Source organism: Heterodontus francisci, unplaced genomic scaffold (assembly GCF_036365525.1).
Source record: "Heterodontus francisci isolate sHetFra1 unplaced genomic scaffold, sHetFra1.hap1 HAP1_SCAFFOLD_92, whole genome shotgun sequence".
NCBI lineage: Eukaryota > Metazoa > Chordata > Chondrichthyes > Heterodontiformes > Heterodontidae > Heterodontus > Heterodontus francisci.
In genome coordinates this window covers 4796282-4868370 of record NW_027141473.1, presented here as the reverse complement: position 1 = coordinate 4868370, position 72089 = coordinate 4796282, and the positions used below count along the sequence as shown (strand labels likewise).

At 45.8% G+C, this 72089-nt stretch overlaps 1 pseudogene; it reads left to right on the top strand.

The window, feature by feature from the left end:
* The first annotated feature begins 36500 nt into the window (after positions 1–36500).
* Positions 36501–58893, top strand: LOC137363804 (probable G-protein coupled receptor 139; annotated as a pseudogene).
* Positions 58894–72089: the final 13196 nt, after the last annotated feature.

Sequence of the window (72089 nt, the reverse complement as noted above, 5' to 3'; positions counted from 1 at the left end):
TATTCTTCCAAGTGCATATCTCAGAGATTGTTTTAAATGTAATCAGCGTTTCTGCCTCTACTTTCGTTTCAGGCAGTGAGTTCCAGACACCCGCCAGCTGCTGGGTGAAAAAAACTATTGATGTGATTTGTTCAGTTAAGTTTGATGTCAATGTTTCCCCAGGATGTTGATGCTGGGGGATTCAGCGATGGAATCATGCTTTGAATGCCAACGGGAGGTGGTTGGATTCTCTCTTGTTGCAGATGGTCATTGCCTGGTACTTCTGTGATGTGAATGTTACTTGCCACTGGTCGGCCCAAATCTGAATCTTGTCCGGATCTTGATGCAGGTAGCGCTGGATTGCTTCATTGTCTGAGGCAAAATGCTGTGGATGCTGGAAACCCGGAAACCATCGAACTGAATCTCTGTTTCTCTCTCCACAGATGCTGCCTGACCTGCTCAGTATTTCCAGCATTTTCTGCTGGGATTTCATGATTTGAGGAGGTGCGAATGGAACTGAACACTGTGAAATCATCAGTGAACATCCCCAGTTCTGACCTTACGATGGAGGTCAGGTAATTGAGGAAGCAGCTGACGATGGTTGGGTCCAGGACACTACCCTGATGAACCCCTGCAGTGATGTCCTGGGACTGAGATGATCGACTGTCAACAACCAAAACCATCTCCCTTTGTGTTCGGTATGACCACAACCAACGATTGCCTGTGACTTCAATTTTACTCGGGCTCCTCGATGTCACACTCGGTCAAACACTGCCTTGAAGCTAAGGTCAGTCTCTCTTACCAATAGCAGACAGGAGTAACTCAATCCCTTTGACCTGTTTTGTAATGACCATGCTCTGCTTCTTCACAGCCTGATACAGGACTGTGCACGGCAGATTAATACAGCCCATCAAACACTCCGTGAGCAGGTTCAGCACAGCTGAGGAAAAGAATACAGTTCCTTCAACATTTTCTCTCTGTCTGCCTCTCTCTGTAACTCCCTCCTGCTATCTCTGACAACAGGAGAGAGACAGAGGGAGAGAGAGTAACATATGCAGACAGAGAGAGGGCTGTCGAGAGGGACAAGGTTGGAGAAAGAGAGATTGTTGGAGTGGATGAAAAGGATAATGTAAGATATATTAATTTGATGTAATCCTTCACTGCTGTGTGCACAAACATATAAGAGATAGGTATTGAGACAGAAACATCGGGAGAGATTCAGTGGGTACATCGAAGATATAAACATCCAGCAAGCTATTCCACTGTGGGAGCATCAAAACCTCATGATATTGGTTGTGGCCATTTTGAAACCTATGTCCCCAATCATGGACCTCTTTTTTTTTTAGAATTAGAATTAGAATTAGAACATTACAGCGCAGTACAGGCCCTTCGGCCCTCGATGTTGCGCCGACCTGTGAAACCATCTGACCTACACTATTCCATTTTCATCCATATGTCTATCCAATGACCACTTAAATGCCCTTAAAGTTGGCGAGTCTACTACTGTTGCAGGCAGGGCGTTCCACGCCCCTACTACTCTCTGCGTAAAGAAACTACCTCTGATATCTGTCCTATATCTTTCATCCCTCAACTTAAAGCTATGTCCCCTAGTGTTTTCCATCACCATCCGAGGAAAAAGTCTCTCACTATCCACCCTATCTAACCCTCTGTTTATCTTGCATGTCTCTATTAAGTCACCTCTCCTCCTCCTTCTCTCTAACGAAAACAACCCCAAGTCCCTCAGCCTTTCCTCGTAAGACCTTCCCTCCATACCAGGCAACATCCTAGTAAATCTCCTCTGCACCCTTTCCAAAGCTTCCTCATCCTTCCTATAATGTGGTGACCAGAACTGCACGGAATACTCAAGGTGCGGCCTCACCAGAGTTTTGTACAGCTGCATCATGACCTCGTGGCTCCGAAACTCGATACCCCTACTAATAAAAGCTAACACACCATATGCCTTCTTAACAGCCCTATTAACCTGGGTAGCAACTTTCAGGGATTTATGTACCTGTGTGCTGAGAAAAATAGGTTCTTCCTATGCATTCTATCGAGGAGCTTCATCATTTTATGTACCTCAACTCAATCGCCCCTCAGCATCCTCCGTTCCAAAGAAAACAACCCCAGCCTCTCCAATCATTCCTTTGGATGTCTTTGCAGTTTTGGAACTCTCTCCTACAAATAGGAATTCATGCTGGCTTAATTATTAATTTTAAAATTTGTGACTGATAGATTCTTGTTAATCAAAGGTATTAAGAGATAAGGGTCAAAGGTGAGATCTCTGGTATCAGTTACATCACAGATCAGCCCTGATCTTATCGAATGCTGGAACAGGGCTGAGGGGTTAAATTGTCTCCTCCTCTTCCTCTGTCCTTTTGGGGTACATGGTCTACCAGAGGGCATTTGATACAGCGCTGCACAATAGACTTGTGAGCAAAATTATAGCTCAGTGAATAAGTGGGACGGTAGCAACATGCCGAGTAAATTGGCGGACTGACAGTATACAGAGAATAGTGATTTAATTCATGTTTTGCAGGCTGGAGGAAGGTTTGTATTGGAGATCCCCAGGGATCAGTGTTGACACGCTTGCTTTTTCAGATATATTTTAATGACCTAGACCTTGGAGTACAGGGCACAATTTCAAAACTTTCAGATGATGCAAAACTTGGAAGCATTGTGAACTGTGAGGAGGATAGTGTAGAACTTCAAAAGGACATAGACAAGTTGATGGAATGGGCGGACAAGTGGCAGATGAGATTCAATGTGGAGAAATGTGAAGTGATTAATTTTGATAGGAAGCACATAAAGAGACAATATAGGATACAGGTTACAATTCTAAAGGGGGTGTGGGAGAAGAGGGTGCTGGGTGTATATGTGCATAATTCATTGAAAATGGCAGGACAGGTTGAGAGAGTAGTTCATAAAGCATACAGTATTTATAAATCGGGGCATTGAGTACAAGAGCAAATAAGTTATGTTGAATTTATATAAAACAATAGTTTGGATTATAACCAGGGATTATTGGAAAATAATGGTCAGAGCTTCCTCTATTTCGTCCCTTACAACTCTTAACAGTCTGGTGAATTATCAGCTTTCAAAGATCTTAAGCCCCTTAATATTTCCTCTCAATATGTCTATCACATCCAATATTTCAAACTCCTCCTCCTTGACTACAATGTCTATGTCGTCCCCTCTTTTGTGAAGACAGATGCGATGTATTCATTATGAACCCATGCCCACATCTCCCACCTCCACAGGCAGGAAGGAGCAGGAGATGTGATATAAACTAAAGGATTCAATTCGAAAGGGGGTGCAGGAACAGACAGATCTGGGGGGTATTTGTGCACCAATCACTGACGGTGGCAGGGCAGATTGGGATAGTGGTGAAAAGGCATAAGGGGTCCTGGTATTTATATCTTGAGACATGGAATACAAAAGCAAGGAAGATATGATGGACCTTTGTAAAACACTGCTTTGGCCTCAGCTGGAATATTGTGTCCAATTCTGGACACCATACTTGAGGAAGGATGTGGGGGCATTAGAGAGGGTGCGGAAAAGATTCACGAGAATGGTTCCAGGGATGAGAGACTTCAGATACGTGGATAGATTGGAGAAGCTGTGGTTGTTCTCTGTGTCTCCCTCTGTCCTCCTCTCTCTATCTCTCCCTCCTGCTATCTCTAACACTGGGAGAGAGACAGAGGGAGAGAGGGTTAGATATGCAGGCAGAGCCAGGGCTGTAGAGAGGGACAAGGTTGGAGAGAGAGAGAGATTGTTGGGGTGGATTGAATGGGAGAATGTAAGGTATGTTAATTGGATCTAATCCTTCACTCATGTGTACACAAAGAAAGAAAGAAAGCTGAAGGGAGTGAAATATTGGTAGAGGGGGGAAATGCAGATATAATCGGGGCCCAGGCGCCCGGTGTTGCTGATCCAAAAAGGAAAAGCTCCATTGTAAATATCCAGAAGTTATTCCACTGGGGAGCCATCACACCCCAATGATATTGGTGCAGACATCTTGAAATCTATGTCCTTGATTATATCGTTCCTATCACTCTATCTAGACCCATCGTCATTGTATACACCTCAATTAAATCTTCCCTTCAGCCCCCCTGTTCCAAAGAAAACAATTCCAGCCTGCCCAATCTTTCCTCATAGTTACAATTCTCCATTTCTGACAACATTCTCTGTAATTCTCCTCTGTACCCTCTCTTGTGTGATCACATCCTTCCTGTAATGTGGTGACCAGAACTGTACACAATACTTTAGCTGTGGTGTAACTAGTGTTTTATACAGTTCTAGCATAACCTCCCTGCTCTTATATTCTATATATCAGCCAATAAAGGAAAGTGTCCCATATGCCTTCTTAACCACCTAATCCACTTGTCCTGTTACCCTCAGGAATCAGTGGATATTCATTCCAAAGTCCCTCTGTTTCCAGACAGAGCGATTGTTCGGTTAGATTGAAAGAACAAATATAAAACATAATAATTTGATGTAATCGCTCACTGCAGTGTACACAGACATACTAGAGAGAGGTATGCAGTGTGAAACGTCGGGGTGGAGGGGGAAAATAGATTGAGAGGGTAACAAATAGGAAAGGAGAGATAGACAGAGAGAGAGAGGTAATCTCTGGTAATCTGTCTCGCTGGTAATCTTTCTCCATCGCTATCTCTCTCTTCCCCTGTCTTCTACTCTTTGAAACCCGGTTTCTTCTCTCTGTTACTCACTTTCCAAGTCTACCTCCACTTTTCTCTCTATATATCTATCTCCCTCTGTACACTATCTCAATCTCTCTCTCTCGATCTCAGGATGGGAAGAGGTAGAAAACGAGCAAAGGAAGGGTGTCGCAGGTAGTGACAGATGAAGAGAATATGACAGCCGGAGAGTGAGGCTGGCATTGGTAGATGGACCTTTACTCTGCATCTTAGCCATGCTGTACCTTCTTTGAAAGTGTTTGATGGGGCAGTGCAGATAAGGAGAATCTGATCAGGTCGACAGAGGGAAACTATTCCCATTGGCTGCCGAGTCTAGAATTTGGGGGCATAGTCTAAAAATCTAAACATAGTCTGAAAACCTTTTCAGGAGTAAAATTAAGAAACACTTCAACACACCAGGTGTGGTATCAATTTGGAACTCTCCTCCACAAACGGTTGCTGCCATTTTGAAACCTATGTCCTCAGTTATGAACCTCTGTGCTGAGAAAAATAGGTCCTTCCTATCCACTCTATCCAGGCCCCTCATAATTTTATACACCTCAACTCAATCTCCCTTCAGCCTCCTCTGTTCCCAAGAAATATGGTGTTAGTTAGTTCACAGATCAGCCTTGATCTCATTGAATGCTGGAATAGGGTGGATGAGTTAAATTGCCTCCTCTTCTTCCTTTGTCTGATCTAAAATATCCTTCTTTCACTCTCAGTCACGCTGTCTGTCTGTGTCTCTCTATTGATCTCTCTTTCTCTCTCTCCCTGCCTTTTTCAGAGAGCATAGAGCGAGATGCATTCCTTATCCCTTTGCAAGTTCTCCCTGTGTCTGCGTGGGTTTTCTCCGGGTGCTCCGGTTTCCTCCCACAAGCCAAAAGACTTGCAGGTTGGTAGGTAAATTGACCATTATAAATTGTCACTAGTATAGGTAGGTGTTGGGGAAATATAGGGACAGGTGGGGATGTTTGGTAGGAATATGGGATTAGTGTAGGATTAGTATAGATGGGTGGTTGATGGTCGGCACAGACTCGGTGGGCCGAAGGGCCTGTTTCAGTGCTGTATCTCTAATAAAAAAAATCCACCCCTTAATGTTCCTGCTCTTGTAGTGGTCTCCGCTTATGCTGCGTTTCACCTGGTGCCAGCTTGTACAGCACAAGACCATTTCTCTGTTTATGATACAAAAGGCCTTGTCTTTTCTCTGTATATAACCCCATGCTGCCCCCACGCTGTGAGTGTGTGATGGGACAGTGCAAAGGGAAATTTTCTCTGTGTCCAACCCCACACTGTGCTTGGCTTGGGACCGTTTATTGGGACAGTGCAGATGGAGCTGTACTGTGTATCCCTGGAATTTAGAAGGTTAAGGGGTGATTTAATCAAAGTTTTCAGAATAATAAGTTAAACCAATGGGGTCGAAAGAGAGAAATTATTCCAACTGGCTGCGGTGTCTGGAACTTGGGGACACAGTCTAAAAATCTAAAGGTAGTCTAAAAATATTTCAGGGGTGAAATGACGAAACACTGCAATACACCAGGTGTGGTATCATTTTGGAACTATCTTCCACAACAGCAATTCATGTTGAGTCACTTGTTAATTTTTAATCAGAGATTGATGGAATTTTAAGAACAAAAGGAATGAAGTGATATCGGGCAAAGACGGGTATACCGAGCTAGATCACAAGTCAGCCAAAATCGCATTGAATGACAGAGCAGGATTGAATGGCCAAATGGCGTCCTCCTCTTCCACTGTCCAACCACATAAATCCTGCTATCACTCTCTGTGTCTGGATTAGTGTCTCCCTCTTTGTCTCTCTTTCTGTCTCTCTCTCTCCTCTCGCCTCTCTCAGAACATCTTTGGATATCCACAAACACCTGTTAGCCATTTTAGGTTGGCTCACGGTGGCCATTTTATGTTACCACAGCACTGGGACATTTATTTCAGAGGCTGAATACTCACGAATGTAAGGCTAGTACTTAAAATGTGACAGAGAGACAGACACGGAGACACTGAGACACACACTACTAGATAGGAGTGAATCATCCCCTTGCACTCATTGTGTACTGTGCATGCACAGGAGCTGAAGCGATATTAAATTCATTTATGGGATCTGGGAATCACTGCGAAGACCACAATTTACTGCCGAATTTACCTTAGAAGCCGGCGATGAGCTGCTACCTTCATCGACCTTCGTAGTTACCTTCACAGAAAATTCAGTCAAGCTAGTCTGACAGGATCTTTTCTTAACAAATCCATGCTGACTGTGCTTGATTAATCTGCACCTTTCTAAATGACCATTACTACTGTTTATTAGAATTTATCCCAATCATTTGCCCCCCACTGAGGTTAGGCTGAGTGGCCTGTAATTACTCAGTTTATCCCTTTCTGGCCTGTAATTACTCAGTTTATCCCTTTCTCCCTTTTTAATCAACAGTACAACACAAAAGTCCGAGTGTATCAGGCCTGTGTCTTCAGTACCTTGCTCTATGGCAGCGAGGCCTGGACAACGTATGTCAGCCAAGAGCGACGTCTCAGTTCATTCCATTCCATCTTCGCTGCCTCCGGAGAATACTTGGCATCAGGTGGCAGGACCGTATCTCAAACACAGAAGTCCTCGAGACGGCCAACGTCCCCAACTTGTGCACACTACTGAGTCAGCGGCACTTGAGATGGCTTGGCCATGTGAGCCGCATAGAAGATGGCAGGATCCCCAAAGAAACATTGTACAGCGAGCTCGCCATTGGCATCAGACCCACAGGCCGTCCATGTCTCCGCTTTAAAGACGTCTGCAAACGCGACATGAAATCCTGTGGCATTGATCACAAGTCGTGGGAGTCAGTTGCCAGCGTTCGCCAGAGCTGGCGTGCAGCCATAAAGACAGGGCTAAAATGTGGTGAGTCGAAGAGACTTAGTAGTTGGCAGGAAAGAAGACAGAGGCGCAAAGGGTGAGCCAACTGTGCAACAGCCCCGGCAAACAAATTTCTCTGCAGCACCTGTGGAAGAGCCTGTCACTCTAGAATAGGCCTTTATAGCCACTCCAGGCGCACCTTCACAAACCACTGACCACCTCCAGGCTCGTATCCATTGTCTCTCGAGATAAGGAGGCCAAAGAAGAAGACAACATTAGCAGTCCTCCGGCCCTTTGGCACCATGCCTGTAACCAGAGAGAATTGAAAAATGATGGTCAGAGCCACTGCTATTTCCTCCCTTGCCCCTCTTAACAATCTGATCCAGGTGAATTATCAGCTTTCAAAGATGCTAAACCAATTCATATTTCCTCTCACACAATGTCTATCCCATCCAATATTTCAAACTCCTCCTCCTTGCCTATAATGCCAGTGTCGCCCCCTCTTTTGTGAAGACAGATGCAACGTATTCATTGTGAACCATGCCCACATCTTCCACCACCACAGGTACGAAGAAGGAGAGACGATATGAACTAAAGAATACTATTTTAAGGGGGATGCGGGAACAGACAGATCTGCAGAGTGGGGGTGGGTGGTTGTTCGTATTTGTGTAGCGATGACTGAAGGTGGCAGGGCATGTTGAAAAAGTGTTGAAAGGCATAATGGGTCCTGGGATTTATAAATGGAGACATTGAGATAAAAAGCAAGGAAGATATGATGGGCATTTGTAAAACAGGGGTCTGGTCTCAACTGGAGCATTGTGTCCAATTCTGGACAGTACACTTGAGAAAGGATGTGGAGCATTAGCGATGGTGTAGAAAAGATTCACGAGAATGGCTCCAATGATGAGGGACTTGATTTCCGTGGATAGATTGGAGATCTTTGCGTTGTTCTCTATGTCTGCCTCTGCCCACCCGCCCCCACCCCCCCCCCCCCCACCATCTCTTTATGTCACGCCTGCTATCTCTGAGACGAGGAGAGAGACAGAGGGAGGGTTAGATATGCAGGCAGAGAGAGGGGTGTAGAGAGGGTCAAGGTTGGAGAGAAAAAGTTATTGTTGTGGTGGATTGAAAGGGAGAATGCAAGATATATAAATTTGATGTTATCCTTCACACTTATGTACACACACAGAGAAAGATAGGTGTGTATATTGTAATATTGGTAGAGAGGGAGAAATGTGGATGAAGTTGGGGCCGAAGCAGTCGCTTTTGATGATCCAGCTGGAGAATGCCCCATTCTAAACATCCAGCATGTTCTTCCACTGTGGGAGCCATCACACCCTCATGATATTGGTGGGCAAATCTTGAATGTTGTTTTAGTGATTTTGGGTTTTGTGATAAATATTGGCCAGGACACCAGGGAGAACTTCATCGGGCACGATGGGTGATTGGTCTCTTTCTGTGCTGGAGCATTCTGTGATTCAGTGAGTTCACAGCGGACTGTCCTAGATCTTATTTAAAAACTGTGCCCTCTGGTTTGTGATTATCCCTCTTGGCTTAACCCTTGGAGTTCAGGTATCATTCTACTCTGTTTATACCATCCTATATTTCACACTCCTTTTTCACCACAATGTCTGCATCATTCGCCTCTTTTATGACTTTTTAGCAAAAGCGTTGCTCCTGTGATTAAAGGGACAGTGACAGAGGGGTTACGACTTTGGGTAAGAGACAGAAGACAGAGAGTAGCGGTGAACGGTTGTTTCAGACTGTAGGGAGGTATGGAGTGGTGACCCCCAGAGGTTCATATTGGGACCACTGCTCTTTTTGATGTATATTAATGATCTGACTTGGGTGTACAGAGCAGAACTTCAAAGTTTGCAGATGACACAAAACTTTGGAAATGCAGTAAAGAGGGAAGAGAATAGTAGCAGACTTCAGGAAGCTTTTGGTAGTGTGATGAATTGGACAGACACATGGCAGGTTAACCTCAATGCTGAGAAACGTGAAGTGATGGATTTTGGAAGGAAGACTGGGAGAGGCAATATGAACTCTCTGTCTCTCTCTCTCTCTCTCTCTCTCTCTTTCTCTTTCAATAACGATCCTGACTTTTCTCCGAATCCTTCTTGGTTGAATAGTACCCTGAAATGTTTCAGTCTCACTGTTACAAGGAACAAGTCACATTTCTGTGGCATTTTCAATATCTTAATGATTCAATTTGGAGCTTGGATTGTGTCAGGTAAATGTGGTTTCTCATTCAGATATTCTTGCATTGTGGAACTGTCAGTTATCTCTGCAAAGACATGATATTGGGGTGTTTGAATGGAGTTGAAGATTTTGGTTGCTTGAATAGGGTGTGAATTAGATTGTGCATTGTGGCCCCAGTCAGGCAACAACAGGAGGAAGGTGAATGTCTTTTACAGTTTGTAATCTGAAAGCCTGAGCTAATGACTGAAAAAGCAGTAGTTCAAATCGCACATTGGGCTCTTGTGAATTTGAATTTCTCTGAAAATAAAAAATAAATCTGGAATAATAATTCCTCAAAGATGAAATGATTCCCTCTCACTGCTCTGACACTGATTTACCTTCAAGTAGCTTTTTCCAGTCCACTTTTTCCTAATCACCTTCCACCGGCCCTGCTTCATTCCCTAAAACTAAGTATAAAACTGACCCATCTCTTGTTATCCTTGCTACGTACTGGCCTAAAAAATGTTCCCCTGAATGCATATTTAGAATTCTGTATCCTCGATACCATTTACACTAGCCTCAAATATCAATACACTAGTTAGGTCTGCACTAGACCCTGTCTTTGTTTATATTACACATGGCCCTGTCTCTGCTTTAAAAGTGGCTTAAAAAGTGGAGAGAATGCCCTCCATTTTCGACCCAGGATCATAAGAAATAAGAGTAGGAGTAGGCTATTCAGCCCCTCAAGCCAGATCTGACATACAATACAATCATGACTGATCTGATAATGGCCTGAACTCCACTTTCCTGTCTGCCCACCATAACCCTTGACTCCCTTGCCGATTATAAATCTATAGAACTCAGCCTTGAATCTATTCAATGACCCAACCTCCACTGCTCTCTGGGAAGTGAATTCCATTTAGTTCAGAGACTGACTCCTCACTAATGTACTGTTAGTGCTTTAAACGTGACAGAGACACAGACATGGAGACACTGAGACACACAGTACGAGACAGGAGTGAATCATTCCCTTGTACCCATTGTGTACTGTATGTGTACAGGCGCTGATACTGTATTAAATTCATTCCCGGGATCTGGGTATCACTGACACGACCAGCATTTATTGTCTAATTTCTCTGAGAAGGTGGTGATGAGCTGCTCCCCTCATCGACTGGGATCCTGGGATTTATAAATTAGAGACATAGAATCCAAAAGCAAGGAAGATGTGATGAACCTTTGTAAAACACTGGTTTCACCTCAACTGGAATATTGTCCAATTCTGGATAACACACTTTAGGAAGGATGAGGGGGCATTTGAGAATGTGCAGAAAATATTCCCGAGCAAGGTTCCAGGGATGAGGGACTTGAGTTACGTGGATAGATTGGAAAAGCTGGGGTTGTTCTCCATGGAGAAGAGAAACATCAGAGGAGGTTTGATAGATGTGTTTAAAATCAACACGGCTTATCTCTCTGGTGTCGAATAGGCCCGACTCTTCCCAGCATTTTAGGTTGCAGCACCTTACGTTCATATCGGAGCACTTTTAAATGCAGTGAGGGTTTCTGCCTCCACCACCCTTTCAGGCTGTGAGTTCCAGACCCCCAGCACCCGCTGGGTAAAACAATTACTCTCAACTCCCCTCTAATCCTGCTACCAATTACTTCATATCTATGGGTTTCCCTGGTTATATTGACCACTCTGCTAAGGGAAATCGGTCCTTCCTATCCACTCTACCTAGGTCCATCATCATTTTATACACCTCCATTAAATCTCCCCTCAGCCTCCTCTGTTCCAAAGAAAACAATTCCAGCCTGTCCAATCTTTCCTCATAGTTAATATTCTCCATTCCTGACAACATCCTCTGTAATTCTCCTCTGTACCCTCTCTCGTGTGCTCACATCCTTCCTGTAATGTTGTGACCAGCACTATACACAGTACTCTAGCTGTGGTCTAACTAGTGTTTTATACAGTTCGAGCGTAACCTCCCTGCTCTTATATTCTATACATCGGCCAATAACGGAAAGTATCCTGTAAGCCTCCTTAACCACCTTATCCACCTGTCCTGTTACCCTCAAGAGTCAGTGGACAGTCACTCCAAGGTCCCTCTGTTCACAGGCTGACAGAGATAATGTTGGAGAGAGAGAGATTGTTAGGTTAGAGTGAAGGGGCAAATGTAAAATATAATCTGAATTTGATGCAAGCTTCACCCCTGTATACACAGACGTGCAAGAGAGAGAGGTATGGAGTGTGAAACATCAGGGGACAGGGGAGGAAATATGTCTCTCTATCTCTATCTCCCTCTGAATCCTCTCAATCCCAATCTCTCCCTGTGTTATACCTTCAACAATGCAGCATACAGCATTGCAGGAACATTGACATTTCACTTTCCATCCCAATCTCTTCCTCTTTCTCTCTGTCTCTCCCTCTCCCACTCTCTGCCTTCCAGCAGGTGTGGGCTCTGCTATTATCTGGCGAACATCTATTGTACCATTTCTGAGGCAATCCTATCTTTGCTTAGGTGTGGACTGTACAATGTACTCCAGGTGTGGTCTCACGAAGGCCCGGTACAATTGCAGCAAGGATTCCTTACTCTTGTACTCCAAACCTCTTGTCATAAAGGCCAACACACCAGGCTTGGTTGAATTTTGGAACTCACTTCTGCAAACAGGAATTCATGCTGGCTTAATTGTTAATTTTTAAATCTGTGATTAATAGATTCTTGTTAAGCAAAGGTATTAAGAGATAAAGGGCAATGGTGGGATATATGGTGTTAGTTTGATCACAGATCAGCCTTGATCTCATTGAATTCTGGAGCAGGGTTGAGGGGTTAAATAGCCTCCTCCACTTCCTATGTCCTATGTTAAATATCCTTCTTTCACTCTCAGTCACCCAGTCGGTCTGTGTCTCTCTGTTTTCTAACTCTCTCTCTCTTTCCGACAGTGTAGAGCGAGATTCACTCTGTATCCACCCCATGATGTTCCTGCCCTGGGAATTGTCTCTGCTTCTGCTCTGTTTTACCCAGTCTCAGTTTGTACTGCACACGACCATTTCTCTGTTCATAATACAATAGGCCCTATCTTTACTCTGTATCTAACCCCATGCTGCCCCTGTCCTGGGAGTGTGTGATGGGACAGTGCAGAGGAAAATTTACTCTGTGTCTAATCCCACACTGTGCTTGGCCTGGGAGTTTTCAATAGGACAGTTTCGATGGAGCTTTACTCTGTATCCCTGGAATTTAGAAGGTTAAGGGGTGATTTAATGATAGTTTTCAGAATAATGAGGAAACTAATCGGGTAGAAAGAGAGAAACTATTCCCTCTGGCTACGGAGTCTAGAACTTGCAAGCATCGTCTAAAAATCTAAACATAGTCTAAAACCATTCTCGGTCTGTGTCTCCCTCTTTGTCTCTCTGTCTCTCTCTCTTTCTCCCTCCTCTCTCAGAACATCTGTGGATAGCCACAAACATCAGTTAGCCATTTCAGGTCTGTTCACGGTGGCCATTTTATGTTACCACAACACTGGGACATTTATTTCAGAGACTGATTCCTCACTAAAGTACTGTTAGTGCTTTGAACGTGACAAAGACACAGACATGGAGACACTGAGACACACAGTACCAAACAGGAGTGAATCATTCCCTTGTACCCATTGTGTACTGTATGCGTACAGACGCTGTCACTGGATCTGGGCATCACTGACAAGAACAGCATTTATTGCCTAATTTACCTGAGAAGGTGGTGATGAGCTGCTCCCCTCTTCGACCCTCCCAGTTACTCCCAAAAAAAAATTCAATCAAGCTAGTCTGACACGATCTTCACTTAACAAATCCATGCTGACTATGCTTGATTAAGCTTCACCTTTCTAAATGACCATTAGCATAGTTTAGTTTAGAAATACAGCACTGAATCAGGCCCTTCGGCCCACCGAGTCTGTGCCGACCATCAACCACCCATTTATACCAATCTTGCACTAATTCCATATTCCTACCACATCCCCACCTGTCCCTATATTTCCCTACCGCCGACCTATACTAGGGGCAATTTATAATGGCCAATTAAACTATCAACCTGCAGGTCTTTGGCATGTGGGAGGAAACCAGAGCACCGGGAGGAAACACACGCAGACACAGGAAGAACTTGCAAACTCCACACAGGCAGTACCCAGAATAAAACACGGGTCGCTGAAGCTGTGAGGCTGCGGTGCTAACCACTGCGCCACTGTGCCGCCCCTTTTTAATTTTTTTTTTTACTACTGTTTATCAGAATTCTTCCCAATCATTTGACCTCCACTGAGGTTAGGCTGAGTGGCCAGTAATTACTCAGTCTATCCCTTTTTCCTTTTTTAATCAATGGTTCAACGTTAGCAGTCTTCCTATCCTTTCCTTCTTTAATTCTCCCTGGTCTTTCCATCCTTCTCAAACTCCCTCTCCTTGTCTCTCTTTCCTTCCCTCTCTGTCTTTCCCTCTCTCCCTCCCTCTCTGTTTCTCTCTGCCTCTCCCTTTTTCTCTTTCTCTCTCCCCTCTCTTTGTCTCCCTGTGTCACTGTCCTTCCCTCTCCATCTCTTTCTCTCTCTCTCTCTCTCTCTCTCTCTCTCTCTGTCTCTCCCTCTGTTTCCCTCTCTCTCTGTCTGTCTCACTCTCTCTCTCTCTGTCTGTCTCACGCTCTCTCTTTCTTTGCCGTTGTCCATGACCCTGTGTCTCTCTCACACTATCTCTCCCTCTCTCTCTGTCTCTCCATCTCTCTCTCTTTTGCTTTCTTTCTCTCTCTCTCTCTCTCTCTCTCTCTCTCTCTCTCTCTCTCTCTCTCTCTCTGTCTATTTCTCTCTCTCCTTCTTTTGCTCCGTATCTCCTGATATCTCTCTCCTTCTGTCCATGACTGAATTCGTCTCTTCGTAACATCTTATCTGCCTCTGTGACTCTTTCTATCTCTCTCTCCCTCTCTCTCTTTGTCTCTCTCCCTCTATATCTATCTCCCTCCCCCTCTCTCTGTCTCTCCTTCTGTCCCCTTTGTCACTGTTTGTCCTATGCATCTCTCTATCTGTCTATCTCTCTCTCTATTTCTGTCTCTTCCTCGATCTCTGTCTCCCTTTATCTCTCCGTCTCTCTGCCTCTGTCTCTGCCACTCTCTCCCTCTCTTTGTCTCTTTCCCTTCTCTCTCTCCCCTCTCTCTTTGCAGTGCCCCACTAGTCACAGCCCGCCAACCTGAAAATGACCCATTTATTCCTACTCTCTGTTTCCTGTCCATTAACCAGTTCTCAATCCATGCCAGTACATTACGCCCAATCCCATGTGCTCTAATTTCTTTAGTCACCTCTTTGAATATTCACTCCAAGGTCCCGCTGTTCACAGACACAGATAATGTTGGAGACAATCACGTTGTTGGGATTGATTGAAAGGTCAAATATCAAATATAATCGTAGTTTGATGTAATCCTGTGGACACAGACGGACAAGAAATAGGCACAGAGTGTGAAACAGCAGGAGAGAGGGAGAAATATAGACGGAGAGAGCGCTACAGTGAGAAAGGGAGAGATAAGCATAGAGAGAGAGGTGGAGAGCTACTCTTACTGGTAAACTGCCTCCATCTCCGTTTTCCCCTCTCGCTTACTCACTCAATCACAAGTTCCCCTCTCTGCTACTCTCTTCATGCTTATCTCTCACCTCTTCTCTCTCTCTCTCTCTATCTCCCTCTGTACCCTCTAAATCCCAAATCTCTCGCTGTGTCATACCTTCCAGACCTTCCAGGCTGCTGCACACAGATTTGCAGGAATACTGACCGACACTCTCCATCCCAATCTCTTCCTCTTTCTCACTGGTCCACCCACCCCATTGCTATCCTTCCCTCTCTCTGTTATTCTCTCTCTATATCTATCCCTGTCTCTCTCACTGTTACTCTCTCCATCTGCATGGAGGAGGAGAAAGAGAGGCATATATAGAGGCAGCTTTACTCTGAATCTAACCCCACACTGTACCTGCCCTGGGAGTGTTTGATAGAACAGAGAAGACAGAGATTTACTCAATAGCTAACAAAAGCTTGGCAGCATTTGATAGGACAGTGTAGACGAAGATTTACTCTGTATCCCTGGAATTTAGAAGTTTAAGGGGTGATCTGATCAAAGTTTAAAGTGGTAGATGGGTGCCAATCAAGTGGGCTGGTTTGGCCTGGATGGTGTCGAGCTTCTGGAGTGCTGTAGGTGCTGCATTAGAATTAGAATTAGAATTAGAAAATTACAGCGCAGTACAGGCCCTTCGGCCCTCGATGTTGCGCCGATCATCTGACCTACACTATTCCATTTTCATCCATATGTCTATCCAATGACCACTTAAATGCCCTTAAAGTTGGCGAGTCTACTACTGTTGCAGGCAGGGCGTTCCACGCCCCTACTACTCTCTGCGTAAAGAAACTACCTCTGACATCTGTCCTATATCTTTCACCCCTCAACTTAAAGCTATGTCCCCTCGTGTTTGCCATCATCATCCGAGGAAAAAGACTCTCACTATCCACCCTATCTAACCCTCTGATTATCTTGTGTGTCTCTGTTAAGTCACCTCTCCTCCTCCTTCTCTCTAACGAAAACAACCCCAAGTCCCTCAGCCTTTCCTCTTTAGACCTTCCTTCCATACCAGGCAACATCCTAGTAAATCTCCTCTGCACCCTTTCCAAAGCTTCCACATCCTTCCTATAATGCGGTGACCAGAACTGCACGCAATACTCAAGGTGCGGCCTCACCAGAGTTTTGTGCAGCTGCATCATGACCTCGTGGCTCCGAAACTCGATCCCCCTACTAATAAAAGCTAACACACCATATGCCTTCTTAACAGCCCTATTAACCTGGGTAGCAACTTTCAGGGATTTATGCACCTGGACACCAAGATCTCTCAGCTCATCTACACAACCAAGATTCTTCCCATTAGCCCAGTACTCTGCATTGCTGTTACTCCTTCCAAAGTGAATCACCTCACACTTTTCCGCATTAAACTCCATTTGCCATCTCTCAGCCCAGCTCTGCAGCCTATCTATGTCCCTCTGTACCCTACAACACCCTTCGACACTATCCACATCTCCACCGACCTTCGTGTCAGCCGCAAATTTACTAACCCACCCTTCTACACCCTCTTCCAGGTCATTTATAAAAATGACAAACAGCAGTGGCCCCAAAACAGAACCTTGCGGTACACCACAAGTAACTAAACTCCAGGATGAACATTTGCCATCAACCACCACCCTCTGTCTTCTTTCAGCTAGCCAATTTCTGATCCAAAGCTCTAAATCACCTTCAACCCCATACTTCCGTATTTTCTGCAATAGCCTACCGTGGGGAACCTTATCAAACGCCTTACTGAAATCCATACACACCACATCCACGGCTTTACCCTCATCCACCTGTTTGGTCACCTTCTCGAAAAACTCAATAAGGTTTGTGAGGCACGACCTTCCTTTCACAAAACCGTGCTGACCATCGCAAATGAACTTATTCTTTTCAAGATGATTATAAATCCTATCTCTTATAACCCTTTCCAACATTTTACCCACAACCGAAGTAAGGCTCACAGGTCTATAATTACCAGGGCTGTCTCTACTCCCCTTCTTGAACAAGGGGACAACATTTGCTATCCTCCAGTCCTCCGGCACTACTCCTGTCGACAATGACGACATAAAGATCAACAACAACGGCTCTGCAATCTCCTCCCTGGCTTCCCAGAGAATCCTAGGATAAATCCCATCTGGCCCAGGGGACTTATCTATTTTCACTCTTTCCAAAATTGCTAACACCTCCTCCTTGTGAATCTCAATCCCATCTAGCCTAGTAGGCTGTATCTCAGTAATCTCCTCGGCAACATTTTCTTTCTCTACTGTAAATACTGACGAAAAATATTCATTTAACGCTTCCCCTATCTCCTCTGATTCCGCACACAACTTCCCACTACTATCCTTGATTGGCCCTGTCCTAACTCTTATCATTCTTTTATTCCTGAAAAAGAGATACGATCACACGCCTGACTTGTGTCTTGCAGCTGCTGGAAAGGCTTTGGGGAGTCAGGGGGTGAGTCACTTGTAGCCACAGTATTGATGTGATTTCCTCAGCTCAGTTTCTGGTGAATGTCCCCCCCCCAGGATGTTGATGCTGGGGGATTCAGCGATTGGAAAATGCTTTGAATGCCAAGTCGAGGGGGTTGGATTCTCTCTCGTTCCAGATGCTCATTGCCTGTCTGTGATTTTTTTTTTCGGTGTGTGTTTTTCGGTGCTCTGGACCAATTTCCACATGGGGACATCATAATGGTGCTTCGTAATTGACTAGTTAGCAAAATGAATGTTCATGGAATGAACGGGATATGGACAGAGTGGATGCGACATTGGCTAAGGGACAGAACACCGAAAGTAGTGGTGAATGGTTGGTTCAGACTTGAGGGCAGTATCTTTGCCTGACATAATCTTATACACTTCTATTCAATCTCCCCTCAATCTCCTTTGTCCTAAGGAGACCAAACCAGGCTTTTCCAACCTAACCTTATAGCAAAAATCCATCATTTTTGGAACCATTCTGGTAAATCTCCTCTGCACCCATTCAAGGATCCTCACCTCCATCCTAAAATGTGGTGACCATAACTGGACACAATTCTTCAGTTGGGGCCGAACCAGAGCTTTATAAATGTTCAGCATACCCTCCCTGCTTTTGTACTCACTGTATACAGTGTTCATTGTGGTACAGGGTTAAAACTCAGGGCTTTGGATTAGGACCATTGATCTTTTGATATATATTAATGACTTGGACTTGGGTTTGCAGAGCATAACTTCAACATCGTGCCATCTGCAACGTAATGAACAGAAAAGTGAATAGTAGTAGACTTCAGGCGTATAGAGGCAGTCTGGTGAAATGGTCAGACACATGGCAGGTTAACATCAATGCTGAGAAATGTAAAATGATCCAATTTGGAAGGAAGGCTGAGGAGAAGCGATTTCAACGAAATGGTACAATGTTAAAATGGGTGCAGGGTCAGAGAAATCTGGGATTTCATTTGTGTCACTTTTTATATCTTAAAGATTCAATTTCGGACTTGGAATCTTGTCAGTTGAATTTAGCTGCATTCTGAAAAGTGTCAGCAAACGTGTGGGAAATGCGTCCAAAGCTGTTTCCATTCAAACATTCCTGCAAGGTGGAAGTGCGAGCTATCTTTGCAGAGACGGGAAATAGGGGTGTTTGAATGGACATGCAGGTTTTGGTTGCTGCAATAAGGTGAGAATTTGAATTGTGACCCTTGCAGATACACAGAATTGAAGGTATTTACAGAACACTACACAAAGTACTTTACGAATGTCTGAAAAACTTCAAAGACTTCAGACACATGGAAGAAGAGGAGAGGGGATCAATATACAAAACCTGAGGCAGTCAGACAACAGCAGTTAGAAAACGAATCTCTTTTTATGGGCTTTAATTTGAAGGCCTGTGCTGATGATTGAAAAAGCAGGAGTTCAAATCCCACGCTGGGCTATTGTGAATTTGAATTCTGCGTTTTCCAAATCAAACATAAATATGGAATTGAAAAAAACCTCGAGAATGGAATGATTCACTCCTGTCTTCTCGTGCAAAGCCCGTGTGTGTCTCAATTTTGTTGTATTTATTAACGGTTTAAGATGGTGGGGTAGAATGCCACATACCCACGTTTGCCAATGACACAAAATAAGTAGCATTGTCAGCAGTGTAGCTGGAAGCATCAAATTACAAAGATATATTAATATCTTAAATGAATGGGCAAAACTGTGGTAGATAGATTTCAATGTCAGCAATAAAGACTGGAACAGAGTACTTTATAAATGGTGAAAAACTAGAAACACTGGAGTTCCAAAGGGACTTGGGTCAATTTGAGTGCAGTGTAGATTTACCAGAGTGATAACTGGACGAGAAGGGTTAAATTACGAGGTGATATTGCATAAGCTAGGGATGTATTCCCTGGAATTTAGGCGGATCAAGCTGATTTGTTCAAAGTTGTTGAGATATTAAGGGGAACTGATGTGGTACAAAGAACAAAGAACAAAGAACAGTACAGCACAGGAACAGGGCATTCGGTCCTCCAAGCCTGCGCCGATCTTGATGCATGACTAAACTAACACCTTCAGCACTTCCGGGGCCCATATGCCTCCATTCCGTTCCTCTTCATGTATTTGTCAAGATGTCTCTTAAACATCGCTATCGTATCTGCTTCCACCACCTCCCCTGGCAGCAAGTTCCAGGCACTCACCACCATCTGTGTAAAAAACGTGCCTCGCACATCCCCCCTAAACTTTGCCCCTCGCACCTTAAACCTATGTCCCCAAGTAACTGACTCTTCCACCCTGGGAAAAAGCTTCTGACTATCCACTCTCTTCATGCTGCTCAGAGCTTTGTAAACCTCTATCACGTCGCCCCTCCCCCTCCATCGTTCCAGTGAAAACAATCCGAGTTTTTCCAACCTCTCCTCATAGCTAATGCCCTCCTGACCAGGCAACATCCTGGTAAACCTCCTCTGTACCCTCTCCAAAGCCTCCACGTCCTTCTGGTAGTGTGGCGACCAGAATTGCAAGCAATATTCTCAGTGTGGCCTAACTGAGGTTCTGTACAGCTGCAACATGACTTGCCAATTTTTATACTGTATGCCCCGACCGATGAAGGCAAGCATGCCGTATGCCTTCTTGACTACCTTATCCACCTGCGTTGCCACTTTCAGTGACCTGTGGACCTGTACGCCCAGATCTCTCTGCCTGTCAATCCTCCTAAGTGTTCTGCCATTTACTGTATACCTCCCACCTGCATTTGACATTCCAAAATGCATCACCTCACATTGGCCGGATCAAACTCCATCTGCCATTCCTCCGCCCAAGTCTCCATCTGATCTATATCCTGCTGTATCCTCTGACAATCCTCATCATTATCCGCAACGGCACCAAACTTGTGTCGTCCACAAACCTACCAATCAGACCAGCTACATTTTCCTCCAAATCATTTATGTAAGCTACAAACAGCAAAAGTCCCAGCACTGATACCTGCGGAACACCAGCAGTCACATTCCTCCATTCAGAAAAAACACCCATCCACTGATATCCTCTGTCTTCTTTGACCGAGCCAGTTCTGTATCCATCTTGCCAGCTCACCTCTGATCCCGTGTGACTTCACCTTTTGTACCAGTCTGCCCTGCGGGACCTTGTCAAAGGCTTCACGAAAGTTCTTATAGATAACATTCACTGCCCTTCCTTCATCAATCATCTTCGTTACTTCCTCAAAAACTCAATCAAATTAGTAAGATTCGACCTCCCCTTCACCAAACCATGCTGTCTCTCGCTAATATGTTCGTTTGTTTCCAAATGGGTGTAAATTCTGTCCCGAATAATCCTCTCGATTAGTTTTCCTACCACTGACGTAAGGCTCACCGGCCTATAGTTTCCTGGATTATCCTTGCCACCCTTCTTAAACAAAGGAACAACATTGGCTATTCTCCAGTCCTCTGGGACCTCACCTGTAGCCAATGAGGATGCAAAGATTTCTGTTAAGGCCCCAGCAATTTCTTCCCTTGTCTCCCTCAGTATTCTAGGGTAGATCCCATCAGGCCCTGAGGACTTATCTACCTGAATGCTTTGCGGAACACCCAACACAATATCCTTTTTGATAATGAGATAACTGAGAATATCCTCACTCCCTTCCCTCGGCTCATCATCCACCAAGTCCTTCTCTTTGGTGAACACTGATGCAAAGTACTCATTTAGCACCTCGCCCATTTCCTCTGGCTCCACACATAGATTCCCATCTCTGTCCTTGAGTGGACCAACGTTTTCCTTGGTTACACTCTTGCTCTTTATATGTGTATAAAAAGCCTTGGGATTTTCCTTAATTCTGTTTGCCAATGACTTTTCATGACCCCTTTTAGCCCTCCTAACTCCTTGCTTAAGTTCCTTCCTATTGTCTGTATATTCCTCAAGTGTTCCTAGCCTTCCAGCCCTCACAAATGCTTCCTTTTTCTTTTTGACTAGGCTCACAATATCCCGTGGTATCCAAGCTTCCCGAAACTTGCCAAACTTGTCTTTCTTCCTCACAGCAACATGCTGGTCATGGATTCTAATCAGCTGACTTGTGAAAGACTCCCACATGCCAGATATTGATTTACCCTCAAACAGCCGCCCCCAATCTAAATTCTCAAGTTTCTGCCTCATATTGTTATAATTAGCCTTCCCCCAATTGAGCACCTTCACCCGAGGACTACTCTTATCCTTATCCACAAGTACCTTAAAAGTTATGGAATTATGGTCACTGCTCCCGAAATGCTCCCCCACTGAAACTTCGACCACCTGGCCGGGCTCATTCCTCAATACCAGGTCCAGAATGGCGCCATCCCCAGTTGGTCTATTTACATACTGTTTCAAGAAGCACTCCTGGATGCTTCTCACAAATTCTGCCCCATACAAGCCCCTAGCTCTAAGTGAGTCCCACTCAATATAAGGGAAGTTAAAATCACCCACCACCACTACCCTGTCACCTTTACATCTTTCCAAAATCTGTCGACATTTCTGCTCCTCTACCTCCCGCTGGCTGTTGGTAGGCCTGTAGTAAACCCCCAACATGTTGACTGCACCCTTCCTATTCCTGAGCTCCACCCATATTTCCTCGCTGCATCACCCCTCTGAGGTGTCCTCCCGCAGTACAGCTGTGATATTCTCCTTAACCATCAATGCAACTCCCCCACCCCTTTTACATCCCCCACTATTCCGCCTGAAGCTTCTAAAGCCTGGAGCATTCAGCTGCCAATCCTGCCCTTCCCTCAACCAAGTCTCTGTAATAGCAACAACATCATATTTCCTGGTACTAATCCAAGCTCTCGGTTCATCTGCCTTACCTGTTATACTTCTCGCATTGAAACAAATGAACTTCAGACCGCCAGCCCCGCTGCACTAAACAACATCTCCCTGCCTGCTCTTCCTCCTCGTCCTACTGGACTTATTTACTAAGTCCTCCTCATTTATTTCACTAGCTGTCCTACTGCTCTGGTTCCCACCCACTATCACACGAGTTTAAACCCTCCCGAGTGACGCTAGCAAAACTAGTTTGGGTAGTTTGGGAGAAACTATATCAGCAGCTTGGGAACATAGGAATAGGAGTAGGCCATTCAGCGCATTGAGCCTGTTCTGCCATGCCATCAGATGGTGATAGTGGCTCTGATAATGGCCTTCACTCCATTTTCCTGTCTGCCCCACATAACCCTTGACTCCCTTGCCGATCATAAATCTATCTAACTCAGCCTTGAATATGTTCAATGACCCAACCTCCACTGCTCTCTGGGGTACTGAATTCCAAAGTCTTACCACCCGCACAGTGAAAAAAAAATCCTCCTTAGCTCAGTCTTTCATGGGAGACCCTTTATTTTTAAGCTGTGTCCCCTCGTTCTGGACTCCCCCACAAAGGGAACATCCTCCCAGCATCCGTCCGGTAAAGTCCCCTCGGAATCTTGCATGTTTCAATGAGATCACCTCTCATTCTTCGAAACTCCAACGAGTGCAGGCTGAACCTGTCCAACCATTCATCATAAGACAACCCCTTGATCCCAGGAATCAACCTAGTGAACCTTCTCTAAACTGGTACCAATGTATCCACGCCTGACCATTTATCCACTTTCAAAGATGCAAAACACCTTCATATTTCCCTCTCACTCTGTGCATGCCATCCAATATTTCACACTCCTCCTCTTTAACTACAATGTCTGCATCATTCCCACTCTTTTATGAAGACAGACACAAAGTATTCATTAAGAACCATGCCCACATCTCCCACCTCCATACACACATTCCCTTTTTGATCCCTAATAATCTATCCTTAGTTATCCTCTTGTTCTTCGTTTATTTATAAAGCATCTTTGTATTTTCCTTACTTTTACTAGGTAATATTATTTTACGACTATCTCTTTGCTTTCCTGATTAGCTTGTTATTTCACCCCTGCACTTTCTTCACTCCTCTTGGCTTTCAGTGGTATTGAGCTCTCGGTATCTGACATAAGCTTCCCTTTTGTGCCTTTTCGCACCCGGTTTGATCCTTGATATCCAAGGGGCTCTAGATTTGGCAGTCTCACACTGTTGGCCTTTGTGTGAAATTATTTGTTCTCAACCCTCATTAACTCTCACTGCTCTGACACTGATTTACCTTAAGGTAGCTGTTTCCCGTCAACTTTGCTTAACCCTCCCCTCCCTGGAACCACCATCTCCTCTGATCCCCCTGAAGGACCCTCACATCCTTCACCATGTGTGGTGAGCAGAACTGGATGCAATATGTTGGTTGTGGCCCAACCAGAACTTTGCAAATGTTCATCATAACTTCTGTGCTTTTGTCCTCAACACCTCTATTTATAAAGCCCAGGATCCTATCGGCTTTACTTACTACTCTCTCAATAAGTCCTGCCACCTTCAAAGGTGTATGTACATATAACCTCAGGTCCCTCTGTCCCTGCACACGCTCCAGAACTGTGACATTAAATCTATATCGCCTCTCCCAATCACTTTTGCTGAAATACATCACCTCACATTTGCCTGCATAAAATTCCAACTGCCACTTGTCTGCCCATTCTGCTCGCATATCAATGCCCTGTTGCAGTCGATTGGTATCATCCCCACTCTTTGCATCTCCTCCACGTTTGGTATCATCGGTAACTATTAAACATTTACTCAAACACTAAAACATTCCAAAACGCGAGGCTCACAAATTTAACACAAGTTTCCTTTTCTGAGTCTCGCTGGTCTGTTCTGATTTGAACCCTGGTTCAATGAAGAGTGCAGGAGGGCATGCTAGGAGCACCACCAGGCATACGTCAAAACGAGGTGTCAACCTGGTGAAGCGACAACCCAGGACTACTTGCATGCCAAACTGCGTGAGCAGCATGCGAGAGACAGAGCTAATCGATTCCATAACCAACGGATCAGATCTAAGCTCTGCAGTCCTGCTACATCCAGCTGTAAATGGTGGTGGACAATTAAACAACTAACTGGAGGAGGTGGCTCCACAAATATACCCATCCTCAATGATGGGGGAGCCCAGCACATCAGTGCGAAAGATAAGGCTGAAGCATTTGCAACAATCTTCAGCCGGAAGTGCCGAGTTGATGATCCATCTCGGCCTCCTCCTGACGTCACAGATGCCAAACTTCAGCCAATTCGATTCACTCCACGTGATATCAAGAAACGACTGAAGGCACTGGATACTGACAATATTCCGGCAATAGCACTGAAGACCTGTGCTCCAGAACTTGCCGAGCCCCTAGCAAAGCTTTTCCAGTAGAGCTACGACACTGCCATCGACCCTGCAATGTAGAAAATTGCCCAGGTATGTCCTGCACACAAAAAGCAGGACAAATCCAACCCAGCCAACCACCGCCCCATTCGCCTACTCTCAATCATCAGTAAACTGATGGAAGGTGTCATCAACAGTGCCATCAAGCGGCACTTGCTTAGCAACAATCTGCTCAGTGATGCTCAGTTTGGGTTCCGCCAGGGCCACTCAGCTCCTGACCTCATTACAGCCTTGGTTCAAACATGGACAAAAGAGCTGAACTCAAGAGGTGAGGTGAGAGTGACTGCCCTTGACATCAAGGCAGCATTTGACCGAGTACGGCATTAAGGAGCCCTAGCAAAACTGAGGTCAAAAGGAATCAGGGGGAAACCCCTCCGCTGGCTGGAGTCATACCGAGCACAAAGGAAGATGGTTGTGGTTGTTGGAGGTCAATTATCTGAGCTCCAGGACATCACTGCAGGAGTCCCTCAGGGAAGTGTCCCAGGCCCAAGCACCTTCAGCAGCTTCATCAATGACCTTCCTTCAATCATAAGGTCAGAAGTGGGGATGTTAGCTGATGATTGCAAAATGTTCAACACCATTCGCGACACCTCAGATACTGAAGCAGTCTGTGTAGAAATGCAGCAAGGCCTGGACAATATCCAGGCTTGGGTTGATAAGTGGCAAGTAACAGTCGCGCCACACAAGTGCCAGGCAATGACCATCTCCAACAAAAGAGAATCTAACCATCTCCCCTTGACATTCAACGGCATTACCATCGCTGAATCCCCCACTATCAACATCCTGGGGACTACCATTGACCGAAAACTAAACTGGAGTAGCCATATAAATACCGTGGCTACAAGAGCAGGTCAGAGGCGAGGAATCCTGAGGCGAGTAACTCACCTCCTGTCTCCCCAAAACCTGTACACTATCTACAAGGCACAAGTCAGGAGTGTGATGGAATACCCTCCACTTGCCTGGATGGGTGCAGCTCCAACAACACTCAAGAAGCTCGACACCATCCAGGACAAAGCGGCCCGCTTGATTGGCACCCCATCTACAAACATTCACCCCCTCCACCAGCGACGCACAGTGGCAGCAGTGTGTCCCATCTACAAGATGCACTGCAGCAATGCACCAAGGCTCCTTCGACAGCACCTTCCAAACCCGCGACCTCTACCAACTAGAAGGACAAGGGCAATAAATACATGCGAACACCACCACATGCAAGTTGCCCTCCAAGTCACACACCACCCTGACTTGGAACTATATCGCTGTTCCTTCACTGTCACTGGGGCAAAATCCTGGATCTCCCTTCCTACCCCAAATGGACAGCAGCGGTTCAGGAAGGCAGCTCATCTTCTCAAGGGCAATTAGGGATGGGCAATAAATGCTGGCCTGGCCAGCGATGCCCACATCCCGTGTATGAATTAAAAAAAAAGAAATTCCTGTTGGGTGGCATCAGCCGAGATTTTGTGTTCTGACCTGAACACACAAACGTATAACTCAGAGGCAGGATTATTACCCACGCAGCCACAGCTGGCTCCAATGTTCCCAGAAATTTTAGTTGTTGTGCAGGGCCAGTTATTTTTTCATGCACGGTCCCTTTAAATTTTAAGAATCTTTGCAGACGTGTGTTATTTCTCTCGGAACCGGACCTGCGTGGTTCCTTCCAGGCTGCTGTACACAGCTTTGCAGGAACACTGACCGACACTCTCCATCCCAATCACTTCCTCTTTCTCTCTGGTGCTCCCTCCCCATTGCTATCCTTCACACTCTCAGCTTTTCTCTCTCTACATCTACCCTGTCTTTCTCACCGTTACCCTCTGCATCTGGATGGAGGAGGAGAAAGAGTGGCATATATAGAGGCAGCTTTTCTCTGTATCTAACCCCACACTGTACCTGCCCTGGGAGTGTTTGATAGAACGGAGAAGAGAGAGATTGACTCTTTCGATAACTCCAGGCTGTACTTGGCTTGGCAGCATTTGATGGGACAGTTTAGATGGAGATTTACTCTGTCGCCCTGGAATGAAGAAGCATAAAGCATGATTTGATCAAAGTTTTCAAGATAATAATGGAAATTGATGGGGTCGATAGAGAGAAAATCTTCTCACTAGTTAGGTGAGTCTCGGACGAGTGGCAAGAGTGATCTGATTGTAACATACAAGATTGTAAATGGGCTTTCTTGGATCGTCACTGAGAGGTTGTTACCCCATGCTGGGGGGATTCAGCGATGGGATAATGCTTTGAATGCCAAGGGGAGGAGGTTGGATTCTCTCTTGTTGGAGATGCGCATTGCCTGACACTTGTCTGGCGTGAATGTTACTTGCCACTCGTCGGCCCATGTCTGAATGTTGTCCGGGTCTTGGTCCATGTGGCTATGGACTGCTTCATTATCTGAGGCAAAATACTGTGGATGCTGGAAATCTGGAACCATCGAGCTTAATCACTAACTTTCTCTTTCTCCCTCCACAGATGATGCCTGACCTGCTTAGTATTTCCAGAATTTTCTGCTGGGATTTCATTATCTGAGGAGGTGCGAATGGAACTGAACACTGTGAAATCATCAACGAACATCCCCACTTCTGACCTTACGGTGGAGGGCAGGTCATTGAGCGAGCAGCTGAAGATGGTTGGGCCTAGGGCACTACCCTGAGGATCTCCTGCAGTGATGTCCTGGGACTGAGATGATTGACCGCCAATAACCACAACCATCTTCCTTTGTCCTCGGTAAGAGTCAAACCAGCGGATTCCCAATGACTTCAATTTTACTCGGGCTACTCGATGCCACACTCGGTCAAACGCTGCCTTGATTCCCATTCGCAGACAAGAATCAATCATTCCCTTTGACCCCTACTGAACATGCTCTGCTACTTCACAGCCTGATACAGGACTGTACACGTCCAATTAATGTAGCCCATCAAACACTCCGAGAGCAGGTTCAGCACAGCTTCGGAACAGAGTACAGTTCCTTCAAAATTCTCTCCCTGTCTTCCTCTCCCTCTGTCTCTCCCTCCTGCTATCTCTGACACTAGGAGGGAGACAGAGGGAGAGAGGGTTAGATATGCAGGCAGAGAGAGGGCTGTAGAGAGGGACAAGGTTGGAGAGAGAGAGATTGTATGGGTGGATTGAAAAGGAGAATGTAAGGTTTATTAATTTGATGTAATAAACAGGGAAGGGACTAGTAGCAGACTTCAGGATGGTAGAGACAGTCTGGTGAAATGGAACACACAAGAACACATTAATTGTGAGCAGGAGTAAGCCATTCGTCCCAGCTGTAAAAGTAATTGGTGTTGGAACGAGTACACATGCCAGAGGAGGTTCTCCCAAAGACCGAGCAGCACTGAGGTGATCCCCGACCTTACCACCCCCCCTAATGGTGCAGATGGGGGTGGAGGAACTCACTTGTAATTAAGCGCGGGATGCTTGATAGCATGACCCGCTGCACAATTGCCCCCAGAGGGTCCACCGGCAGAAGGTTTCCCCACATAATGAGCACATTAGTTAGGGCCAGGCACACCGCCTACTCAGTTTTCAGGTAAATCACTGCATTCCCGTATATATTTGAGGATGCAACAATGGCCCAGGCGGCGACAACCTCGGCTCCTGCCTTTACGCTGGCTTCAATGGACATGTTGGCTGAATGTTATTAATTTAAAAAGTAACGGGACCACATGGGCAACCAGAGAGTCTGCAGCTGCCTAGTTTGTAGAGCAACCCGCCACGGGTGATGGCGGACTTGCCAAGGATCCAAGAGCTAAGCTTACCCCGAATTGTCGGCTTGCAAAGCAAACGAAAGACAAGTTACAGAAGACATACAAAATAAGCAAAAAACATGCTCGGGGAGAGGCTGAGCACAAAGAGAAGAGGGCAACACAGGTTGTAAGCCATGACTTGTTCCGGGGGTGGTGCACACAGCACACTTAAAACAATCTTTGCCAGCACTCCTGATCTTGCGGTCGTCTGGTCTTCCAGCTGGGGGAGGCGTCTTCACCTGGGTCAGCTGAAAGTTGCCCAGACACGAGCTATCCCCTTCTGCTTGTTATGCCAGGCAGCTTCAGCTCACCCAGGCGGTTGGGGTGGGGAGTGAGTTTTCCTGTGCGGTTAGTGCAGCAACACAGATCCCGACAGGATTACGAGTCCCACCCCTTGTTGTTCTGGCCAATTGTTCCTCACCCAAAGTCTAAAGCAAAGATACCTTCTGGTGTTCAGCACAGACTGGCAAGCAAAGGTTTGTTTCAAAACAAAAGTAGCTTTCTTCACTGAAAAGGTGATTGTTGTTCATGCTCTCCCTCTGCTCAGTATAGCTCCTCGCTCCACCTCTGCAATATCCATCTGCCACCAACACTGTAAGCTGAGGTTCGTTGCTGAAATCAGCACTCAACACCTCCAACCAAGCAATCGACAACACCCTTTTTTCAAAATCCAATGGTAACTTATTCATTCCTGAAGTCCAAGAACTTGATATATCACTGGTTGAACATACATATTCAGACAGCAAAAACCATAGAGCAGGACTTGCACTTCAAGTCGTGCTTCAGATCCCCACAGATTGAGTGTTTCTCATGCTCCAAGCAGGAAGCACCCTATGTTGTCTCCAGGGGAATAAAATAGAAATATTCATACAAATTCAACTTTTCTGAAATTTAACTTATTTTCACATCAGGTGTCATTAGCTTTTCTGCATCAACATCTGTCGAGGGAGCTTTACTCAGTATCTAACCCCGTTTTTGTTTGTTTTTTTTTCGTCGAGGGGGCCTTTATTCCTCAGGCCCCCTTCATATACATATTTACAGTTTTAAAATAACTTTATTAAAAGCAGATAAATAAACAAAAAACTCAAATTAAAATGCCATTCTCAGCGTAGACAATGCACTCCAGTCCCTGCGGTGCCCACCGATCGCGGAAGGCTTCAAGTATACCGGCGGGCACCGCATGCTCCTTCTCCAGGGACACACGGGCGCAAACGTCACCGCGGAAGAGGGGCAGGCAATCGGGGAGGACGGAACCCCCGACGGCCTGAAACCTGGACCTGTGAATTGCCACCTTGGCCAGGCCCAGGAGCAGACCGACGAGGAGATCCTGCTCCCAGCCCAAGCCCGTCCGCACCGGGTGCACAGAGATCAGGAGCGTGGGACTGAAGTGTGGCCAGAATTTGAGGAGCAGCCCCTTTAGATACTCAAATAGGGGCTGCAACCTCGCACACTCCGTATAAACGTGGAACACGGAATCGTCCAGGCCGCAGAATGTACAGGCGGCCTGGGAGTCCGTGAACCTACTTAAAAGCCAATTTCACGGGACTGCTCTGTGCAGCACCCTCCATCCCAGGTCCCCGATGTAAAGGGGAAGACTCCCGCATCGAGAGACCTCCATCGGGGTATCCCCTTGCTGCCAGATGGCAATGCGGACCGCCAGGGCGTGTCCGGCCGGCTGACGAGGGCGAGGAAGTGGAGTGTGTGCAGGAGCAGCCCGTACATGAAACCCCTCTGCGCCGATTGGAATGGCACAGAGGGCCACGAAATGAGGCCCGAGTCTGAAAGCGCGCAGAGTCCTGAAAAGGTATTCATGATCCACCCTGTCGAACTCCTTCTCCTGATCGAGGGAGAGAAAGGCGACAGACTGACCAGTCCTCTGGGAAAGATGGATCAGTACCCAGACTGGGTAGATGTTGTCCTGGATGGACCGGCCCAGGACTGTGTCCGACTGGTCACGGTGGACATGTGGCCCAGCACGGAGCCCAGGCGGGTAGACATAGCCCGGGCAATGATCTTATAATCCGTGCTGAGGAGGGAGTCCGGACGCCAGTTTTTAAGCAGGTGGAGATCGCCCCTCTTCAGCAGCAGAATGATGACCGCCCTGCGCCACGAGAGGGGCATCTCCCCGGTCGCCAGGCTTTCCCCCAGGACCCGCGCGTAATCGTCCCCCAGGACGTCCCAGAACGCCCTGAGGAACTGCACGGTCAACCCATCCAGCCCTAAGGATTTGCCCCTTGAAAGCTGGTGGAGGGCGCCGGTCAGCTCGCCCAACGTGAGCGGAGTGGCCAATCTTTCAGCACCCACCGGGCTGACCTGCAGCAGGTCCTCCCACAAAATTCTGGGCTGGACGGATCTGGAGAGAACCACGCACTGTAATAAGTACGGACCAGGAGGCCCATTCCCTCTGGATCCGTGATGGAGGATCCGTCGTCGGCCAGCAGCTCAACGAGCTGCTTACGGACCCCCCGCCACTTTTCCAGCGAGTAGAAGAAGGGTGAGGCGCGGTCGTAATCTTCCAGGATCTGGATCCGCGACCTCACGTACGCGCCTCGGGACCCGTTGAGCTGCAGGTCCCTCAGCGCGCATTTTTTCTCTTTGTACGCCTGCCACAGGGCCGGGTCCGCGACGGCATGACCGAGGCGGGACTCCAAGTCGAGCACCTCCCTCTCAAGGCGCCCGATCTCGGCCGGCCGCCTCTTGGTCGACCCGTTCGCGTACTCCTGACAGAAGACACGGATGTGAGTCTTGCCCACATCCCAACAAAGCCTCAAGGAGGCGAAGCCCCCCTGCTTCCTTCTCCAGGCGGCCCAGAATCGACAGAACGAGTCCCGAAATCGCTCGTCCTCCAGCAGCCGGTTGTTAAAGTGCCAGTACGCGGACCCCGCCCGCGTGCGGAGCGGAGTGAACTCCGATTCGGAACCCTCCTCCTCCAGACCTCCAAGTGAAGGCGCTGGAATCGGGATGGAGATTCCGCCAGACGTCCACCAACTTAAGGGAGCTGGTCAGTCGCCTCAACTTCTCCACCGACGCTTTGCCGCGCTGGGGATTCGAGGGTGCAGTTAAAATCCTCCCCGAGGATGATGCACTCGCCGCTATCGATTGAGCTCAAGAGAGCGGACACTTCTTCAAAGAAGCGCACTTGTATTGCGTCAGGCCTGGGCGCGTGCACGTTCACAAAGTGGAGCGGCACACTCCCCAGGCGAACGGCGAGGTGGAGCAAGCGGCCCGGCACTAGCTCCTTGACCCCCAAGATCTCCGGCTGAAAAGTCGGGGCCAACAAGATAGCCATCCCACTTGAAATAGGGGTGAGGTGACTCATGTAGACCCCACCCTGCCACTCCAGGAGTCAGGTGGCTTCATCTCCCGGAACGCTGTGTGTTTCCTGCAGAAAGCTCACCGCGTATCTCCCTTCGCTGAGGACTGAGAGATTGTGAAATCTGCGGTGAGACCCCCTGCTGCCGTTGATGTTGAGGCTGGCAATGGTTATCTTCATGTCAAAGGTACTTAAAACCTGTCACCAACAGCTCATTGTGAGGAGGGAGTGGAAGTGCACCTGGCCTTCCACTTCCCCAGCAACCCATTGAGGAACGCATTAAAACGGCGCTTCTCAACCAGTTTCACGCCCGTGCGCTTGCCCGCTTTCTTCAGGGCGGCACGGACGGACTGTATGATCCGCGCCAGATTCGACCAATGGCCGAGGGCCAGCTGAACATTATCGCGGCAACCCCTGCAAGACGCGAGGAAATCCCGGAGTTCCGCCGTGAGTATGAGAGGAAATTTGGTGGGAGGCACGAGGGACTCCACCACCTCACGGGCGATGGAATCAAGATCATCCTCCGTGGCCCACACCGAATCCCCATCCTCCTCCGGGTCGTCACCGCCAGCGGCCGACACATCCACCACAGACTGTGGGGCGGACGTCCCGGCCACGCCAGCTGGTCCCACCTCCGTCACGATCCCACCCCCAGGATCGATGGTGGAGGAGTCCTCTCTGGGTTCTATTGTGAAACTGGAGCCTGTGGGTACCAGCAGCGCGGGACCCCGCTCCACCTCCGTCCCCAGGCCAATGAGTGGTCCAGGGGAGGCATAAGATCCCGACTCCGGAAATACAGCCAGAGCCGAGACCGGAGGCGGAGAGAGGAGGCCATCTCCCGCTCCGCCAGCACCCACAGGTACAGCAAATGGGGCAGCATTCTCAGTTTTCACCAGGTCGGGTGTCTCCTGGTTGGTGGTGGAATCCGGCTGGGAGGGCTGACCCGCTGGGGCGTCGCCCTCCCCTTCATTTAGGGCAGGCGACCCAGTAGCAGTGGCGGAATGGGCGGCCTCCCCAGGCTCCCCCACCATAAGCAGGGCCCCACTTACTCCTTCAGGAGGGGCCTCATGTACCGGGGCCTTCCCTTCCCCTCCATCCTGAGGAATCGGGAGCTCCTGCCCAGACTTTGTAGCCTTGGTGGTGGCGGTGTGGGGAACCTGAGGACCCGAAACAGAAGACAGCTCCCCTCCAACAGATGGGCCCAGCACCTCAGGGCCATGTGTTATTTCTGTGGAGGGGTGCCTTCTCCTCTTTTTCGCACTAGGGCGCGGAGTCTCAGAGTCTCTGCATGTCATCAGAGGCCTCCGCCTCCGCACGCTTTTTTTCCTTTTTAGTCATCCTGGGCCTGAGCCCAGCCCTGGGACAGGTGGATTCCATGGGAGTAGGCTTTGGGCTGAGCTCAGGCTCGGTTTGTGTCAAAGTGTCCAGGGGACACGCCTCATGATGTTTCTTTTTTCCCCGCATCTTCCTTCCACTCAGACGGACGCTCTGCTCACCACCGGCGGCTGTGAAAACCACAGCCTCCGGAACCAACTGAGAGGTGTCTATTGGATGTGTGGGGGAGTGGGAGGAGGTGCTGTGGAAGCACTCTTGGCCGCCGAGGTGGAGCTGGCGGCCGGGAGGTTGCAGCAGTTCTTACGAACATGCCCCAACCCCTTGCAGACGTGGCACCGCGCTCCATCCGAGGTCCAGAAGATGCGGTAGGCCGTCCCGTGAAAGTCTATACCGAAGTGGCCCTCCAAGACCTCCTTCCGCGCCAGCTGCATGAATAGCTGGCGGCGGAAGGAGTCGACATGTCGGAGGCTGTGCTCCCGAAGACCGAGCGGGACTGGGGTGATCCCTGACCTCACCTCCCCAGATGGTGTAGGTGAGGGAGAAGGAGCTAATCAGGCATGAAGGGTGGGACGTTCGACAAGATTACCCGATGCGCAGTGACCCCAGAGGGTCCACTGGCAGGAAAATCCCACCCACTGTGAGCCCCGTACTTTGGGCGAGGGACACAGCCCGCTCGGTCTTCAGGAAGAACACAGCCTTCCCATACATCTTTGAGGCTGCAACAATGGCCGAGGGGCCGACAGCCATGGCCATTGCCTTAACACAAGCCTCAATAGTCATATTAGGATGGGTGTAACTCTTCACCCCATGCTTTGATGTTAACATTTTAAATGGTGATTGGGCCACAGGAGCAGCTGTCGCAGCTGCTGCAGTGCAGGAGGGCCCCGCCACCAGAGAGGACTGAGAAGTCATGGGGTGGAAGAGTTACAAGCGTTTTGTTGAGAGCAAAAAAAAAGAAAAGAGCAAATACAATAAATCAAAAATGTAACACTTAAAGGATGTAGCACAGGTGAAGAGGCTGAGGGAGAGGAAGGCCAAGAGGAATCAGTCTTTGTTAGTATTGCACAAGTCTTGTAGCTGGTCTTCCAGTTGGGAGGGTGGGGTGATGTCTTCTCCTGGGTCAGCTGTAAGCTGCCCAGGCACAAGCCTCCTTCGATGTTCAGATAATAAGTCTCTTCACCTGGGCAGCTCCAGCTATCCAAAGATGTTAAACACAGTTGCTCCCTATTGAACAATACAGCCCCACCCAAGGTCTTCAGGTCTCTTCTTTCCCCACCCCCAACAATCAATGAAAAAGACTTTCAGTACCAAGCAAACTCACAAAAGAGCTTCCAGTTCTTCCAGTTCTCTGCCTTCCTTCCTTTGTTGAAATTTGGAAAAGTCTTTTGTTTCAGTTTGAGTCTCCCTCTTGCAGCAGTCACACAGCCTGCAGCCTCCAACCTGTGCACACAGCCACAGTCAGCTGCACCTCGTTGATGCACTCAGGCTCCGAAATCAGACAGCAGCCAATCCCCGTGCTGTACCTGTTCTGGGAGTGTTTGATGTATCTATCCAGAGCTGTACCAGCCCTGGGAATTAATATCGTTGATATTGGACATGTGTGGCATTCCTGAGCATTACAACCAATGACAGTGTTTATGCTGGTCTGTGATTCTATTATAAAACTCTTTCCTGTGCTGGGGTCTGGGTTCCACAAATAATTGCTTCATTGCTTGTTGTTGGGTGTTGCTAATGAACTGCAGGAGCAATCATTGCCAGCTGCCATCATGATCTCCCTCAACTGACCCAATCCACACTCTCAATTCCACTCCCCAGCCAGTGTCTGAGACTGAACAAGCCTTATCAAAACCTAGTCGTCCTAATGCACTTTGAGCCAATCTTCCAGCTCCATCACACAGACCGCCTACTTCACCTCGATATCATTTCCCGTCTCTGTTTCTCTCTCAGTTTATCTGCTGATGAATCTCTCATCCATGTCTTGGTTCGCGCCAGACTTAACTATCCCAATCTACTCATCGCTTACATCCCACCTCGCCTCCTCCATAAATGTCAGCCCGTCTAAATCTCTGCTGCCTTTATCCTAATTTACATCATGCCCCGTTCATCCATCATGCCTTTGCTTGCTGACCTACATTGGCTCCTGATCTGGTCATCATGTCATCCTCAAACCCACTGCCATCCACCTCACGTTTCGGTTTCCCAGCTCCACGTTGAAATTATGCCATTTATTGAAACGTCTATAGCATTCATATGTGACAAAAGGGGAGGTGGTCCTAATACTGATCCCTGGGGAACACTGCTGTATACTCCCATCCAGTCTGAGCAACAACTGTTCACAACCTCTCTCTGCTTTCTGTTTCTTAGCCAGTGTCATATCTGCACTGTCACTGCCCCTTTCATACATGGGGTGCAGTTTTCCTAACAAGACAATTAGATGGAACTTGATCACATAACATTTGAAAGTTGACATAAACGACATCAACCATGCCTCCTTCAGCAACCCGCTCCATTACCTCATTGAAGAACTGGAAAGAATTTGTCAGACATAATTTGCATTAACATATCCAGGCTGCTTGTCATTTACAAACCCATGGTTTACCAAAGTATACATGATTTACCCCCAGATTATAGACTCTAAACGTTTCCCGATGTTATACCGACTTTAGAAAGCAGGAACTGCAATAACAGTGCTTACACATTTCTGCCTTTTTGAAGCAGGGTGTAACATTGGTAAATCTGCAGTCATCTGTCACCACCCCAATATCATAGGAGTACTGGAATATTCTGCCCAGTGCCTCTATTTCCACCACTCTTTCCATCATTAGCTCTCACATATCTCATCTAGACCAGCTAAAAGATCGACTTTATTGTGGTAAAGTGTTGGATTTAAAGGGGTTAACTGAATCTGTTCTTTCAGTGCCTGTAATTAATGTCAGTCTCCATGGACCCTAATTGTATCACCAGAGGGTTTCCATCTTCTATTAATAGGGACTCCTTTCAATATGTTATCCGATAGTGTCAGCAGGAGCATAAACCTCGGCACGAACAGGCATCAGCGGCTCCAGAGAGAGGCAGAGGATAGATCAGAATCTGAGAACAATAGATTTCAATGTTGCAGCAATGGGTCAGAATCTGAGAACAGCAGAATGGAATGTTACAACATTGGGTAGGGGTTTATCCGATGTGTTTAACAGTCTATCTGCAGGTTGTGATTGGATACCATTGGAATGGCGATTCGGTGATGCACTTCGGATGATTCAATACATTTACTATCCCATCCTAGCTATTATTGGTGTCCCTGGTAAGTCTCTCTCTTTGTCCAGTTATTAATTATATAACCCTATTTAACTGCATTACTGATCTTGTCATTTAACCTGCCATCCTCGCTGCTGTGATCATTCATGGGAAATTTCTATCTCCAGGTATTAGTTCTATAAACCATTGCTAACTGTATTACTGTTATTTTAATTTACTGTGTCATCTTTGCTGCTGTTGGTGCCCCTGGTAAGTCTCTCCCTGCCCAGCTATTGCATGTGTAAACCACGATTCAATGTATTACTATCCTTGTTATTTAAGTATTGGGGATATTGAAGCCATTGTTGTCATTCCCAACATACACTCTGTTCTCTTTCCAATGAATCAGCCAATATAAGAGCTGAAACCAACAGTTCACTTCCTCAATGATCTTTTTGACCCTGAGCTGAATTCCAAAACCCTATCCTGTCGACAACGACATCTGTAATATCAGCCTTTGTCTTTGTCCATCTGCTCTTTAAACCACAATCCAGTCTCAACTTGTCAATTTGTAAAATCCAGTCTCAACTATCCTAAAGCTATGCTGAGAAGACTCATAGTTACAAACCTGCATTAACCACAGCACATCGAAATCTCTGATTCCTGAATCCTAATTCTCACTAAATCCTGTCTTTCATCACCCCTGAGCACCCTGATCCACAATGATTCCTGGTAAAGTAGAATCATATTTGTAATATTCCTGTTATTGTGTTCAGTTCCCTCTATGACCCCACCCATACAATGAGTCCCATGCACCCGTCTATTTCTCATGGTGCTGCATATTTTTTCCGTTAGATTATTTATCAATTCACTCTGTATCTCTCCGTAACTGCAGTTCTGGGCTCCGTAGAGCCATTGCTGACGAGGCTACAAAGCCTAGAACTTTTAATGTGGTGGTGGATGCGCTGCCAGCCACCAGTGGCTTCTCTACAGTGGTGTTCCGTTTTGAGTATGGCGTTCCAGCAGCATTGACACACATCTTTGAAAGTTGTTCTGTACATGTCCACTCACTGCCTGTGTCAGTCAGCAGCATGAGGAACCCCCTCCAGTGTTATTTAAAAGGACCAGGCATCCAAATTACAGGAGAGGCGATTTTGACTTCCTTCTGCTATTGTAAAGTTAGTGGAGGTGTTGTGAATGGTTTTCTGGAGGTTGTATTGTGAGCTGCTGCAGTCATTCAGGGGGGACAGAGGATTTGGTGCCCCAACTCTGAACGAGGTATAGGGACTATAGTTACAGTGCCTCTGGGTCTGTAACATGACCAACACATGGAACAGTGGCTGCAGAGGGGGTAGGATCTGTAAAGAGGGAGAAGGACAGGGCTCTGCCCTACCCACGCTGGGTTTTCCAAGAGCAAATTTCCTACCTACACCTAACCCAGGTGCGGTGTGTGAGTCGACTCTGATTCAATAAGTAATTGGTCACAGAGCAGTGTCAGCTCCTGCAACATGAACTGGAGCCTCACATCAGGGTGAAGACGATGCTGTCAGTGGCCGTTACGGTCAAATTTTCATTGAACGTCTATGTATCTGGGTGTTTCCAGGCAGGAGCGGATGACGTATCAATTAGCTGACTCCATTAATGTAAAGTTGGTGTGTGAGCATGCCAGTATATCATCTTGGTGAATGTCGATTATCCTGGCAGAATGCTGTTATTGAAAATAACGCATTTCATGACCACTGCATGCCCCACAGCGATTTACACCCAAAGAGTACTTTTTAAAGTGTAGTCTCTCTTGTAATCTATGAAGCACAGCAAGTTCCCACAAGCAGCAATGTGTTAATGATCAGATCTGTTTTTGTGCTGTTGATTGAAGTATGAATATTGACCAGGACACCGGGAATAATTCCCCTCCTCTGCTTCTAAATAGCGCAATGGAATTATTATTATCCACCTGAGAGGACAGACGGGGCCTCGGTTTAGTGCTTTATTTGAATGATGGCACCTCTGACAGTGCAGCACACCCTCAGTATTGCAATGCACTGTCAACCTTGATTCTTGAGATCAAGTCCTGCAGTGATACTTGATCCTAGAAGCTTGTTACTGAAAGGGAAGAGAGCTACAAACTGAGCCACGGCTGACATTGGTCCTTTAATCCAATGTGCTTCTAATTTGGTAACACGGCTGTTTTGTGGTACATTATCAAACACATTTTGGAAGGATAGGAATATTGGGAAAGTTGAGGCAGGAACAATCATAGAATCAAAGAATAGCATTGCATGGAAGGAAGCCATTTGGTCTATCAAGTCAGTGCTGACAATTTTGAAGAGCTTCCATTTTGTACCACACCGTGGCTCTTTCCCAGATCCTTCCATTTTTTTCTCGTTAAGATATTTATCTAATTCCCTTTTGGAATCCGCTATTGAATCTGTATCCTTTAGCCTATCAGACGATACATTGAAAATCCGAAACAACCATTGCATTAAAAATCCTCGTGTCGCCTCTGCTTCTTTTTTTACCATCGCCATAAATCTTTGTCCTCTGATTAACGGCCTCTCACACATTGGAAACCGTTTCACTTTATTAAATTGATCTAAAACCTCTATAATGTTAGATATATCAGTCAGGTCTCCTTTTAAGTTTCCCTGCTCACAGGAGAACAATCCCAAATTTCCAACTGTAATCCCTCATCCCTGGAAAAGTTCCAGAAAAACTCTTCTGTCCCCTCTCCAAAGGCTTCATGTCCTTCCTAAAGTGTGGTTCCCAGTATTGGACACAATGCTCCAGGTGGAGCTGAACTAGTCTTTTCTATATATTTACCATAACATGCTGACGATTCAAACCTATGTGTCTATTAATAAAGTCTAGGGATCTATTTTCTTGGTTAACTGTTTGTTAACCTGTCCAGCTATCTTCACAGATTGCACACAAATACCCAGGTCTTTCTGTTCTTCTCACCACCTTTAAGGTTGTGCCATTTAGCTTGTATTGTCACTCCTCATTCATCGGTAAGCATCTCACCCATCAACTTCTCTAGTGCAATTAGGTATGGGTAATAAATGCTGGCACAGCCAGCGACACATACGTCCCATGAATGACGAATATAAATAAAATCTTCCTACAATGTATCACCTCACGCATCTGCCATGCCAATTAAATATTATGAAGACTAAAGCCAGTGTTTTCAGACCCAGCAAGAAACGTTTCCTAGCTCACGACTCCATCCCTCTCCTTGTCAACTGTCTGAGACTAAAGACAACTATTCCCAACCTGGTGTAATAGTTGACCCTGCGATGAGCTTCCGGCAAAATATTCACATTTATTTACACCTCCGTGTCATCAGCCAAATCTCTCAATCTCTCTGCTCTTCTGCTGATGAAACACTCCCCCTTGCCTGTGTTACCTCTATACTTGACTATTCCAACACACTCCTGGCTGTTCTCCCACATTCTACCCGCCATAAACTTGAGGTGATCCAAAACACTGCTGCCCATGTCCTAACTCACACCAAGTCCTGTTCCCCGTCACCCCCTGTACCCTCTGACCTATATTGGCTCATGGTCAACAACACCTCAATTTTAAAACTCTCAGCCTCCTTTTCAAATCCCTAATTGCTTCACCCCTCCCTATCTCTGGAATTTCCTCCAGTGCTACAACCCACGGAGATGTCGGCATGCATCTAATTCTGGTCACATAAGCATCCCTACCATTGATGGCCGTGCCTTCAGCTGCCGAAGCCCTAAGCTCTGGAAGAGAAGAGCAGAATTTCTTCAAGGTAGGCATTCCTGGAAGAGAAGTGGCAGTGAATCAAATACTAAAATAAATGCAAATGACTGTGGATGTTGGGACTCCGAAGGGTGAAAGGAAAGTTCTGGAAATACACAGCAGATCTGGCAGCATCTGTGCAGAGAACAAAGTTGCTGATATCCCAGGTAAGTGACCCTTCATCAGAACTGGTAAACGTTAAAAATGTAACAGCCTGTCATTTAATTTCTCCCTTCTCTGTTCCATCACAACCCTTCCTTCTTGTTCTTCTACACCCTTCTCCTCTTTCATTTGCTCAAAGACTGTTACATTTCTAACGTTTACCAATTCTGAAGAAGTGCCACAGACTTGAAAAGTTAAGTCTGTTTGTCTCTTCACAGATGCTGCCAGACCTGCTGAATATTTCCAGAACTTATTATTCTCATCCCTAAGCTCTGGAATTCTCTCCCTAAATCCTAAATAGAGTAAGTTGCATAGAGACCAGTTTTAGGGAGTGCTGCTTGTACAGAGTACTCAATACACTCGTTCCTACATCGCCCCGTCACCACTTGCTTCTTTGGGCAGCACGTGGCTGACAGGGGGTAAAGCGGCACCGCCGCTAACTAACGGCTGAATGGGGGTTGGTGAGGGGATGTGGGGAGTAAGAAGTCAGAGAGCGTTGCGCAGAGGAGCGGAGAAAAGTCGGTCAGGGTGGAGGGGGGAAGCAGCAAGGCCTGGAGCAAGTGATGAGGTTTGGGGGGAACAAAGCAAGCTGCGCATGGGGGAGAGCAACCAGTGTGGCAGGAGCTAGTAGCTGTGTTCGGGCGAATTAGCCCTTGTCAGTCATCTAAACGAAGCGCAATAACGAACTGCCAGCAAATTTTATAATCTGCCTGATTCCAATGATCGGGGTGTCAATTCACGATCAAACATGTAATTCATTTTGTATTTAATACCATGGAAATATTCCATGGATCTGAGGATTACAGTGAGTATCCAGGCATATTACTGGGCTTCCAACCAACTTAATGTAAGGTTAGTTTGCTAGAACGATCTCGCGATAGCATTTCGCGTGATACATTAAGCCATGCCAGCATTAATCCAGGCAGCTGTCTGAACGTCGCAGACACTGACGTTCCATTTGAAGTGCCTGCATTTGCGCATGTGCAAGTATTGCGCCGCCTCGTGGTTGCGTTGTCAGCATTTGTTAAATTGCCTTTTGAAAGATCGTATTAAACATGTTTCCGCCATGACTTCAAGTAGCGAATTCCAGATCCCAACAACTCGCTGTGTAAGAAAATTCTCCTCATTTCTCAAAATCCTCATGACTTTGAATTCTATATTAAATATCCTCTTACCCTTCACTACTGTAAAGAAAATAATCCCAACTTCTCCAATCCCTCCACATAACTGAATTCCTAGATCAGTGGTACAATATGATTAAAATTCTGTTGTTCCATGTATCATTTACTGGCATGTGTAGGCATGTTTTACAGAGATTTAACATAACTTCCGAGTCTTTATTTTCTATGTCTCTATTTATATAGAACAGCATCTGATATGTTTTGTTAACTGCTTTGTTAACCTGTCCTGTGACCTTCAATGATTTGCACTCCCAGGTCTCTCTGTTTCTGCAGTCCCTTTACAATTGCAACATGTAGCTTGTGTTGTCTCTCTGCATACATCCTTCTAAAATGCATTAACTCACACATCTGCTGTGACAATTCAAAAGTGTGATGATTGAAGCCATTGTTGTCAGTCCCTACTCCGAACTTCATTCCCTAGCTGCTGACTCCATCCCTCATTGTGGCAACTGTGTGACAAAACCAGACTGTTCACACCTTGGTGTTATATTGGATCTCGATATGAGCTTCCAACTACAAATACGCATCTTCACTAAATAGAAATAGGCCAAATGGCCCATTGTGTTCTTGCCTGCCAAAATGACCCACACCCCTACACCCAAAACAGAACCCCACCTTCCAGCATTTGGTCCGTAGTCCTGCAAGTTACAGCACTTGAGGTGCAGCAAGGCAATTTTTTCCCCTTATCTTCCCTCGAATCATTCGACCATCTGGTTAAAATGTATGCCCCCTCATCACTGACCTCTCTGCTAAGGTGAATAGACCCTTCACCTCCACTCCATCCAGGACATTCAAAATTTTCTACATTTCAATCCAATCTCCCCTCAGCCTTCTCTGTTCCAAGGAGAACAGCCCAGCCTATCCAATAATTCCTCAATGCTGCATTTTCACAATCCTAGCAATATCGCCTTCAATCTCCTCTGTATGCTCTCTAATTCAGTTACATCCATTCTGTAATGAAGTGACCAGAACTGCACACAGTACTCAAGCTGTGGCCTAACCAGTGAGTTATACAGTTCCAGCATAACCTCCCTACTCCTATATTCTATACCACGGCTCATAATGGAAAGGATTCCATATGTCTTCTCAACCACCTTTTCAATCTGCCCTATTGTCCTTCAGGGACCTGTGAACATTCATCCCAAGGTCCCTCACTTCCATTGCACTTCTCAGTATTTTCCCATTAATCATGTATTCCTTTGCCTTAGTTGAAAGAATGTATGAAAGTGTGAGGTAATCCACTTTGGTAGGGAGAATAAAAATGAAGATTATCATTTAGATGGAGAAGGACGAGAAAATGCTACAAGTACAGAGGGATTTGGATGTCCTTGTGCAGGAAACGGAAAAGTTTAGTATGCAGGTGCAGCAAATAATTAGGAAGCAAATGGAATTCTGGCCTTAATTGCTAGGGAGTTGGAGTGTAAAAGTAGGGAAGTCTTGTTGCAACTGTGCAGGGTGTTGGTGAGGCCACACCTGAGTACTGCATGTAGCTTTGGTCCCCGTAGTTACGGAAGGATATACTAGGCAGTTCAGAAAAGGTCCACTCGGATGATTCCTGGGATTAAGGGGTTGTGCTATCAAGACTGGCTAAACAGGTTAGACGTTTATTAATTGGAGTTTAGAAGAATGAGAGGTGATCTTATAGAAACATATCAGAATCTAAGGGGGCTTGACAGAAGATATTGAGAATATGTTTCCACTGGTGGGGGAATCTCGAACTAGGCGACAGAGTTACAGACTAAGCGGTCACACATTTAATACTGAGATGGTACGGAATATCTTTTCTCAGAGGGTGGTGAATCACTGGAATTGTCTAGCTGAGAGAGTGGTGGAGGCTAGGTCACTAAATGTATTTAAGGAGGAGGAAGGTAGATTTTTGAAATCTCGGGGAGACGAGAGTTATGTGAATCAGGTCTGAAAGAGTACTTGGGGCCTGGGTCAGATCAGCATGATCTTATTGAATGATGGGGCTGAATGACCTACTCCTGCTCCTATTTCTTATGTTTTTATGTACTTATCGGTACCTCATTCTTCAAAATGTAGCAGTCAGGGACTCTCTCTGCTTCTCTTTCAAACTGAGCAGCCTGTGCTAACTTTCGCAATACCAGGTCGGCTCACTGAGCCTCAGCTGGGGAAAATCCATTTAATTCATTCCCTGGGTCTCCTAACTTTCCAAAGCAAGTCTCAGACTGACAGACCTGGTCATTTGCCTGCAGTGCCACTGCAGTCTGCTTTGAAGGAACTAATTTGATCTTGGCCTGACCCATTGCACTTTCCGGGGTTCTGCAGGAGACCGTTTCCTGCCACTGCTCTGCCTCTCTCACCTCCTGCGGTATTTCTTTCTCTACTTGGCGGCAGGGGTGGGGTGGCTGCCACCTTCATCCTCCACAGCTGATTACCGAGGAGCAGGCCAACCCCGTCCACAGGCAAACTAGGGACAATCCCTATTGTCCCCGCTTCCGTAATTAGGTCGCACTCCAGGTGTACTCGGTGTACAGGTGCAGGCATACACTGCCCTCAAACATCATTTACCACCATTTTGGTGTTCACTGCACTCTCAGTTAAAAAGGGGTCTGGTGGCCCTTGTGTTGCTAAGAATCACTATGAGCTTGCTTGCCCCACTCGAAGGGTTTGAAGTTACTTTCCCTTCAAATACCAAACCCTGATAACCTTCAGGAATACTATCAACTTTTCCTGCACTGGCCGTCGAAAGCTTCCTGGGTTTCACCCTAATGGGATTCAAACCCACAGCCTGTTCCGTGTTTTCCATCAGGCCCTCACCTGCACTGAGCAGCTGTGCCCTGATTAAGGCTACCGGTTTCCACTTTAAGTGCCAGCAGCCAGATTTTGAATGTCATGCCTTGTTACAATGGAAGCACACAAGTCTCTGGGTCTCACCCTTGCTCACAGCACCTTCCTTTTTGGCTGGAGGAGGGCCCCTTGTGTCTCCTGCTGATCTTTCTCTCCCAGGACTGCTTTGGCGGATATCACCTTCCCACCCTTTGTCCTTTTCAGATTTTTAGGGGTGATTTCCAGGTAGGAGCAGGCGCAGTGTCCAACATAATGTCGCAGATGTTGTAATAAAGTCGTTTATATGCAGGAAGAGGCCAGTCGACCCCTCCATGCCAGTTCTTCGTGGAACAATCCAGTCAGTCTCACTCCCCCACGCAATCCCCGATAAGTTCATTTCTTTCAGGTGCCCATCCAGTTTCGTTTGGAAATTATTGATTGTCTCGGCTTCTACCAACTCATGGTCCGTGAGTTCCAGGTCAGTACCATCCACTGTGTAAAAAAGTTCTTCCTCATATTCCCCCGTATCACTTGCCCGCAATCTTTCGTCTGTGCCCCCTTGTTCGTGTTTCTGCAGTTAATGGCAACAGATTTTCCTTGTCTATCTTAATTAAACGTATCATAATCTTGTACACCTCTATCAAACCTCCTCTTAATCTCCTTGCTCCAGGGAAAACAACTCCAGGTCAAACTAACCCTGTAACTAAAATCCCCATCCCTGGAACGATTCTGGCAAATCTCCTCTGCACCCTCTCAAGGACTTTCACATTCTTCCTAAAGTCTGGTTACCAAAATTGGACACAGTCCTCTAGTTGGGGCCTTAACTCCATGCAGAATCAGAATGTGGCTCCTCGTAGATAAAGAAAACTCCCCTCCAGACACAACTCATGTTTCTACACCCCCAACCCACCTCCTGCAGCCAAGCAACCTCATGCAATTAACATGTCAATAACATGAGAAATGGAGTCACCAGGAACATCGTGGAACAGAATATCGGTCTGATGAAGCATTGCCTCCAATGTCTGAACCTCTCGGGGGGAGCCCTCCAGTACACACTGGAGCAGGTGTCCAAGTTCATGGTGTTCTGCCGCACCCTTCATATCATCACCATCATGAGGACACAGGAATTGGCACCAGGAATCCTGGGCTACCTCAGGAGGTGGAAAAGGAGGAGGCCGGGAGTATGTTTCCTGGACGCCTTCGACCCAGACAGGCTGTCGGAGAGTCCCTGCTAAGAGTTCAGTTCCCACAGGACAATTTCCCTTTCTCGCCATAAATCTCCTATTCTCCACTGCTACATCCATCTGAGACGCCCAGTGACAGTGTCCAATTGGTCACCATCCTCCAATAAAAACACCAACAAAAACCTTTCCGTGAACATCTTTATCCAAGATCACATCCAATTATACATACAAAACTGAAATATTCCCCATTGTCTATTCCATTAGAGACTGTCTTGTGGGTTCGCAAGACTTGCCTACTGCTCTTATACGGTGTTTCTCCAGTAGCTGCAACATGGCTCGTGGAAGACTGCGTACTTACACTGGGGGAGACTGCAGAAAGACTTTAGGATTTTCTTTAAAGTTTGCTGCCAGTCTCTTTGCGTACTCTCTCTTTGTTTCTCTTATTTGCTTTTACACTTCACCTCTGAACCTTCCATATTCAGCCTGGTTATCCATTTTATGATCGATCTGACATCTGTCATAAACACACTTTTTCTTCTTCATTTTCAACTCTGTCTCTTTTTTCATTCATTGACCTCGAGATCTGTTTGCCCTACGCTCCCCCTTCGAGGGAATATACCTTGCCTGTGCCCGAACTACCTGCTCTTTGAAGGTAACCCATTCTTCAGCTACTGTTTGTCCTGTCAAAGTTTAAGTCCAATGTCTTTGTCCCAGCACCATTTTTACGCCATTGAAGTTGGCTTTCCCCTAATTCATTATTCTCCCCCTGGATTCTCATTTTTCCTTTCTCAGAGTCAACCATATGATGCAATGATCTCTGTCTCCTAAATGTTCTCCTACTGACACTTGATCCACTTGGAACAGCTGATTCTCGAGAACCAGGTATAGCACTGCCTCCTTTCTCGTTGGACTAGCAACATACTTTTGTCGAAGATTTTCCTGAACACGCTCCAGAAACTCTTGCCCTCCTCTGCCCTTTACATTACTACTATCCCAGTCCATAATTGGATAATGAGTGTCCCCAATTGTAACTACTATATAATTCATGCAACTTTCAGTAATTTCCTTTCAAATTTATTCCTCAACGTCCTTCCCACGAGCTGATTGCCTAAAGAGAACACTGAACAATGTAACTGCACCTTTTATGCTTCTTAACTCCATCCAAGTAGATTTTGCCCTTAACACACTCTCCCCCATCCCACCCTATCACAGGCCTTGGTGAGACCTCATCTGGAGTATTGTGAGAAGTTTTGATTGCCTTATCTGAGGAAGGATGTTCTTGCCATGGATGGGGTGCAAAGAAGATTTACTGGACTGATTCCTGGGATGGTAAGATTGATGTATCAGGAGAGGTTGGTTCGACTGCACTCGAGTTTAAAAGAATGAAAGGGATCCCATAGAAACATATAAAATTCTAACAGAACTACACAGGTTAGATGCAGGGAGCATTTCTTATTTTTATTTCAGATTGCCAGCTTCTGCAGTATTTTGCTTTTATTTCAGATGCAGGGAGGATGTTCCCAATTGCTGGGGAGCCAGAACCAGGGGTCACAGGCTCACGATACGGGGTATGCCAGTTAGAACAGAGATGAGGAGAAATTTCTTCACTCAGAGGGTGGTGAATCTGTCCAATTATCTACCGCAGAAAGCAGTGGAGGCCAAGTCATTAAATGTATTGAAGAAGGAGATCGATATATTTCTTAATGGCAAAGGGATCAAGGTATGTTGGGAGAAAGCGGAAACATGGTACTGAATAAATGATCAGCCGTGATCTTTTTTGAATGGCACAGCAGGCCCGAAGTGCCGAATAGCCTACTGCTGCTCCTATCTTCTAACTTTCTATGTTTCCACCATGTTTTCAGGCAGTGAATTCCACATTTTAACAACTTGCTCTGTAAGACATTTCTCCTCATTAGACCTCTGGGTCTGTGTCAATTACCTCAATCTGTGTCTTCTTGATACTGAACTTGCTGACATTAGAAACAGATTCACATTAAATACCCTATCAAAACTCTTCATGACTTTGAACTTCTATATTACATCTCCACTTACCCTTCACTGCTCTTCAGAGAACAATCCCAGATTTTCAAATATCTCCACGTAACTGAATTCCCACATCCCTGGTACGATATGATAAGAATTCTGCGGTTCCATGTATTATGTACTGGGGTGTGCCGTAGTGTTTCATATAGATTTAGCATAACTTTCCAACTTTTGTTTGATATGCCCCTATTTATAAATCCTAGGATCTCATATGCTTTATTAACTGCTTTTGTCACCTGCCCTGTGACATTCAACGATTTGCACGCAAACTCCCAGGTCGCTCTCTTCTGATACTCCCTTTTCAATTGTAACATATACCTTGTGTTGTCTTTCCACATACATCCTTCGAAAATGTATTACCTCACACATCTACTGTTCCAATTAAATATCGAGAAGATTGATGCCATTGTTTTCAGATCCCGTTCCCAACTTTATTCCCTAGCTACCGACTGCATCCCTCTTCCTGGCAACTGTGTGAGACTAAACCAGATTGTTGGCAACCTTTGGGTCATTTTTGACACCGAGATGAGCCTTCACTAAAATAGTCGATGTCCACCAAGAAAATCAGAGAAAATTCATAGAAAATCATTGAACTGAAACAGCACAGAAAGAGTTCACGTGGCCCATCGTGTCTGTGTCGGTCAAAAAACGATCCACCCATTCTAATCCCACCTTCCAGAATTTGGTCCCGAGCGCTGAACGTTAAGCTGTAGAGGTGCATATCGAGACTCCGTTTTAAATCAGATTTGGGTCTCTGCCTTTCAGTCAGTGAGCTCCAACACCGCCCCCCACCCCCATCCCCCCCCCCCCCCACCACCCTCCCCCCACCATCTGGGTTATTCTGTTTCCTCAATAACACTGTACTCTTTCCAGCAATCACTTTCAAGCTATGCTCCCTGGTCACTGATCTCTCTGCATGTAAATAGGACCTTCACATCCACTCTCTCCAGGCCTCTAAATTCTCACCTGGGCCTTCCGTGTTCCAAGGAAAACAACCCCAGCCTATCCAATCTTTCTCCATAGCTGCATTTTTCCAGTTCCACCAACCTCCTCGTAAATATCCTCCAAACGTTCTCGAGTGTAATTACATCCTTTCTGTAATGAGGTGACCAGAATGGCACACGGTACTCAGGTTGTTGCTAACTAATGAATTGCACAGTCCCAGCATAACCTCCATGCTCTTATATTCTACACCTCAGCTAATAAAAATGAACGATTCCATATGCCTTATGTTACGACCAATGCGGGGGGAGTGCACTGTTAAATCAGTCCCACTTCTCCACAGGGCACAGCCTATCAATAATTTTTCCCACCTACTGAAACAACCAACCAGATCCTCTAATTGTTACCAGAGTAAAACATACCATCTTTAATAAACAACAAAATTAAACTTTGTTCTTAAACAAGTCTTAACCAATAAGGAAGTAAACATATATGCGAAATGAAATATTAAAGCCCTGTATTTTACCATTGCCCTCACGCACACGCATATGCATCCAACAAAGAGTTCACCACAAGTAGGGATTTTTGTTTACAGCTGTTACAAAGGAATAGAAAGAATTAAAAAAAAAAGTAGACTGCAATAATCTGGAAGGAAGTCCTTTGTTTTGACGAGGTGTTCCAAAGTCAAATTGTTGGCTGGCACTCGGAAACGTTCCAGGCGAGGTCGCTGAACAGTTTGTTTGGGTAGATGTTCAAAGCAATTCAACTGCAGAAGGCTTCACATAGGTCTTACAGCAAATGTGCAACAACGCAGGTTTCAGTACTCAAACATTTGATGCAAGGTTCTTTTGAAGTTGGTTGGTTTCTGCAAAAGTTCAATGTTTCTTCAAAATACAGGAGGCAACAGTACAACTTCATACCCGCTTTTGCTTTTCAATAGCAGGGATTCTTCAAAGAGATGCAACAGGAGTTTTCTTTCTCTTCCGATCTTCTATCAGGTCCAAAGCAAATTCCAACTGCCGATTTTAGTAAAAAGAAAAGCGACATCTTTGAACAATTCAAAGTGATAGCAAAAACAGATCAGCAACAATCCTGTGACAGCTATATGTCGTGGTCCGTCATTTCCTTGTAATCATCTGTCCCTTCAGGTTAGAACTCCCTGTGTTGTTAACCTGAAATCACATGTGCTCCAGCAAAAGCTTGTTTACTGGTTAACGTTCAGTTGAATTTCCTTCAAAAGAAAACACCCAACGTTCAGACTCTTCCGTTTTAAAATATAGATTCCAAGTTTTAACAAAGAAATATGGGCTCTCACAACACTTCTTGCCCACCTTATCTACCTGCCCTGATACATTCAGGGATCTGTGGGCATTTAGTCCAACGTCATTTACTTCCTCTACACTTCTCAGTATTCTCCCAATTATCGTGAATTCCGTTGCCTTGCTTGACCTCCCCAAATGCATCACTTCACACTTATGCAGGTTGAATTCCATTTACCACTTTTCTGCCAATTTGACCAGACCATCAATCTCTTTCTGCAGTTTACAGCTATCCTCCTCGCTCTCATTCAGGCGGCGTTTTCCCCCTTATGTTGTGTACAAACGTCTTGAACATGCTCCTATATTTATAGCCAAATTGCTTACATATACCACAAAAAGGGAACCAGTACTGAGCCCTGCGGAACACAAAAGGAAACAGCCTTCCAGTCGCCAAAACACCCATCAACAATTACCCGTTCTTTCCTGCTACTGAGCCAATTTTGCATCCACCTAGCTGCATTTCCCTGGATCCCATGGGCTTTACTTTTTGGATTAAGGAGACCATTGCAGTGCTGGAGAAAAAAAAGGGGGGCGGTGGCAGCATTGATTAAGGATAACTTGCAGTGCTGCAGAAAAAGGATGTCCCAGAGGGTCCGATGGCGGAATCAATTTGGCTAGAGATAATGAAATAAAAGGTGCAGTTCCATTGCTCGGTGTTGCCTATAAGCCACCAACTATTGGTAAGAACCTGGAGGACCAAACTTGCAAGGAAATTAGAGAGTGGTGCAAAAATTATAGGGTAGTTTTAATGGGAGGCATTCATTCTCCAAATATAGACTGGAATAATAGTACTGTAAAGGACAGTGAGAGGCAAGGGTTTCTGGAGTGTGTTCAGGATTTTTTTCTGCAATGGTATGTTGCTAGTCCAACGAGGAAGGAAGAACTGCCAGACCTGGTTCTTGGGAATTAGGTGGACCCAGTGGAACAATTATCAATAGGAGAGTTTTTAGGGTATAGTGATCATTGTATCATAAGGTCTAGGCTGAATTTGGGAACAGGACAAAGAGCATTCCGGGTTCAGAATAATTAATTGGGATGAGGCCAACATCAAGGGGGCATGAATGGAGCTGGGGCGAATCAAGTGGAATCAAAAGCTGACAGACAAACTGGTACCTGAACAATGGGATACGTTTAAAATGAGACAGTTTGGACACAGTTAAGGTATGCTCCTTCGACGGGAAAGGTAGGATAAACAAATCCAGAGCTCTCTGCATGACAAAAGAGTTAGAAAGTAAGATAAAGGAGAAAACATGTCCTTATGACAGATGACAGGCAGAAAATACTATTGAGAACCAGGCTGAAAATAGAAGGTCCACAGTGAAAGTGAAAAAGCAAATAATAGAAGCAAAGAAAGAGCATGTAAAGCAACTGCCAGCTGGCATTAAAGGGCATCACAAAGTTTACTATAGGCATATAAACCCTGGAATTGTTGAAAAAGGTGTGAGGTCAGACACTAGAGGGGCTTAAATTTGATAAACAGGAACTATTAGACAGGTTGTCTGCACTTAAAGTAAATAAAGCAGCACTACCGGATGTGATGCATCCAAGGATACTAAGGGAAGTGAGGGTGGAAATTGTAGAAGCACTGGCTATATTTTTCATTCTTTCTGAGACTCGGGGATGATGTTGGAGGACTGGAAAATTGGAAACGTCACATCCTTGTTCAATAAAGGGTGTACAGATAAGCATAGCAACTGCAGACCAGTCAGTTCAACTTCGCTGGTGATGAAACCTCTAGACAAAATCATTCGTGACAAAATCAATAGTCACATAGATAAATGAGAGTTAATTAAGGAAAACCAGCATGGATTTCTTGAGGGAAATTGTGTTTCACAATCTTGCTGCAGTTTGTTTGAAGTGGTAACAGAGAGGGTTGGTGAGGGCAATGCTGTTGATGTGGTGTACAGCGATTGTCAAAGGGCATTTGATACAGTGTCACATACCAGACTTGTGAGCAAACCTTTAGCTCATGGAATAAAAGGCATAGTAGCAACATGGATATGAAATTGGCTGAGTGACAGGAAACAAAGAGTAGTGTGAAATGGAAGTTTTTTGGTTTGGAGCACGGTTTGTAGTGGAGTTCCCCAGGGATCAGTGTTGAGATCCTTGCTTTTCCTGACATATATTAATGGCCTTGACCTTGTGAGGAGGAACATTTAGAACTTCAAAAGGACATAGACAACTTGGGGAAATGGGCAGACAGGTGGCAGATGAAGTTCAATGCAGAGAAATGCGCAATTCATGTTGATTGGAAGTACGTGCACAGACAATACATAATACAAGTACAATTCTAATGGGGGTGCAGGAGCAGAGGGACCTAGGTATATATGTGCATAAGTCATTGACGGTGACAGGACAGGTTGAGAGACCGGTTAATAAAGCATGCAGTATACTCGGCTTTATTAATAGGAGCATAGAGTGCAAGAGCAGGAAGTTCCATTCAACTTGTAATATACACTATTTTAGCCTCAGCTGGAGTATTGCGCCAATTCTGGGATCCTGACTTGAGGAAAGATGTGAGGGCATTGAAGAGAGGACAGAGAAGATTCACGACAATGGTTCCAAGGATGAGGAATTTGAGTTCAGAAGACAGAATAGAGAAGTTAGGACTGTTTTCCTTGGAGAAAAAAAGGGTGAGCGGTGATTTGATAGAGGTATTCAGAATCACGAGGGTTCTGGAAGGAGTAGATAGAGAGAAACTGTTCTCACTCGTGAAAAGATCGAGAACGAGAGGGCACAGATTGAAAGTACTTGGTAAGAGATTTCAAAGTGACATGAGGAAAAGCTCTTCTCGACGCAGCGAGTGGTTAAGGTTTGGAATGCGCTGCCTGGGAACGTGAAGGAGGCAGGTTCAATTGAAGCATTGAAAAGGGAATTAGACAGTTATATGAACTGTAACAATGTGCAGGGTTACGGGGAGAAAAAAGGTGAATGGAACTGAGGAGTTGCTCTTTCAGGCAGCCGGTGTGGACTTGACGATCCGAAAGGCTTCCTTCAGCACTGTAACAACTGTGTGATTTTGTGTGCTGTAACCTTTCTGCTATGTGGGAGCTTGTCAAACACAGTGCTAAATTCCATGTAGACCACATCAAATGCACTATGCTCAGAAATATTCCTTGTTTCTTCTTAAAATAATTCAATCAGTTTAGTCAAACAAGATCTTCCCTTCACAAATCTATGCTGATTATCCTTGATGAATCTATTCCCTTCTAAATGGCAGATTATCCAAACTCTCAGAAATGATTCCAGCAATTTGTCCACTACTGAGCTTAGACTAACTGGCTTGTAATTATTTGGTCTATCCCTCGCTCTCTTTTTCAACAGAAGTACAACATTAGCACTTCTCCAAGCCTCTGGCACGACACTTGCATCCAGTGAGGACTGGAAAATGATGGACAGAACTTACGCTATTTCCTCCCTCGATTCTTTTAACAACTTCGGGTACATTTGATCCGGTTCTGGTGACTTATCACCTTTCACGGATGCTAATCTCATTAATACATCATCCTCTCTATGCTTATCACATGCAATACTTCACACTCCTCTTCCTTATCTAAAATATCTGCATCATCCCCCTCTTTTGTGAAGATAGATGCAAGGTATTCATTAAGAACCATACCACATCTTCCCTCCCTACACATATGTTACTTTTGTGCTCTCACATGGGCCCTACACTCTCCTTATTTATCTTCTGACTCCTTATGTATTAATGAAACATCCTCGGGATCATCTTGATTTTGCTTGTCAATATTCTTTCACGCCCTCTCTTTGCTTTTCTAATTTCCTTTTGGATCACATCCATCCACCTTCTATACTCCTCTCAGCTTTCTGGTGTACTGAGTTCTCATTGTCGACAAACATTTTCCTTTTCTGCATTATCTTACCCTGTAGGCTCCTTGACATCCAGGAGGTTCTAGAATTGGCCGTTCCACACTTTTTCTTTTTGGAATGTTTACCTGAACCCCTTGAATCTTCCCTTTTAATGTCTCCCACTGCTGTGACACTGATTTGCCTTCTAGTAGCTGTTTCCATTCCACTTTCGCTAAGTCACTCCTCAGTTTAGTAAAATTGACCTCGGCCCATTTGAGAACTAGCATTCCTTTTTTGTCCTTGCCCTTTTCCATAATTATAATCAAACTGACTGAATTATGATCACTGTCACCAAAGTGCTCTCTGACTGCCACACCTTCCACTTTCCTAACTTCATTTCTTAATATTAAGTCCAAAACTGCGCCCTTTCTTGTTGGGCTTGCTACATACCGGCCGCAACAAACTTCTCCTGAATACTGGCCAAATAAGGTCGCTGTAACTTGGCCTGACTTCGCCCCTGCCTCGGCTCCTCTGCCCAAAACCTTTATTCAGGCCTTAGTTAGCTCTAGACTTGATCATTCCAATGCCTTCCTGCTGATCTCCCACATTCTAATCTCTGTAAACGTCAGCTCATCTAAAATTCAGCTGCTGTTGTGTTCACTCCCATTAACACTCTCACGCTGATTCACCTATCACTGCTGTGCTCGCTGACCTACATTGGCTATCGATTAAGACACGTCTTAAATTTAAAATCCTCATCCTTGTTTTCAAAATCTTCCATGGCCTCACTACTCTATGGGCTGGATTTTATGGATCCCCATGAGGTGAGGACTTGCATACTGGTCCTGATGACCATATCTCACTCACCTTGCGTCCTGGTTCCAGCGCTGGGCCTGGGTCCAAGACCTCTGCAGTACTGACAGTGGCCAAAACTTCCAGTGACAGTGCCAATACTGCTGAGCTGATTGGCTAGCAATCAGACTTGGAGGCGGGAATCCCATCTTTAAAGTGACTTGCATACTGATGTGAGACACGGAGACAAAGAAAAAAAATGGAACTCTCTGTGTCGGGGGTGTGGCACGAAAAGGCCGAGCTGGTGTTACCATCGCCTTTCTGGACCAGCACTGGGAGTCCCACTTCCCACACATATCCAGTCCTCTATCACTGTAATCTCCTTCCGCCCCACGACACATTAAGATATGTGTTTTCATCTAATACTGGCCTCTTGAGCACCCTGGATTTTAATCTCTTCACCATTGATGATCGTACTTTCAGTTGCCTGGGCCCTAAGCTCCATAATACCCTCTACACACCTCTCCACATCGCTTTCTGACTTTAAAACACTCATTAAAGCTCTTTGATCCAGCCTTTGACCATGTTACCGACAGTCCTCTAATGTCACTCCGTGTTTTATTTTGCTTTATAATGTGCCGGTGAAGCATCTTGAAGCGTTTCAATGCATGAAAGGTGCAATATCAGCACATGTTGTTATTGTTGTTTCTGCCCATTCCACCGCCCTGTCTCTGTCCTCCTGAATTCCATTACTATCTTCCTCACTCTTCACTGTACTTTCACGCTTCATGACTGCTGCAAATTTCGACAATGTGGGCTGAAGCCCGAAGTCTAAGTCATTAATGTATATCAGAAACATCAGTGGACCTCGTATCGAACCCTGGGGATCAACACAGTATATCTTCCTCCAGTCTGACAAAAAGACATTCACTACAGTGTTGATAAAAGACCTCATGAAATATGTTACTGTCCTCATCAATATTTACCGGGGTGGGGGGGGGGGATGATTTATTATAAACCTATTATTACTGATGTTTAATTTAATCCTCGTACTTAATTAACTTCTCAATCAACTTCTGATTCCAGCTGAAATCCCTGTGTTTTTATTCAATTTCCCAATCTTACTATGGTTCTTTAATTTAAACCCAAGGCTGAATTTAATGGTCCCTGTGAGACAGGATAAGCGGTGGCGGGGCCCATAGAACTTTGGCTAAGACAAGCTTCCCATCCAGATGTCAATTGAGGCCTTTAAATGGAATTACACGAGCGGTTGGCGGGAGCCCACCACTTGTGCAATCTACCCAGTAAAACAAGGCTGCCTCCCTGCATAATTGGGGAAAACCTCTTCTATAGGTAATCTGTGGCCCATGGATGGATCCCCGAAGCAGAGACTGCTTCTCCGATAAAAGCCTATGCATTCAATAAGCACCCTTTTCCACCTTCCAGGAGCTACAGGACTGGCACCGGCAACCTCACCACACTTACCTGGAGTCTGGGACCTCAAAGCTGCTCCCGATTCCAGGACTGATGTACTACCAGCAGTGGCCCCTGCTCCCTGACTAGCCCCAGCTGCAAAAATTCACTTACCTGGGGTCCAAGTCTCCAGCGATGTTACTGCTCCCAGGACTGGTCTTATACTGAGAGTGCCCCCCCCCCCCCCAATGTCCTTACAGGTCCAGTCGGCAGTGCCACACTTACCTTAGTTATGGGTGTCCACTGATGCTCCCAGTCCCAAGCTGGCTGTAGTACCGTCTGTGAGGCCATTCCCGGACTGATCCTGTCTATCCCATCACACCTGTCTGGGATCTGACCTCCTGTGAACGTCCTGGTCCCAGGTCATATGTAATCCTGGAAATGGGCCCCGTCCTTGACTGGTTCTGAAACCCACCACACTTACCTCGGGTGTGTGTGGGGCTCCAGCAATTCATCTGTTTCCAGGCCTGGTGTGGTACAAGCAGTGGGCCCCACCCCCACGCCCACCTGAAGCCCCTACACGTTCTGGTTATGGGACTCCAGTGATGATCCAGGTCCCAGGAGTGCAATAGGTCCAGAAGTGGCCCCAGCTCCCTGACCAGCCCCAATGACACCAAAAATTTGCCTGGTGTCAAGGCTGTGCAGCAGTGGTCGTAGGCTCAGGTCTAGTGTTGTACCAGCAGTGGCCCTCACTACCTAACAGGTCCTGGCGACCATCCCCCCCACACACTTACATGGACTCTGGGAATCCAGCAATCATTCTGGCCTTAGGCCTGGCGCAGTACTGGCAGTGGCTCCCATTTACTTCGTCTGGCAAGAAGTGTCCTCGTCATCGTTACCTGAGGTGCTGTATCTCCAGGTCTGGTGTATTACGGACAGTGGCCCCAACTAGCTGACTGTCCCTAGTGTGTTTGCCATATTTATCTGTGCTCTAGGCGTCTAGAGATTGCCTTTCACCAAGGCCTGGTGCAGTACTGGCAGTTATGCTGCTGCCAGTGGCCTTGCCGATACTACTGAGCTGCTGGCCTGAAATTGTTCAACAGCTTTGGCAGCGTGATCCCCATAATTATAGTGATGTGGAGCACGGAACCAAGCAGTTAATTCCCCTAATGTCATTGAATTTCTGCTGGTGGGGACGCCGAATGCCAGGACGGGAATCCCCTCGATCTTCTGGTCTGCTATCAGGAACCAGCTGGCTCCACTAAATCCAACCCCCACTCTCTCCAGCAGAAGTCACTGATACAATAATTAGATACATACTGAATGTGGCAACAAGTATGACCCGAACACCATCAAACTGTTGTTTTTAATCCCAACCTGATGTATTATTTCTTGATAATTTCCCTTGTTTACAGTCAACTTGTGATGATTGCGATTATTTGTTTTTTTGATTTTTCAGCGGATTCATTTCCAATCATTGCTTTTAAATCACTGAATTCCGTGTTGTTTATCAATTTTCTATACAGGAGCCAAGTGCTGCAGATGCTGAAAATCTGAAATAAAAACATAAAATGCGAGACAAATTCAGCAGGTCTGGCGAGAGAAACAAAGTTAATGTTTCAGGGCGATGACCCTTCATCAGAACTGAGAGAGATGAGCGATGAAACAGTTTTTAAAGCAGGCAATAAACGGAGGGAGGGGAGGATTATGATCAATATCGGGTTTAAAAAATTCAATATCATCCAATTGTCATTTAATCTGTCCTGCCTTCCACCTGATTACAGATCTTCCCATTTGTTCTTTCAGGTCCAATCATTCCGACAGATTACAGGATACAGGAACACATTTGTAAATCGCAAACATTCCTCAATCAAACTGGTAACTTTTCTCCCAGCCTGATGTATAATTTCCCTATTTACTTCCCTTCCTCACAGTCAACTTGCTGACGATTGGGATCCTGTCTCGGGGAAAGTGCGGTCTCTCCAAATGTGTCACTCGCTACCTGATGGCCATGTCAGTGGCGGATCTACTGGTCATTATCCTCGACCTGATATTGAGACACATTCCAATTATTTATAAGGAACAGTTTCAGTTCCTGCAGTCCATTCCCGTTTGTAATATCCATGCCGTCCTGCTTTATGCAGCCACTGACTGTTCTGTCTGGTTCACCGTCACTTTCACCTTTGATCGATTTGTGGCCATTTGTTGCCAGAAACGGAAAAGTAAATATTGCAGTGAGAAAACGGCGGCTGTGGTTCTGGGAACAGTGACTGTGCTGAGCTGTTTAAAGAACACCACCTGGTATTTTATGCTAGCAGGTTGGTATTTGCTGTGAAACGATCCCTGGTTCTGTCGGGTAACATTCGACGCTCAGATCTCTCGGGTGTGGGTAGCAATCGAGTTCTTCCATCACATTCTAACCCCGGGGCTCCCATTTGTCATGAGTCTGCTGCTCAATTCTCTCACCGTCAGACAAATCTTAGTGAGCAACAGAGGACGCAGGAGACTCCGGGCTCACAGCAGTGTGGAGAGTTGCAGAGACCCAGAGATGGAGAGCCGAAGGAAATCCATCATTTTACTGTTAGTTATCTCGGGGAATTTCATCCTGTTATGGGCAGTGTTAATGGTGTATTCGATATGGAGCCGGATGCAGTATTTGACGGTGTCTGTGTCTGTATCTCCATTTCTACCTATGCAGTTTTTGCGGTCTGTGTCTGTATCAATGCCTCTTTTTCTGCAGGAATTGGCTTTCATGCTGCAACTTCTGAGTTGCTGCACAAATACTGCGATTTATGCCGTGACCCAAACTCAGTTCAGAGAGCAGTTGAAGAATGTGCTGAAATATCCCTTTACCACAATTATTAAATCCGTTCACTGATGAGAGGAATTGAATCACCGACTATTTCCTCCTCCGGGAGAAAGTGCCCGCTGCTGTGCTGACAGAGTCGGGAGGAGCCTGACGCGTTGGTCACAGAGCGGGGGTCGGAGCCTGACGCTATTGTGACGACAGAGTGGTAGTGAGGTCTGTTCAACATCGTGATGGGGGCGAGGGGGCAGACACAATGCCCAGGGTGACAGATGAGTGCGGCCGAGCTCTGTGTCGATAGCGAGTGTGGCGCTTTTGACACCGGAGTGGGGGCAGGGCCTGTTTCCATGGTGCCAGAGATTGAGGTCAGAGCCGGCTCTCAGCTTTACGGGGTATCAGATCCTCTTCCCAGAGTGCGAGTGGAGTAGGGACAGACCCTGCTTGCAGAGTGCGGGGAAAATGGGAGCGGGACCTGCTGCTGTGGGGACGGGCAGGGGGCGGACCCTGTCCCCAGGGTGCGGGGGAGTAGGGGTGGGGCCTGTTACCAGGGTGCCGGGGGAGTGGGGGCAGGCCTGTTCCCTTGGTACCCGGGAGTGAAGTGGAGCCGATTCCCAGGGTGACCAGGAGTGTCGACCGAGTCTGTTCCCATGGTGATACGGCATGGGTGCGGGGCTTGTTCCCTGTGTGACAGTTCCTGTTCCCAGGGTGACGGGGAAGTTGCAAGGCAGAATTTTCCATCATAATTTATAATCCCTTTATAATACCTGGAGTCCTTTGTGCGCCTATATAGCCATTTATAATCATTTCTAAACTTTTACACATCGTCATAACCCATCTCTAATACTTTTAAGTATTTATAAACCTAGCTAACGGAATATAAAACATTGCAATCCTTTCTGTTCGTGCATAACACTTGATAATGCTTTGGAACAGTTTATAATCCTTAAGAACATTTGTTAACCTTTTGTTACCCTTTATCAGCCTTTACTCTTTTACATCTCCTACATTCGCTGCCGTGGGAAGGTAACACTGACAATGAACACCGTGGTTTGCTCCCATCTTAAAATGACCACAGTGCATTTCAATTAAAATGGTCGCACTGCATGTCGGAGTCATATCACGTATAAAGGCCACAGTGCACATCATTTAACATAGCAATAACGGACAACGTGGTAATGTCACTGGACTGGTAGCCGAGAGGACCAGGCTAATGCTCTGGGGCCGTGGGTTCGAATCCCAGCACGGCAGATGGTGAAATTTGAATTCGATTAATAAACCTGGAATTAAAAAAAAAATAGTCTAGTGTGACAATGAAATCATTGTCGATTGTTGTAAAAATATCTGTTTCGCAAATGGCCTTCAGGGAAGGAACTCTCTCGTCCTTACCTCGTCTGGCCTACATCTAACTCCAGTACCATAGCAATGTCGTTGACTCTTAAAGTGCCCTCTGAAATTGCCACTCACTTGAAGGGCAATTAGGGATGGGCAATAAATGCTGGCCTAGTCATCGACACTCAGATCCCATGAACAAATAAAAATAAAACACTCAAAATGCTCGCACTGCTGATCATTCTAAATGGCCACGGTGCATATTTCTTAAAACTGCCACACTACTTAGCACTCAGAGTAACCGCAATACATGTCCCTTTAAATGGCCACAATGCATATCACTAAATATGGCCACAGTATATTTCACTTAACATGTTTGCACTGCATGTCACTTAAAATGGTCATACACACATCAGTTAAATGGGCCACAGTGCACATCATTTAAAATGGCACTAACAAATATCATTTTAAATGGTCGCACCCCACAGCACTTAAAATAGTTGCACGACATGTCACTTTAAATGTCCATACTAGATATCATTAAAAATGGGCATAGTGCATGTCACTTAAAATGGTTGCACTTCATAGCACTTTAAACGGCCGCAGTGCCTGTCATTTAAAATTGCTGCACTGCATATAACTTAAAATGGGCAGACTGCATATCATGTAAAATGGTCGCACTGCACCTCACTTAAAGTTGTCACATTTTAGCACTTAAAATAGTCACAGTGCATGTCACTTAAAAGGGTCGCAGTGCAAATTGTTTTAAATGGCAGTAACACATAGCACCTAAAATGGTCTCACCGTTTCTCACTTGAAATAGTCACACTGAATATCACTTTAGCTGGCCACAATGCATGTCACTTTGAATGGCGGCACATATGCCACTTCAGTCTGCCACAGCGCACATCAATTTAAACGGCAATAACAAATATCATTAGAAATAGCCACAATGCATGTCACTTAAATTGGCCACATGGCATATCATATTTGTATTTGTTTGCGGGATATGGGCGTCACTGGCTAGGCCAGCATTTATTGCCCATCTCCAATTGCCCATGAGAATCTCTTGGTGAGCCTTCGTCTTGAACCATTGCAGTCCTTGGGGCGCAGGTACACCAACAGTGCTGTGACGAAAGGATTTCCAGGATTTCAACAAAGCGACAGTGAAGCAATGGCGATATAGTTCCAAGGCAGGATGGTGTGTGGCTTGGAGGAGAACATCGGCAAATAGGAACAAAAGTAGGTAATTCAGCCCAACGAGCCTGCTCCGGCATTCAATGTGATGACAAAATGATCATCCACTTCAATACATTTTCCCACATTATCCCCCTTATCTCTTTATGTCGTTTGTATTTATAAATCTGTCAAAATCTGCTTTCGACATACTCAATGACTGAGCTTCCAAAACCCTCTGGGGTACAGAATTACAAAGATTCACAACCCTCTGAGATAAAAAATGCTCCCCATCTCTGTCTGAAGTGGCTTTCCCCTTGTGTTGAGATAGTGTCCCCAGGTTCTAGACTCCCTAAAAGGGTAACATCTGAGCTGCATCCAACCTTTCTATCTCTAAGTATGTTGCAGGTGTCAATGAGATCACCTTTCATTCTTCGAAACTCGAGAGAATACAGGCCAAGTTTCCCCAATCACTCTTCATTTGACGGTCCTTCCCATCCCAGAGACAAGTCTGGTGACTCTTCGTTGCACTCCCTCTATAGCAACAATATCTTTCAGAGTGTAATGGGACCACAACTGCACACAGTACTCCAAGTGAGTCCAACCAAGGTCCTATACATTTGAAGCAAGACATCACTACACCTGTACTTAAATCCTCTTGTGATAAAGGCTAAGATACCATTCGCCTTCATAATTGCTTTCTGCACCTGCATGTTAGCTTTCAGTGACTTATTGACAAGGACACCCAGGTTTCTTTTTACATCAACACTTTCTAACCTCTTCCCATTTAAGAATTACTATGTAAATCAAATTCTCCTACAAAATGGATAAGCTTACATTTTTCCACATTACATTCCATCTGCCACGTTCCTGTCCACTTACTAAGTCTGTCTAAATCCCCTTGAAGCTGCTTTGCATCTTCCTTACAACACACATTCCCACCTTGTTTTGTGTCATCCGCGACCTTGGAAATACTACATTTGGTCCTCACATCCGAATCATTGATATATATTCTGAACGGTTGGGGCCCAAGCACTGATCCCTGTCGTACCCAACTAGTCACAGCCTGCCAACGTGAGAATGGCCCGTTTATTCCTACTCTCTGCTTTCTGCCTGCTAACCAATACGTAATCCATGCTAGTATATTACCTCCTGTCCCATGTACTTTAATTTTGCTAACCAGTCTCCTGTGGGGTATTTATGAAAATCCTTCTGAAAATCAAAGTGCACTACATCTACCGACTCCCCTTTGTCAATGCTGTTCGTAACATCGTCCTCAAACTCGAATAGGTTCAGCAAACATGATTTCCCATTCATACATCCATGCTGACTTTGCCAATCGGATCATTATTATCCAAGCGTCCATTTCTCACATCCTTTAGAATAGACTGTAGCATTTTCTCTCCGACTGATATAAGATGAGCAGGTCTGTAATTCATTGTTTACTCTCTCCCTCACTTCTTAAATAGTGGGGTGGCATTTGAGATCTTCCAGCTGCTGTAACCGTTCCAGAATCTACAGAAATTTGGAAGATGATTGCCAATTCATCCATTATCTTCATTGCTACCTCTTTCAACACTCTTGGATATTGAATATCAGGTCCTGGGGACTTATTAACATGCAGCCCCATCAATTTATCCATTACAAGCTGCTTGCTAATACTACTTTCCTTCAATTCTTCATTCTCCGTAATCCCATGGATCGTTAATTCTTGGCGATTTCTTGCATCTTCCTCAGTGAAGACCGACACAAAGTAATCACTCAGCTTCCCTGTCATTTCTCTAATCCCACTGCAAATTCTCCTGACTCTGCCTGTAATTAACCCACCTTTGTCTTAGCCAAGCATTTCCTATTTACATAACTGTAGACGCTTTTACAGTTCATATTGTTCAGTTTTTTTGTTTGCAAGCTTACATTCATTTTCGATTCTCACTTTCTTTATCAGTTTGTTTGACCTCCAGTGCTGCATTCTAAAATCCTCCCAATCCTCGAGGTTTAACACTTTTTCTGGCAACCTTACAGGCTTTTTCATTTAATCTTATGCAATCTTTAACTTCCATTGTTATCCATGGTTGAATGCCTTTACTTTTGTGTTTTATTTGCAATAAAACAATTAATTTATAGTTTCTGTAAACTAAGTAATATTCCTTTAATGTCGATCCACTGCCTACGTACTGTCATACCTTGCAATGTATTTTCCCAATCAACCTCAGCTAATTTACCTCTCATACCTTTAGAGTTTCCTTCATTCAAATGTAACACCCTGGCTTCAGATTGAACTTCCTCACTTTCAATAATAATCTAACATTCTATCATATTATAGTCCCTCATCCCGAAAAGTTATTTTTCAACCATCTCTCTGGCACTGATTAAAGTGATCTCAGACACCTGCAGTGTACGATCACACTGTGGGTTTTGATAGTTTTTTTTCCTTATGATCTTTTTTATGGTCTCCTTTAATGTTATGGCGAAATTGCAAACTGCCACCACTAACCTGCCTCAAATCATATCAAATTGAATTATTCCTGGTATTCTGCACGTGAAAGAGAATCGAATGCACTGAATAATCAAAAGTGAGTTTTGAGATAACAATTGTTACATTGATCAGAAATGAAGCAACATATGGGAGGTGAGGTCATACCTGACCAATCCAATGATTGCTTAAACTAACCAAGGAAGAGACAAGGTAATGTTTAAACATGACCAAATATGGTATGACAGTGACTTGAAAAGATAGATAAAACCACAACGTTGGAAGACACTGTGATCACAATTTGAAGAGACACAGAAGAAGCAAAAACAAAAGGCCATTGTAGACATTGCCTGCACTACAGCAACTCGGGAAGCAATAACCCAAAATTATTGTTCAGCTCCACCTTTGTTAAGTATTGAATTACTACTTAATAAAACTCACTTGATTCAGTGTGTTTGTTGTCCTACCAGTGTTTGGGTTATGATCCAATCTATAAACATCCATATAAATTGGCAGCCAGATGGGGCAACGAGTGGAACAGAACAGACCTCAAGTTGTGATTTGTGTGAGACTTTGGGTCCAACTGCCTGATCGAGCTTCGGATCTGTGTGCATGCAAACCAGTGAAGAGGGGTGTCGGGCTTTGATCTTATAGCCAGTGGTTTACATATTGGAGGCTTAATATTGTTGCTGTAAGGAGTTAGAAATAAGGAAATAAAAAATACAGTACTTTGGTTGTTTCACGAGAAAATGGATATGAGTCGGACTACGAGAAAGTACACGTGCTCCTCTCAAAACGTTTGGCTCACATGGACGCAGATGGCTGGGTCCCGTTTGAGGAAGTTCTCGCATATTTTTTTTCAGAAATGCGCCAATCAGAAGAAATTGATAGCCAATAATTTACTTATTTAGCTATCAATATGCTGAGTTATGCTGCTGTCCTTTCTGTGCAGAGGCAACATGAAATTGGAAATGATTATAACAATTGAGGAGGAGGTGGTTTAATTGTATTGTCATTGGAATTAACAGTCTAGAGATCCAGTGTATTTCTCTGGGGACGTGGGTTCGACTCCAAGCATAGCCGAAGATGAAACATGATTTAAATTAATAAATCCGGAATTCAAATCTAGTCTAATGCTGGCCGTGAAACCATTGCCCATTGTTGCAACAACCCGTATGGTTCACTAATATACTTTAAGGAAGGAAGTCTGCTGTCCTTACCTGGTCTTGTCTACATGTGATTCCAGACTCACAACAACGTAGCTGATTCTTACATACCCTCTGAAATAGCCAGGCAAGCCACTCCGTTGTATCTAACCACGACGAATTCAATCCAAAAATAATGAAACCAGACAGACTATCCAGCATCAACCGAGACACTGGAAACGACGATGACAAACCCAGCCCTGCCGACACTGCAATGTCCACCTTACGAACATCAGGGGCTTGTGCCAAAGTTGGAAGAGCTATCCTACAGACGAGTCAAGCAACAGCCTGATATAGTCATATCCTTGGAATCCTACCTTATAGACAATGTCCCAGACACTGCCATCACCATCCCTGGGTTTGTCCTGTCCCACTGGAAGTACAGACCAGCAGAGCTGGCTGTACAGTGGTATACAGTTGGGAGGGATTGTCGTGGGAGTGCTCAACATCGAATCTGGACCCCATGAAGTCTCATGGAATCAGGTCAAATATGGGCAAGGAAACGTCCTGCTGAATACTACCTATTGTCTTCCTTCAACTGATGAGTCAATACTCCTCTGTGTGAAATACCACTTGGAGGAAGCACGAAGGGTATCTGGGGCACATAATGTACCCTGGGTGGGGGAGTTCAATGTCCATCGATAAGAGTGGCTCGGTAGCAATACTACTGGCCGAGTCCGAAAGGGCATAGCTGCAAGACAGGGTGTGCGACAGGTGGTGAGGGAACAAAAACATGGAAAAAACAAACTTGATCTTGTTCTCTGCAATCTACCTGCCGCAGATGCATTTGTCGATGACAGTTTTGGTAGGAGTGACCACCGCACAGTCGTTGTGGAGACCAAGTGCCGCCTTCACATTGAGGATACCCACCATCGTGGTATGTGGCACCACCACCGTAGTAAATTGGATAGATTTTGAACAGATATAGCAATGCAAATCTGGGCGTCCATGAGGCGCCATGGCATGGCAGAATTCTACTCAATCACAATCTATAACCTCATGGACCGGCATATACCCTACTCTACCACTCCCATCAATCCGGGGGACAAAAAAAAACTCTGGTTCAATGAACAGTGCAGAAGGGCATGCTAGGAGCAGCACCAGCCATACCTGAAAATGAAGTGCCAAACTGGTGAAGGTACAACTGAGGACTACACGCATGTCAAACTGCATGCGCAGCATGCGATAGACAGAGCTAAGCAATCCCTTAACTAACGGATCAGATCTAAGCACTGCAATCCTGTTACATCCAGCCAATAATGGTGGTGGACAATTAAACAACTGACTAGAAGAGGTGGCTCCATAAATATCACCGTCCTCAATGATGGGAAGCCCAGCACATGAGTGCAAAAGATACGGCTGAAGTATTTGCAACAATCTTCAGCCAGACGTGCCAAGTTGTTGATTCATCTCGGCCTCCTCTTGAAGCCCCCAGGATCACAGATGCCAGACTTCAGCCAATTCGATTCACTCCATGTGATATCAAGAAACGACTGAGGGCACTGGATACGACAAAGATTATGGGCCCTGAAAACATTCCGACAATATTACTGAAGACCTGTGCTCCAGAACTTGCCACAGCCCTAGCCAAGCTGATCCAGGGTAGCTACAACATTCGTATCCACCCGGCACTGCGTACAATTGCCCAGGTATGCTCTGTACACATAATGCAGGACAAGTCAAACCCGCCCAAGTCCGCCCCATCAGTCTACTCTCAATCATCAGTAAAGTGATGGAAGGTGTTATCGACAGTGCTATCAAGTGGCACTTGCTTAGCAACAACCTGCTCAATGACGCTCAGTTTGGGTTCTGCCAGGGCCACTCAACTCCTGAACTGCCTTGGTTCAAACATGGACATAACAGCTGAGCTCAAGAGATGAGGTGGGAGAGAATGTCGTTGGCATCAAGGCAGCATTTGACTGAATATGGCATCAAGGAGGCCGAGTAAAACTGAAGTGAATGGGAATCAAGAGGATAAGCTCCGCTGGTTGGAGTCATACTTAGTGCAAAGGAAGATGGTTGATGTTCTTGGAGGCCAGTGATCTGAGCTCCAGGACATCACTGCAGGAGTTTCTCAGGGTAGTGTCATGCGAAGATACGGACATACGAATACGGAGCAGGCGCAGACCACTTGACCTATCGATCCTGCACCGCCACTCCATATGTTCATGGCTGAACTGATCACTCCACATTTCCACCCACCCCCCGGTAACCTTCCACCTCCTTGCTTATCACAAATCTATCTACCTCGGCCTTCAAAATGTTCAAAGAGCCTGCTATCCACTGCCTTTTGAGAAAGAGAATTCCAGATTCACTACCTCTGAGAGAATGAAATTCTCTTCATCTGACTTAACTAGGAGAAACCATATTTTTAAACAGTGACCCTAGTTCCAGATTCTCCCGCAAGGGAAAACATCCACCCTGTAAAGACCCCTCAGGATCTTATATGTTTCAATCAAGCGGCTTCTTACTCCTCTAAATTCCAACGGATGAAAGCCTAGCCTGTCCAATCTACCCTCATAAGACAGCCCACCAATTCCAGTTAATAGTCTAGTAAACCTTCTCTGTACTGCCTCCAAAGCATTTACACCCTTCCATCAATAAGGAGACCAGTACTGTAGACACTCCTCCAGATCTGATCTCACCACTGGCCTGTAGGTGAAGTATAACCTCCCTACGTTTGTATTTAATTCCCCTCGTTTTAAACAATAACATTCTATTGGCATTCCTAATTGCATGCTGGACCTGCATACTAACATTTTGGGATTCATGCACTCGGACGCCCAGATCCCTCTGCGTCTCAGAGCTCTGCAAACTCTCGCCATTTAGATAATATGCTTCTTTATTATTCTTCCTGGCAAAGTGGGCAATTTTCCACTTCCCCACAATATACTCCATTTCGCAGGACTTTTCCTACTTACTTAACCCTTCTATATCCCTTTTCAGCCTTCTTATGTCCACGCCACAAGTTACTTTCCTACCTGTTTTGTGCCGTCAACAAATTTAGCAACCCTACCCTCGGTCCCTTCATTTAAGTCACTTATATAAACTGTAAAAGGTTGAGGCCACAGCTCAGATCGCTGTGGCACAACACACTCCTGGGCGGGAGGTTTGCGAGAGCTCTTCGGGAGGGTTTAAACTAGTTTGGCAGGGGGATGGGAACCGGAGCTACGGATGAGTGGATGGGGGAGCTGTTGAACAGGCAGATACCGAGTGCAGAAAGTCTGTGAGGAAGGTTAGACAATTGACACGACAAAGTTGCAGCCAGTATGACGGGTTAAAATCTGTCTATTTTAACGCAAGAAGTGTCAGGAATAAGGGTGAAGAACTTGGAGCATGGATCAGTATTTGGAGCCACGATGTTGTGGCCATTACGGAGACGTGGATATCACAGTGGCAGGAATGGATGTTGGATGTTCCGGGATTTATATGTTTCAAAAGGAATAGGGAGGGAGGTAAAAGAGGTGGGGGAGTGGCATTGCTAATCAGGGATAGTATCACAGCTGCAGAAAGGGAGGTATTCGAGGAGGTTTTGTCGACTGAGTCATTACGGGTGCAAGTCAGAAACAGGAAAGGAGCAGTCACTTTGTTGGGAGTTTTCTCTCGACCCCCCAGGAGCAACAGAGACACGGAGGAACAGATTGGGAGGCAGATTTTGGAAAGGTGCAGAAGTAACAGGGTTGTTGTCATGGGTGACTTCAACGTCCCTAATATTGATTGGAACCTCCTTAGTGCCAATAGTTTGGATGGAGCAGTTTTTGTCAGGTGTGTCCAGGAAGGTTTCCTGACTCAATATGCAGATAGGCCGACTAGAGGGAAGGCTATGTTAGACTTGGTTCTTGTCAACGAACCAGGCCAGGTGGCAGATCTCTCGGTGGGAGAGCATTTCGGTGATAGTAATCACAACTCCCTGTGCTTTACTATAGTCATCGAGAGGGACAGGAGCAGATGGGAAGGGAAAATATTTAATTGGGGGAGGGGGAATTACAATGCCATTAGGCAGGAACTGGGAGCATAAAATGGGAACAGATGATCTCAGGGAAATACAGGACAGAAATGTGGAGGTTGTTCAGGGAGCACTTGCTGCGACTGCTGGATAGGTTTGGCCCGATGAGGCAAGGAAGGGATGGTAGGGTGTAGAAAGCTTGGATGACAAGAGATGTGGAACAGCTAGTCAAGAGGAAGAAGGAAGCTTACTTAAGCTTGAGGAAGCAAGGATCAGACAGGGCTCCAGAAGGTTACAAGGTAGCCAGGAAGGAACTGAAGAATGGACTTAGGAGTGCGAGAAGGGGAAATGATAAAGTCTTGGTGGGTAGGATTAAGGAAAATCCCAAGGCGTTCTACACTTATTTGAGGAACAAGAGAATGGCCAGAGTGAGGGTAGGGCTGATCAGGGATAGTGGATGGAACTTGTGCCTGGAGTCGGAGGAGGTAGGGGAGGTCCTAAATGAATACTTTGCTTCAGTATTCACTAGTTGGAGGTACCTGGTCGTTTGTGAGGACAGCGTGTAACAGGCTGATATGCTCGAACAGGTTGAGGTTGAGAGGGAGGATGTGCTGGAAATTTTGAATGATATGAGGACAGATAAGTCCCCGAGGCCAGACGGGATATATCCAAGGACATTACGGGAAGCGAGGGAAGAGATTGCTGCGCCTTTGGCGATGATCGTTGCGTCCTCACTGTCCACTCAAGTATTACCGGATGAGTGGAGGGTGGCAAATGTTGTTCCCTTGTTCAAGAAAGGGAATAGGGATAACCCTGGGAATTATAGACCAGTCAGTCTTATGTCGGTAGTGGGCAAATTATTGGAGAGGATTCTGAGAGACAGGATTTATGATTATTTGGTAAAGCATGGTTTGATTGTAGACAGTCAGCATGGCTTTGTGAGGGGCAGGTCATGCCTCACAAGCCTTATAGAATTCATTGCAGATGTGACAAAACACATTGATGAAGGAGGAGCAGTGGATGTGATGTATATGTATTTTAGGAAGGCGTTTGATAAGGTTCCCCATGGTAGGCTCATTTTGAAAGTGAGGAGGCATGGGATACAGGATACAGGGAAAGTTGGTTGTCTGGATACAGAATTGGCTTGCCAATAGAAGACAGAGGGTGTTAGTAGATGGAAAGTATTCAGCATGGAGCTCGGTGCCCAGTGGTGTTCCGCAGAGATCTGTTCTGGGACCTCTGCTCTTGGTGATTTTTAAAAATGATTGGATGAGGAAGTGGAAGGCTGGGTTAGCAAGTTTGCCGATGACACGAATGTTGCTGGAGTTGTGGATAGTGTGGAAGGCAGTTGTAGGTTGCAACGGGTCATTGGCAGGATGCAGAGCTGGGCTGAGAAGTGGCAGATGGAGTTCAACCTGGAAAAGTGTGAAGTGATTCAGTTTGGAAGGTCGAATTTGAAAGCAGAATACAGGCTTAAAGACAGGATTCTTGGTAGTGTGGAGGAACAGAGGGATCTTGGGGTCCATGTCCATAGATCGCTCAAAGTTGCCACCCAAGTTGATAGGGTTGTTAAGAAGGCGTATGGTGTGTTGGCTTTCATTAACTGGGGGATTGACTTTCAGAGCCGTGAGGTTAAGCTGCATCTCTATAAGGCCCTGGTTCGACCACATTTTGAATATTGTGTTCAGTTCTGGTCGCCTCATTATAGGAAGGATGTGGAAGCTTTCGAGAGGGTGCAGAGGAGATTTACCAGGATGCTGCCTGGACTGGAGGGCATGTCTTACGAAGAAAGATTGAGGGAGCTAGGGCTTTTCTCATTGGAGCGAAGAAGGATGAGAGATGACTTGATCGAGGGGTACAAGATGATGAGAGGCATAGATAGAGTGGATAGCCAGAGACTTTTTCCCAGGGTGGAAAGGGCTATCACCAGGGGGCATAATTTCAAGGTGATTGGAGGAAGGTTTCGGTGAGATGTCAGAGGTAGGTTCTTTACACAGAGAGTGGTGGGTGAGCTGCCAGCGGTCGTAGTGGAAGCAGATACATTAGGGATATTTAAGCGACTCTTGGATAGGTACATGGATGATAGTACAATGAAGGGTAGGTAGTTCGTTTGATCTGAGAGTAGGTTAAAGGTTCGGCACAACATCGTGGGCCGAAGGGCCTGTACTGTGCTGTACTGTTCTATGTTCCATGTTCTGTGTTCTATGTTACATCTTGCCCACCAGAAAATGGCCCATTTATGCCTGCTCTCTCTTTCTGTTCGATAACCAATCTTCTATCCATGCAAACATGTTACCCACTACACCAAGAGATTTTATATTCTGCAATGTGTTTTGATATGTCTCCTAAAAATATGCCTTCTGGAAACCAAAGTTCAAAACATCCACCTCTCCCGCTTTACCCTCAGTAATGTAAATCCCTCAAAGTACTCCAACACCAGAAGGGCTTGGAGGCTTTGGAGAGTGTACAGAGGAGTTTTACCAGGATGCTGCCTGGTCTGGATGGCATTAGCTATGAGGAGAGATTGGATAAACTCGGATTGCTTTCACTGGAACGACGGAGGTGGAGGGGCGACATGATAGAGGTTTACAAAGTTCTGAGCGGCATGGACAGAGTGGATAGTCAGAAGCTTTATCCCAGGGTGGAAAAGTCTGTTGCTAGGGGACATAGGTTTAAGGTGAGAGGGGCAAAGTTTAGAGGTTATGTGCGAGGCAAATTCTTTACACAGAGGGTGGTGAAAGCCTGGAACTTGCTGCCGGGGGAGGTGGAGGAAGCAGGTACGATTGCGACGTTTAAGAGGCTTCTTGACAAATACATGAATAGGATGCGAATAGAGGGATACGGTCCCTAGATTTGCAGAAGGTTTTAGTTTAGGCAGGCATCAAGATCGGCGCAGACTTGGAGCTGAATAGCCTGTTCCTGTGCTGGACTGTTCTTTGTTCTAAATAGTTTTAGCATGATTTCCGTTTCACAAGACTATGTTGACTCTGCCTGATTACCATCAATTTCTCTAAATGCCCTGCTGTAACATCTTTAATTATAGCTTCGAACATTTTGCCTAAGACAGCTGTTAAGCTAACCGGCCTGTAGTTTCCTGTTTTCTGTCTCCCTCCCTTTTTGGAAAAAATATTTACGTTCG